Source organism: Ochlerotatus camptorhynchus, unplaced genomic scaffold (assembly GCF_037179485.1).
Source record: "Ochlerotatus camptorhynchus isolate MF236.1 unplaced genomic scaffold, CSIRO-AGI_Acam_v1.1 ptg000349l, whole genome shotgun sequence".
NCBI lineage: Eukaryota > Metazoa > Arthropoda > Insecta > Diptera > Culicidae > Ochlerotatus > Ochlerotatus camptorhynchus.
Window position 1 is genome coordinate 179171 of NW_027040837.1, and position 72089 is coordinate 251259.

General features: G+C 40.0%; 2 protein-coding genes across 2 annotated transcripts; one reads left to right on the plus strand and one right to left on the minus strand.

Annotated features, from left to right (window-relative positions):
- Nucleotides 1-9589: 9589 nt before the first annotated feature.
- On the plus strand, nucleotides 9590-28609 carry dtr (defective transmitter release). Its single transcript, XM_065231288.1, has 10 exons — nucleotides 9590-9672; nucleotides 9734-9825; nucleotides 9911-10050; nucleotides 10907-10994; nucleotides 25290-25432; nucleotides 25509-25607; nucleotides 25669-25733; nucleotides 25795-25880; nucleotides 25937-25980; nucleotides 26048-28609. The coding sequence occupies exons 1-10, from the start codon at nucleotides 9632-9634 to the stop codon at nucleotides 28607-28609; spliced, it is 3360 nt and encodes a 1119-aa protein (XP_065087360.1). The 5' UTR covers nucleotides 9590-9631.
- LOC135709092 (cytosolic 10-formyltetrahydrofolate dehydrogenase) lies at nucleotides 28604-48994 on the minus strand. The gene is made up of 3 exons (XM_065231289.1): nucleotides 48843-48994; nucleotides 28840-31537; nucleotides 28604-28783 (listed from the first exon to the last, which is right to left on the minus strand). The coding sequence occupies exons 1-3, from the start codon at nucleotides 48885-48887 to the stop codon at nucleotides 28728-28730; spliced, it is 2799 nt and encodes a 932-aa protein (XP_065087361.1). The 5' UTR covers nucleotides 48888-48994; the 3' UTR covers nucleotides 28604-28727.
- Between the last annotated feature and the right edge of the window lie 23095 nt (nucleotides 48995-72089).

Consider the following 72089-nt stretch of genomic DNA (forward strand, 5'->3'; position numbering starts at 1 on the left):
TCAACCAAAAGTTAAAATAATCTACCAAATGGTTCAGAGCCTTAGGCTGTGAACCATTTGCCGAGTTAAATTTAACTCGTGGCTAAAAATGACATTTCGAAAGTTATTTCTTATGTTATCCCCGTGCTGTCGATCGACCAGTTTTCGAGCCACGGTCGTCAAAATTTAACTTCTTGTCTGTCAGAAATAACCATGCTCGGATAGCAGGGTTAATCGATAACTTACCATCTGTCAAATTTTAACCAAAAGTTAAAAATAAAATCGCCGAATGGTTCAGAGCCTTAGGCTGTGAACCATTTGCCGAGTTAAATTTAACTCGTGGTTAAAAGTGACATTTCGAAAGTTATTTTCTATGTTCGAAAATCCCTGTGCTGTCGATCGACCGGTTTTCGAGCCACGGTTGTCAAAATTTAACTTCTTGTCTGTCAGAAATAACCATGCTCGGATAGCAGGGTTAATCGATAACTTTTCATCTGTCAAATTTTAACCAAAAGTTAAAATAATCCACCAAATGGTTCAGAGCCTTAGGCTGTGAACCATTTGCCGAGTTAAATTTAACTCGTGGTTAAAAGTGACATTTCGAAAGTTATTTTCTATGTTCGAAAATCCCTGTGCTGTCGATCGACCGGTTTTCGAGCCACGGTTGTCAAAATTTAACTTCTTGTCTGTCAGAAATAACCATGCTCGGATAACAGGGTTAATCGATAACTTTCCATCTGTCAAATTTTAACCAAAAGTTAAAATAATCCACCAAATGGTTCAGAGCCTTAGTTGTGGAGAGTTGACTGCACTTCTTCTATGTTGGTCTCGACCTTTTTCGATGTGTCACAATTGACTACTAATATGGCTTAGCGATAAGAATCAATACTCCCTTAAGTGAATCTTATTGAAAAATTCGTGGAAGTGAGGAGGATTTCTCGGTTTCCAACAAAGCAAGAATCACGTCAACACATTCCTATCCATTCCCTAATTGACCTACATTTGGACGCGGCCGGCGCTGTTACACACTGCAGATGCTAGTCCCACGCATCGTTTGTTGCTTCTCTGTGTAATTCAGGTGATCTGGTAATAACGGAGTAGCAACCGTGAGCAATTTATGATTCTCATGCTAAATTATGTCTGTACTGTCTGAAGTGATTCAGTACTTTCTGAAGTTTTTCTGTAGTAATTCGGTACTTTAAAACTGATTTCGAGATTTTCAAAAATGTTTCAGTATTTTAAAAAGAGATTTTGAACCTGTTTAGTTAAGGATTTCCCTTTAAGGAAGCCCAAAAAAATATATTCTTGGAGCTATGCTCCACTTTTATTCAGTGATCGGTTAAGACTAATTTACAAATTCGACTTATGCTACGACGTTAGTTCTTGGTTAGTATCGAGTGTGGGAACAATGCGGGTGTTTATTTGTTTCTGCAAACGCTGCTAATGCGTTCTGGTGATTCTCCTACTTGGTGGTCTGGGTGGTCTGATGACATTATGCTATCGGTGATCGTCGTGATTCCAGTGAAAGTGATCCAAGCTGACTATCGTCTGGCTTGGCATACAATTAGCTGATTCGGCTAATCGATGAAAGTGTTTATTGTTTGGGATCTGGTGTGATGGTGGGAATCTGCTAAATAATGAATCGGGTCGCGTTGTTACTAACTCCTCCCCCTTTAAGTATCTTTGTCCTTAAAGTTACATACGGAGGGTTCTTAGTGGTACGGGTGTATCAAAAAATGCTTGAAGTTCCTTTTTCCGTTCTTCTGATAGTTCTTCTGGATTGCTGCTAAGCGACTTGCTTTCTGTTGATATTGATGATGGCTCCAGCTCCTTTATCGTGATGGTTTCCGGTTCTTTGTTGAATTTGACTGTTAAGGTAGACTTCGATTTTCGTCTGAAAAAGTACCAAAAGATTGCTATTGAGCTAATGATCATAATTACTGTTGAGAGTCCAAAGGATCCGAATAAGTTGAGTTTCCAGCTCAAGGAGTTGTTTTCTAGCTTCAGTAGTTGTATTTTCTCACGGTGTTCCATAGTTAAATTTTGGATGTATTCGACAGCTGGGATGTCTATAACGTGAATCTCGGCCGCTCGTAGTCCTGTGGTCGGGAAGTATGGTTTTCCGGGTAAGGCCATTTCGTAGTTTGAATAGAGTTCTCCGTTGATGTGAAGATTACGCTGCGTAAACTGTATGAGAAATGATCCGTTCAGCGGTTGGCTAGAGTTAGTGCAGTTAGAAGTAACTTCCACGACGGCGTCGTTGATTAAAATGGTCTCGTCGTTGATACTTTTTACGAGTCCTCCAGAGTAGACTTTTTTGAATGTGCAATTGGAGTGCTGTCTACCCAACAAACAATTTTAGCTGCAGATCAGCTTATACAGACAAAAATTAGCTGTATAAGGCAATTTTCGGCTGTATAAGCTAGTCTGCAGCTAAAATTGTTAGTTGGGCAGTAGTTAATTTGTAAATACACTCATTTACGTGTTCGAGTTGCGAGTTCTCACATAAGAAATAGTCATTCTGCTCTTCGCATGGATGATCCATTTTGTAAACATGCGTCGCATTTCTTAGGATGTAGTTCTTGTCTAGTGAGATACGTTTCATTGACTTAATGGTTGAGTCAATATAGTCGTATTCGAAAGCTTTGGTCGATATCTGGGGTACCTTCAGCATGTGAATAATATGGGTGTTATTTAGCATGACTTGGGCTCTGGATTGTGAAAGAAGTTCCTCGAAAGATGTGATGTATATTTCATGAGATCCTAGAAATGTCGCAATTTTGTTGAAGTCGCGCATGGATAGCAGCTTACTGCTGGGTATACCGTGCTTGGCCATGAGTATGGCTTCCTTGAGATTCTCAACTTGATTTTGTAGCGAATCAAGATTAGATAAAATTATAAGTTGATTTATTTCGATCGAATGGTTTTTGAATCGTTCATTTTCAATTTTTAAAACTTGGTTTGTGATGTCTGTTATTTCCTGTATGCGTTTATCAATCGCCTCATTTATAAAGACTTGCTTGTTGTTTTGTAGAATAAGTGAATTCATAGAAGAGTTGATTAGTCGAAGGTCCTCCGCATCCGGACTGCCAGCGATCCACTTTCAAACTGTCCCACCTTTTTAATCTTTTAATAATTGGTTTAATCTTCATGAATGTTTCGTATAGTTTATAATTTTTTATTTGAATTAGTTCGTAAAGAGGGTTAGTAAATGGATTATTTTGTATGTCGTCATTGACGTTTGCTATCGTATTGCCTATTTGAATAAGGTCGATGGGGTGAATGATGCGAATGTATCCAATTTTTACTTTGGCTTCTCCTAGTGGTATGATTGCCAACGGATTATTGGTTAAGTCGTGTATTTGGATTCTTGCATGAGCGGCTGACACGCAGAGGGCGAGTCGGAAAAGATATGGAATTTAGTTATTCATTGGTGTATTTTCTTAAATTGCATTTGTGTATTTTCCTATTATTTGAATCGATTATGTATGTGTTATTGTCTTCTTTTACTTTGATAATATTGTACCTACTTTTTCTTTTATTATGGGAGTGAGTTTTTTCGTATGCGTATGTGCCTGGTTCATAAGGCTGATAGGTTTTTGGTACAATTTTATCGTCTTTAATTTTATATAAATTCAGTATTTTGTCGTTATTTTTATCTCTTGATCTAGCTATTTCATCAAAGGTTGCATTCTCGTTATGCTCTCCTATATAGATATTCTTTGGAGTATTTTTAATAAAATAGTTAATTGAATTATTGTATTTATAAGCAGCTTCTTGAATGAGGTTGAGAACAGTAATATCTGGGTTTATTGCTTTTACACATCTAACCAGCTCTCTAATGTTAGAGTGACATCTTTCAACTTGGCCGTTAGTTTCTGATCGATTAACAGGTGTCTTAAAAATCTCAATGCCTAGGTTGCGTATTAATTGTTCTATTACATTGGACACAAATGAGCTTTCATTGTCGATGATAATTTTAGCAGGTAAGTCCCAATCATATAATAGTTGTAACAACACGTTTTTAACATCTGAAATTGCTTTAGATTTTATTGGTCTTATCTTGAGATACTTGGAAAATTTATCAAGAGATGATATAAAAAGGTAATGAGCGTTATATAGGAATATGTCAAGGTGTATTATTTCGCCAGGATATTTTGGAATGGGAGTTTTTACGGGAATATATTTCTGGGGATGTCGTTCATATTTTTCCATTTTACAAATTTCACATGTTCTTATGTATTTCTGAATGAGCATATGCATTCCTGGGAAAAAATATTTCTTTATTAGTTGTAATGAGTTTTCTTTTGCATTTCGGTGTGCAAAGTTGCGTATTTCCTTAATTTCTTCGAGTTGACGTTCTTCTTCTTCAATATCTTCAACTCTTGACTGGGAAAATCTAGCTTTAATAATTCTGGGATTGTAGTTTGTTCTATAAATTTCTTGTATTATACCCATGGTGGGCTCATCAGTCATTATTCCATTTGTGATGCCAGGATTCAGAAATCGCTGTAATTTATTTTTTAGAAATTCGACAGTGAATTCTGGTTTGATAAAAATGTGTCTATTATATCTGTCAAAAGGGACATTATGTTCATATGATGAGCTAGGTCCAATCTGAAAGATTAATTGATTACGAAAGACATTAATAGGGGCTTCGGCAGACGGTATAAATGAGCTGTTATCATCATCTGCTGAATGTTGAGTGGGTGTTAATTAATTGATTTGAATGCGTGTAAGCGCATCAGCTACTACGTTGGATTTCCCAGGTTTATAGAACATCTCATAATCGTGTTCTTCAAGGAAGGATTTCCAGCGTTTTAGCTTTGCGTTGTTGTTCTTTGGTGACAACGTGAATGTGAGTGGGAAATGATCCGTGAAAATGTTTAGTTTTGCGCCGTAAATAAAATTTCTTAAGGTGTGGAGGGCCCATACAACAGCGAACATTTCCTTCTCGTTTGTTGCGTAATTTTCTTCGGTCCTAGAAAGAGTGCGAGAGATAAATGTTATTGGACGTTCACCGTGATGGAACTGTTGCGACAAAACAGCTCCTAGAGCTTTATCCGAGGCATCTGTTGTGAGGATGAACGGCTTATCAAAATCTGGAAAGGCTAGAATATCGTTTGAGGATAAAATTTCTTTAAGTATATTAAATGAAGCAATTGCATGTTCGTCTAATTGTATCGTTGTATTTTTTTTTATTGGTTTTTCGATATTTGGCGGTGGCCATCCTCCCCTCTTAAAAGTTTTGTAAGGGGTTTGGAAATTTTAGCGTACTCCTTCACAAAACGACGATAATAACCAGAGAGTCCTAGAAAGGCTCTTAGGTCTTTCAAATTTTTTGGTTGGGTTAAATGTTTTCTAAGCTCCATGTTTTGAAAAGTTATACAATATGCGTAGGTGGTTGCTAATGAATCCACATTGGCATTTTTCAAGAATTTACCTACTTCCTCTTACAAAAGCATCAATAACTTTTATAGTGTATAGCTGTAGGACTGATTTTGCCGCTTCAGGATGACTAAACTGATCATCCGTTGCAACGCAATTAGAGATTAGTGATAGAATTTTATTAATTTCGGCGTAGAAGTCTTCGAGAGTTCGGCCTCTTTGACAACTACCAGATAATTGATAGTTTAATGTTCCCAGGTCTCGTTTTTCTCCGTAGTATGTTGTAAGTGCCTTTTTTGTTATCAAATTCCAGTTTATGTTTACGTTCGACGTTACTAAAGCGCCGTTCGCTTCTCCTCTAATCTTCCTTCGGATCGTTTTACAGATCACGTGGAATTTATTTCTTCTTGCGGTATTACTATTTGGGCTAGGTGAATACCAATTCAAAAGTCCTTCGGCATCCTTGAGCCAAGCGTTAAGCTCAGTAGAATCGCCGGAAAATGATGGCAAATCCCTCACAAGGTCGGGGATTTTTTCGATTGACTCGGGATCCACAGGGTTTCCTGCCTCATCCACGAGGTAGAGTGGTGGGTCGGAGTTATCGATAGGCCGTGCTTCCGCTCCCACAGCTTCTAGAGCGGCAATCCTAGCTGTCAATGCTTGGATATGCTGTTCCATATTGCAATTTAATTGAAGTCCTTGTAATCTAAAGATTAGGTCTTCAATTTTGAAAAAGTGATTTAACGTTATGAATTTGCGTGGAGAGAGGAGAAAAAAAATATATATATTGTACGGTCACTTAAATAATAAAAAAATATATAATCCTAACACTAAAAATTTGGAGATGTTTCGTATTTTTATTTGATTATAGATACACTTTTTCTTCACTTTTTTCTTTCAATACTTATATGTCTACACTTCACTATTTTTTCACTTTATTTCTTTCTATGCTGTAATTAAGATTTCATTAGTTAATATTTACAATATAAATCAGTACATCTTCTGGGGACACCAGAAGATTGCGGGATCCGTGGGGGCGCTTGTCCCAGGTAGTTATCGAATCCTAAACCCCAACTCTGCCGGGTGCAGTAGAGATGCGTTGGGTCGGGGCCCGATGGGTGTCTTCTCTCCTTCTCAGCACGGCGGCGATGTCCTTTTTGCCAGGAGCGAGTGATAAGCTGTCCTGGTTACTACGATGCCTTTCGTGCGGCTGCTGATGCGATCCGGATGAGTTTCCAAACTAAGTGCAGGAGTGTGATAATCACTAACGATTCACCTTTTCCTGGTGTGATATTTGTTTCGACTTAGTGTCCACTTAGCTCTAACGCTGTGAATTTACTAAGTTTATCTCTAAAACACTAAACATTTGGTTTGTACTTGCACTACAACGGGTCCCTATTCGGGCGCCAGTAAGGAAGTCCAAAAAAATAGATTCTTGGAGCTATGCTCCACTTTTATTCAGTGATCGGTTAAGACTAATTAACAAATTCGACTTATGCTACCAAGTTAGTTCTTGGTTAGTATCAAGTGTGGGAACAATGCGGGTGTTTATTTGTTTCTGCAAACGCTGCTAATGCGTTCTGGTGATTCTCCTGCTGGGTGGTCTGGATGGTCTGGTGACATTATGCTATCGGTGATCGTCGTGATTCAGAGAAAGTGATCCAATCTGACTATCGTCTGGCTTGGCATACAATTAGCTGATTCGGCTAATCGATGAAAGTGTTTATTGGTTGGGATCTGGTGTGATGGTGGGAATCTGCTAAATAATGAAGCGGGTCGCGTTGCTACTAACTGTTTGAAATTATTCTGTGCTCCCCAAAGTGATTCAAATTTTTCTGAAGTGATCCAATATTTTCTAAAGGGATTCCATACTTTGTTGAACTAATTCAGCCTGTTACAAAGTGATTCAGTTCTAGAAAACGGGATTGCAAACTTGAGAGAATTGATACAGTACTTTCCGAAGTATTCTGAAGTAATTCAGTCCATTCCGAAATTATTCAGTTCTTACGGAAGCGATTATAAACATTCAGGAAAGATTAAGTATTTTCCAAAGAGATTTAGAAATTTTTTTAAGTCATTCAATACTTTCCGAAAAATATTCCGAGATTTTCTTAAGTGATTCAGTACTTTCAGAAGTGGTTTCAAACTTTTCAAAAGTGATTCATTTCTTTACGAAGTATTCAGTACGGAACTGATTACAAACTATCTGGAATGATTCAGTACTTTTCGGAGTGATTCCAAACATTCCTGAAGTGATTCAGTACTTTCTGATGTGATTCCGAATTTTTTAAGTGGTTCAGTACTTTCTGAAATTATTCAATACACTTCAGTAAGTGATCCCGAGCATTCCTGAACATATACAGTATTTTCCGAAGTGATTCTGAACATTTCTGAAGTGATTTAGTGCATTTCTAAGTGATTCAATTATTTCCGCAATCATTCAGTACTTTCCAAAGTGATTTCTAACATTTCTGAAGTGTTTTCTATGTTTTCTGGAGTTATTCAGTACTTTCTTAAGTGATTCCAAACTGTTCTGAATTGATTCAGAAGTGATTCCGACTAGAAGTGATTCCGAACATTTCTAAAGTGATACAATTAATTTAGTACTTTCTGAAGTAATTTCGAACTTTTCTGAAGCTATTCAATTATTTTCTCAAGTAATTCAGTACATTCCGTAGTGAATCCAATGTGTATTAAAGCGATTCAGTATTTTTCGAAGTGATTTCGAGCTTTTTTGATATAATTCCAAACTACCTCACAGTGAAAGAATTTTGAAAGCATCATCATGTCAAAATGTCTATTTTACGCCAATAAAGATTTGCATTGTTAGTGGTTAACCTTAATCGGATCAACTTTTTAACAGTTCAGTGGTACTATATAACTTTTTTTTCAATTTTTCGCCGATCAGGAGCACAGGACACTTCAAATTTACCATTTTTGAATCATTGATTCCGTAACATGTTTATTAGGGGCACAAGCCGTTTAAAATGTTTAATTTTTCTATCAATGTATCCCTTAATATGTATATCCACTTCACATTAATTTTTTTTAATATGTTTTACCAGAGGCGTAAGCCATTTCATATTTCACATATTTTTTTTTATTTTTCCCTGAACTTGTACATCAGGGGCGCAAGCCGCTTCAAATTTAAAGATTTTTATCAATTTTAATCTGAAAAGGTTTACCAGGGACTCAATTCATTTCAAGTTTATTTTTTTCCGCCAGGGATACTTGTCATTACAAATTTATAATTTTTTACATGTTTTGGCTGATCATGTTTACCAGAGGCACAAGTCATTCCAAATCTTACATATTTTTCAATTTTTTTCTGAAGTTGTCTACCAGGCTAGCTATGTATTTGAAATTTGTATTTTTCAATTTTTCCCTGATTACGTTTGTCAGTTGCGCATACCATTAGCATTTTCATTTAATTTTTAACACAACTCGCTAACCATTAAAATTTTCCCAGATTTAAGTTTTTTTTATATTTTTCCCTGAACAGGGGCGCTAGCCACTTCAAATTGAACATTGTTTTCAATTTTTCCCTGAATGTGTATGTAAGAGGCACAAGCCATTTCAAATTTTACGATTTTGATAATTTTTCCCTGAACATGTCTACCAGGGGCGCTTGCCATTAAATTTACCGATTTTTCAATATCCACCTAAACATGTATATCAGAGACGCTAGTTATTGGATTGGATTGATGTATTTTTCCTATTTTGTAAACTTTTTTCGGTTTGGAGCTAAGTAGTCGTCGACTACCCGCGACTACCCACAACCCCAGCACTGTTATGAGTAGCAAATATTCATAAATGGGTAATTTGTTTACTCATTTAATTAGTAGTCCCAGTTCCCCTCGAACATGCTTACTTTAGAGTCAATATTGAGTATTTTATAGTCATTATTGGGTATTTGCGGTTACCGTGTACATTACACAGCGACTCATTCGCAGCACGCCTCATAGAATGATGAAGCTTTTTTCGATGTTTCTCTAGAGCTTTCAACCATCATCGATTCCAACTTGCATCCCATCGCACTTGGCGCGAAACAGCCAAAGCATGCAAATCGAACCACCTCCCTTCCATGCAATGAAACACGTGCCACTGTATGTTTGGTACCCAGATAAATACTTACAATTCGCATTCTATGACGGTCGAGGCAACCACTTCCGTGGCAACCAGCAGGTTGTTATTTTCTCATTGAATTTTTCCAAGCCAAAGTGGTCGTTTGTTTTCGATAATTGTCCGCCAAAAATATCCAAAAATGGTTCGCGAGTGCGTGGAGGAATCCTTTGGACCGAAAAAGTGAGTTTCCCTTCTTTTCGTTGCTTGGATTTACTGGAATTAATCGATCTCCACTTTCCAGAATGACCAAAAAGTCCATCGTGGATTCGTGCAAGAAAAACAAGCTGTACATCACCCCGCACCTGAACGATATCCTCTATTTGAACTACTCGGGTAAGGCCAGGGGGGCTTCAAGCAAAATCAATTAATGGCGTTTCGGTAATTATAATTGTCTGTTTTTTCGCGTTACACATTCTAGGATACAACGCAATTGAGTCCTTGGAAGAGTATGTAGGGTTGAAGTGCCTTTGGTTGGAGTGCAATGCCATATCCGAGATCAAGGGGTTGGATAACCAAACGGAGCTTAGATGTCTGTATTTGCAGAATAATTTAGTTACGGTACGTATAACTGTATAATTGATTTCATGTTATACTTATGATAAATATGATTGTATTGCCGATGTACTCCTTTAATCTAGTACATCGATTGTGATACTGGACTAAAGGAGTACGATGGTACTACAATCATGTCTGTCGATGGTATTAAGAAGAAGCTCACCGCCTACAAAAGTTGTTTCTGCTGTGTTTTGATTTTTCTTAAAATATTGGAAAAAGATAGGGAATGGATGTAATGTCGGCCTAAATACCCCAAATTTGGGCCCATACATAAATTCAGCAATCGACTAAATTTTCAATAGCGATCAAAATATTTATTAGTACCATCCCAATGACGCGCTCATGTAGATAAAATTGATAAATAGCAGATTTTTAGCGATGAACCCAATCTTATAGCCATTTCCCCATATCAAACGTCCACGAAAATCAGTTTTTCCCGGTTTCTCGGTTTTTCCTTAGATTACTAAAAACTAGAGAGGGTCTAGTATGAAAGAGGAGCGGACTGGCTGGTTTTGAGCCAAACAAACTGTCAAAGCCAGAGCCAATCGAGCAGCGCCTATCTTGATTGCATTGGCAGTGTTACTAGAAATTAGCTTGGCAGTTTGTTTTGAATCCGCTCCTCTCTTATACTAGACCCTCTCTACTCAAAACTATACATGTAAAAAATATTCGTGCTATCTCATCATGCAAAAAGATTACTACTGATTACGATAAGATACTATTTCTTTTAGGTTTTTGTGTCTTTTACCAATATTTTTAGAAACATCAAGATGTACTTTTTTTTCGGGGTGGTGATATTCCCCTAAACAAGAGTACTAGATAGGGATAAACCATTTAAAATAACCATTTTTCGTTACAGAAAATTGAAAATTTGGAATTCTGCAAGCAACTGGATACTCTGAATTTGTCGCATAATCAGATCAGTAAAATTGAGAATTGTGGTTACGGTAAGTATGCTTATATCCGAGGGGGACAACTCTATCTACGATGCAGGAAAGATTTTAATATTCTACAATTTGGTGAACGTTCAATACATAAAGATTTCTTATTTTATCGAAGACATTCCCAATTTCTCATCTAATCTCATCTTTTTATCTTGAATAATTTATAAAATTATGTTTGAAAACTTAGTCTTGGTAGAGATCTACCAAGTGGTAGTTTTTAAAAGTGAAGTGCTATAGGAGTTTTTTACTGTATCCAGTGCGATGATTCCTTGCCACGTGGAAACCTAGTTCGGCAAGCGTGCTGACCTTGAGGCCATTGTAGTCAGGGAGTCTCAGAATTGCTACTAACTGAGGTGTGTAGTACTTACATCTTAGAAGAATTAAAATCGGACCATATTTGACAACGTTACAACACTCCATTCTTGTTTTCTAAAATTTTGAGAAGTTCTCTAGAGTTCGCTAAAATGTTTGGGACTTCTAAGTACTTCTTGCTGATGTTTATCATACTGCTGTCAAGCATTTATTGAAACTAATCTTCAAAGATCATTGAGCTTGCGCAAAAGTCTAAACGTTGCTGAAAATATTGCGACTACCTTTAACACTCCGAACACGATGCCTCCGGTAAAATGTGTAACGACAAATTGGCAATGTTTGAAAAATCATTACTGATCAATTGATGGATCGATTTTAAATCTATTGAAACCGAATAAATCTTTAAGGTCTGTAATTTCAAATAGTGTAAATAAATTTGAAATTCTTCAATATGAGCTATGACTTTTGAAACATTGCAAGTTTTCCGTTACACATTTTACCGGAGGCATCGTGTTCGGAGTGTTAAGATCTCCGAGCCCCCTGAAGGTTTCTTCGCCTAGTTTCAATGTGGTTCTTGGCTCTTCTTGGGCTACTCTGAATATTTCTTGACTTTCTTGAAGTTTTCGTGATATATCGCTGAGGTTCCTAGATCCTCCTGAAAGTTCCTGCAGTTTCTCTGAAGCTGATAGAACCGGCTTGAAGCTTCGCTGAAGTGCCCGACATTTTGCAGAACCGCTGTCTGTTCATGAAACTTCTCCAAAACCCTCCATATTCCTCCATTTTCTTTAAAGTTCTTACAATTGATGGGGACACCCAGAAGTTCTCTAATCTTTCCTTAAGTTTTTGGAACTTCCCTGATGTTTTCGCTACTTTTCTGTTGGTATTTCTTGAATTTCCCTTAAAATAATACAACTGCCCTAAAGACCTCTGGACTTTCCTACGTATTCTGCAGTTCCATGAATTTTATGGAACTTATGAGAAATTTCCGACATTTTCATAAGTTCTTCAAACTTCTCGAGACTATTTTTTTGAACTTCTCGACGGATCTCGTTATTTTTTTGAATTTAATGGAACTGCCTAATAATCTAAAAAATTCCATGAGTTCTCAGAACTGCCTGAATCTAGGTATCTTCCCTTGAAATCTTCAATCTCATCTGAAGTTTTGGTATGTTTAGTAAAGTTCTTGCAATTTTTCTGAAGTTAAAACTCCAAGCACGCTGCCGCCGGTAAAATGTGTAAAGGAAAATTGTCAGTGTTTGAAAAATCATTGTTCAGCAATTTATCAATAGATGTAAAATCTATTGTTAGCGGACGACTAGGTAAGATTTAGATTATTGGAACAATTAACCCTTGAAAAAAAAATGATGTAGAGTTCTTTGCTATGGTACAGTTTGTGCTGGATAAGCGTTCAAAACTACCCAGGTACACCATTTGTATAAGAGAAGCGCATGTAGATAGTTAATTTTTGCACCCAGCTAGATTTGATTTAAACAAAATATCGGCGCCATGGACAGGCAATGGGGATTACTAAGCTTCCCTTCTCTGATAAACCACTGCATAAGAGAACCAAAGATCTAGTCTAGCAGTGATAGTATCACACTTGTTACTCCTTTGTTTGAGAGCCGCGTTGTAGTACGCTTATGTATATGCACTGACGTTGGGTGCGATACTGGCGGGTTTTTCCGAAAATCGTGCTTATTTTATTTATTTTTATGCAGATAGATTTATTTCGGTTTACAAGGGAATTGTACTATTGAAGTATTTCAGTAAGTGCCCAACAGTGCTCCTTCTATTTGCGTGACAAGCTTTCATTGTTGTTTCCATGGATGTATTACTCAGGGAACAATGTGAGCACCATTTTTGTACATGGTATTGTAACTTTTTGATTTGGGATAAGTGTTTGAACTATGGCTCGGAATTTCCACTGTGGCGTGCTTCTATTGTGACATACCCATACGTATTTTTGTAGTGCTACAGAATGGAAACATGTGAGCGTAGTTGGAGCATATACCCTATATCATTTAAAAATCAGCTAGGGAACTAACTTCAAAATAAGGCATGTTAGTTACTTGAAGGTGTCACCTGGGTCGAACTAAGATATAATAAATAGGTATAGGTCAAAATCAAAAGTACTTGAAACACGTTTAATTTTAGATTACAAGCACAAGTGTAGGTACTAAATAAAGCATGGGTTATGATTGATTAGGTGAATTAGAGATTTCAATTATTTATTAAATTAGTCTAATAAGATATCATAATCATCAAATGAACTTAAATAAGAAACTTCAGAAAGTCTAATAACATTAAGAAGATTAACAAAATACTTAGGATGCGGGGGGTCCGCTTAGGGAGGCAACAAGCCTTTAAAGTTGTAGAATAAATCTTCCTATTTAACTCAATAAGAAAACGCAAGCAGACTAATAGCATTACTAGGCTTTAAAAGGAGAGGAATAGTTTAGGAAATAAGTAAAATTAGTAAAATTAGAAAATAAGTAATATTAGTAAAATTAATAAATTTTAATCTTTTGTAGGTATTTTTTCCCCTGAGTTTATTGTACTCGACTACTATGTTATTCTCTCAATACGCGAAATCTCTTATATATGCGGTTAAAGTATTTAAGTTAACTTACTTCGGTACGGTACGGTCGCGAAATTTTGAAATGATTGATACGTGCGGTAAAATAACTAAATTGAAACAAAGCTCAATAGTAAAATAAGTAGAATAACTAGGGGGAAACCATAACTAATCAACTTGCTAACAAAGGCTATCACATTTATTTTGGTGCCACTCTTTAAATGATAATAAACCTTTTTTCTCGCTTCGGTTGTCTAGTACGCCTTTCGGAATTCGCGCGGCTTTCGGAACTTACATAATTTAGATATTACGTTCGAAACGGATTTACTTATTCAAATTTCGGTCAACGTTCTTAATTTCACTGTTTAGGCTCCGCCGCCACGAGCCTCTGGGTCTGCCTCTGCTGCGATGTCCTGCTGGATTCCAGTCCAGTGCTTGCTTGCAGATTTCGTTTCCGCTCCCTCGTAGTGTGTGGGACCCACTTCCACTTCCGTTCACGAATTTCTGTCTCTATCGGCTTCTGATGGCACAAACGATGAAGCTCGGAATTTGAGATCCAATTGTGGGGCCACCAGGCACGAATTATGTACCGCAGGCATCGCACAGTGGTTGAAAAGTCCATTTTGGCGCTCTTAATTAATAGCACCATGGATAGTGGATTTAGAGTAATGACGTCTTGAGCAAGGTTGATGAGTATGACATGCTTCATCTTTTGAAGGCATGGGTTTTGTGATTAATCCGCCTAAAAGTGAAATGGTAAATTTATTTTTTCATAATGTCGAGATAAAGGTTGATGTCGAGCAAAAATGGTTACAAACAACTTTTTTGAAAACATAAGCGTCTTAAGTTCCACTCAAATCGAGATAGAGAGCGTCGTTTGAGGACGGACCCCAAAAACACGTTTTTTCATAAAAACATATATTTTCTTTAATCAAAGGTCTTCACTAAGTTCAACAAAGTTGATTGGTATACTAAAATACACATCTTTCTAGAACATACTATACCTGCATCATTTTAATAAAATGAGTTATTGATAAATGTTCTTCTATTTTCAACATATTTTGGACTTGCGTATCTTTCTTAGGTGAAAGAAGGTGCAGATGAAATCAAATGCATCTAAAACTACATTAAAAGAGCTTTTAAATGGTGGCAAGCTTGTCCGTCCACGACCGTCTGCTGGAGAGTTGTGATCAAAACAAGTATCCATATCTTTACTCTGTTTTATGATATAACCAGTATAAAAAAGATAATCAACCTCAATGTATCCACATATTTTTCTCAACGTTTTTATTGTTTGATTGGTTTTGCATTTTTGTTGTCAATATTTTGTATTGTATTCAATTATCATCATTATTATCATAATCATAAACATAAATATAATCATTATCGTTTCCTTTAGCTTCTTCTGCTAGCAGCTGTTTAGCATCACTCGACAATGGCTTCTCGTGCTTTTTAGGCCATCCACGAATGCTAGTAATCAATGCACTAATTGTTGGATAATAACTAACCACAGCGGACAGGTTATGCAGCGGAGAACTACCGACGGAAGAACCAAGGAATCGACCGGAAAGACTTTTTCGGTAACCGCGTAATAAATGGTCAAAGGCGAACGATACGTTTACTAACTTTATTCACGGACTTTGACAATGGAATGAAAATATATTGGTTTACTCTCTTGCTCTCGCCTCTCTTGTTGCCGCCCATAGATATGGGGACAGATGTAGTACTTTCTACACTCCTCCTCGACATCTTCAGCGGCTGCTGCTTCCGGTCAAACCAATCATCGCTGAGAATTGCTGCTGCTTCACGTATCCCAAGGGCTTGGTTAAGATATCAGCGACCATAGATTCGGATGGGCAATAACGAATGGCCACCAAACCTTTCTCCGACAAATCTTTGGCGAAGAACATCCGCGTATCGATATGCTTTGAGCGCCTTGATGTACGGTCTATCGATACAAATTCGATGCAGCTGATGTTGTCCTCGAACACGACGGTAGGATCATCCTGCTTCATCCCGAAATCTTCGAGCAGTTTTCGAAGCCACAGTAGTTCTTTGCAGGCCTCAGATAAGGCGATGTATTCGGCTTCCATGCTGGACAATGACACGCTAGTTTGCTTGCGGCTTGCCCAGCAAATAGTTGCACTGCCGAGTTGGAACACATAACCGGTATTGGATTTACGGTCTGCTGTGTCACTACTCCAGTCAGCGTCACTGTATCCAACTAGCTTGAAGGGTTCATCGATGTTGCATGACAGCTTGAGCTTATAGTCGATCGTTTTCACGAGGTATCGGACCACCCTCTTTAATTGCAACCAATCCACTTCAGTCGGTTCGCTTATTCTTCGACTAAGAATCGACACGCTGGCCGACACATCTGGGCGAGTGTTGACGGCCACGTAAAGCAACGCTCCAATCAAGCAATGGTAGTGTTTATTGTCGGGTAATGCTTTGCTTTCTTCACGGCTTCGGTAATACCCCACATCTAACGGAATTTTTGATCCTTTCGCACGATCCAACCCAAAACGACAGGCAATTTTCGAAATATAACTTTGCTGGTCCAGCGCAAAGAACCCTTCATAATCTCGGCTCACACGAATTCCCAGAAAGTAGCTGATCTCTCCAAGCGACGACAATTTCACTTTCTTCTTCAGGTCACGCTCGACATGATCGATCTCCTCCTCAATTTCACTCGCAACGATTATATCATCGACGTAGATCAACAGGTAAATCAGCTTTCCGGAAACACATTTAGTGAACAGGCAAGGATAAGCCCGTGATTGCTTAAATCCGATTTCTCCAAGAATGGCACAAATTGTTTCGTTCCACACCTTTGCACCTTGCTTCAATCCGTACAAGCTCCTTTGAAGTCGGCAAACCAGTTTTTCTTCACCACTGCGCACGAATCCTTTGGGTTGCTGCATGTACAGCTCCTCCTTCAGTTGGCCATGCAAATATGCACTTTTGACGTCAAGATGGCGAACTTTCATCTGTTTCTTGCCAGCAACTGTCAGCAGGGTTTTCAGTGTGGTTTGAGTGGCGACTGGAGCAAATACGGCATCGTAGTCAACACCAAATTGCTGAGAGAAACCCTGTGCGACTAGTCGGGCTTTGAATTTGCTGATGTTCCCAGTGCTATCTTCCTTCTTCTTGAACACCCATTTGCTGCCTATAGCCCTACGCCCGGCCGGTAATTCAACTAGAGTCCACGTTTCATTTTGCGCCAGGGAATCATACTCTACTTGCATGGCTGCTTGCCACAAATCGCTTTCCGAACCTTTAACCGCTTCTTCATAGGACGACGGATCTCCTTCGATGACCATCGCCACATCGACGATGTAATCCTTGAGCCGCTGCGGACGTATACCTCTGGTTGACCGCTTTTCACGACGCTGCATCCTATCACTAGCTTCATCCATTAATTCTTCATCCTCCCAGCCATAGAACTCGTCTTCAGATTCATCGCGATGTTCCGCCTCAGCAGACTCTTGTTGCTCCTCGTGTTCGCTAGGTTGTTGCTGAGGTAGCTCCTCGTGCCCAGTTGACTCCTCCTGAGATGAACTTCCGTTGATTGCTACATCCGTACATCTAAAGTCCCCATAGCTCACCGTTGATTCGCCTTCTTCCGGTTCTAATCCTCGGGAACCATTTCGCTGCTCGATGAATTGAGCATCACGGCTTATTGTGATTCTATCTGTCTCAGGATCTAAGAACCGATATGCTTTTCGGTCTTCGCAATAGCCAACGAAAATTAGCTGTCGTGCCTTGGAGTCAAATTTGGTCCTTTTGACGTCTGGGATATGGACGTACGCAGGACTACCGAATATGCGGAAATGGCTTAGTACAGGTAGTTTCCTAAACCATCTCTCGTACGGTGTGCTGTTGACGGCACGCGAAGGAAGCTGATTCTGTATGTAAGCGGCGGTCATTATCGCTTCACCCCAATACTTTTTCGGAAGATTAGCGTCGAGTAGCATGCACGTTGCCATCTCCTGCAGCGTGCGGTTCTTGCGCTCCGCAACGCCATTCTGCTGCGGGAAATATGCTGCGGTATACTGTGCCTGTATGCCCTCTTTCTCGTAGAACGTTCGAAGCTCGTTGTTCACATATTCGCCTCCGCCATCTGATCTGATGACGCAAGGAATCCGCCCGAACCGAGTTTTGACGTGGGCTACATACCGCTTAATGCAACTAGCCACATCCGACTTCTGTTGTAACAGGCAAACCACGGTGTAACGGCTGAAGTCATCGATCAACGTCATCAGCGGGGACATACCGTACCAACCGCTCCGTATGCAGGATTTGAAAATAGTCTATATAAATCGTTGGGAGTGACAGAGCTAAGAAAGTTAATGTACACTCCTTGGTTGTCCGATCTCCTGGGATGGAACACAGGTATTTACCCCTTGTGTTCGAGCGTACAGTCCTCCCTCCGTACAAGCGTGGACCTCAGTCGACTTCAGTCGAAGGACAACAGAGAGCGGTGTGCGGACGTAACCCATACGGAGGGAATGCTGTATTCGCCTAGGTTATAGCGCCCTTGCTCGCTATTCGTTATTCGCTGTCTACAATGAAAAGAAACAATGCATGAAATTTATAGTGAGTAATTTTATAGAATATATATATATATATATTTGACCTAAATTGATATATATATATATTAGCCGTCACGATTGAATGCGCATGTTTAAACAACGTTGATCCAGGTACCTATCATATAAATTTGCCTATAATCTAGTTATGATTATTGTCAATAATATGTACTTACATTTCGATAAAGATGATGCTGCCTACTTTACCTGTTATGTGATACTTATCATCACAGAGTCCAACCTTGAATCGCAGACCAGGTCCACTAACAAAACAAGGGGTTTATGGTCTTCTTCTTCTTCTTCAGGTTCGCTCACCACCCGGAATGAAGGCACGGTGCGGTTAGTAATATCAAACAGTGTTACATGCAAACGAAAAAACGAAAAAACGAAAAAGAGATACAACCAGGATTAGTTTTTTAAAGTAATAGTTTCATCTGAATACCCGACTAACCATATCTCAGTGACATTGTACCACTCTGAACCCACACCTAAAGATATTTTGTGATTATATGGTTACTTTGGTATTCACATGAAATGTTGTGCAAGTACCAGAGGTTCAACAACGCCCAACTATGGACAGCTCAATGTTAATACCATTTACTCTTTGAATCAGCTTACACCAACATGATAATCTACTAAGAAACATCTAAGAATGTATAGAGATAAAGTTCAAAAATACAGTTTTAACTGATGGTACTTTATAAACGTCAAACTGTCCAATATTGGGCCCTGCCAACACATGGCGCCTGCACGGCAATGTGGGCCGTCAGAATGGTTCATCGGTTGCGAAGTGAAGTGCTTCTTAAACTTAAACGTAAACTTAATATTATCACCCATATGCCTGCCCACGCCCGAAACCCATCCACCACACAAAATCAAATAAAAATGTTTCTGTATGGCAAACACGTCCAGACATAAACGAGAATATGGGTGTATATCTTCACTGTAACAACTACGGGTAATCATCGAAAATACTTGCATTTTACTCAGGCACTTTTGAGCAAACTGCAATCACTCTCTCATACTCGTAATGTGCCACGACCAAATTGGCACAACGACGCCCTATACGCTCTCTGACCAAAGCGCAGGGCCTAACATTAAAAAATATATGCTCTGATGAAAAACGTGTTTTTGGGAGTCCGTCCTCAAACAACGCTCTCTATCTCGATTTGAGTGGAATTAACGACGTTTATGTCTTCAGCAAAGTTATTTGTAACCACTTTTGCTACAACTTTGCTGAAGACATCAACCATTTATCTCGACACTGTGAAAAAAAGTAAATTATCCATTTCACTTTTAGGGGGATTAATCACAAAACCCATGCCTTCAAAAGATGAAGCATGTCATACTCATCAACTTTGCTCAAGACGTCATTACTCTAAATCCACTCTCCATGGTGCTATTAGTTAAGAGCGTGGACTTTTCAACCACTGTGCATCGGTTGATAAACACCTGCAGCTTCTGAGTGTTCTCCGCTGATACACACCATGTTTCACTAGCGTATTACAGTACAGACTTCACGTTCGAGTTAAAAATTCGGATTTTGTTGACAGATCTGATTCGCTCTCCATACATTTCGCAAATTGGCAAAAGCAGCCCTCGCCTTCTTAATCCGTGCACCTATGTCGCTCTTGGTGCCGCCGTCCGACGCTATCTGGCTGCCAAGATATTGGAAGCTTTCGACTTTCTCCACTGCCTGCTCAGCTACCGTGAAATTGGAACGGTTTTCCGTGTTGACATCCAACGATTTGGTCTTGTTGAAGTTGATGGTTGGACCTGCTTCAGAGGAGCGTTACACAAGGTCGTCGAGCTTACTCTGCATGTCAGAGCGCCGTTGTGCTAATAACGCAACATCATCAGCCAAATCGAAGTCGTTGAGATGCTCCATGGTAATAGCATAGAGGTAACTCTAAGACTAGTAGGTCTCGAAGAAACGTGCTCAACTTTTTGGCTCAGCTCTGGTACTATCTTCGGTCCCAAGCTAATCGATGCACCCCTCGAAACATAGGAGAATCCACGAATCCCTCATTTTATTTGTCAAACTTCCATAGCGAATCAAAACAAACATTGTTTAGTACTAGAATTTTGACTAGAATTGGGTACGTTAATCGATTTGCTTGGGACCAATAGGCTAGTCAAGTAGTAAGCCAATTCAAAATCGTTTGTGTTCACCGGTTGGTAATAGGCTGCCACAGCAACCCACTTTTCCGTACACGGTCAACGGCTCCAACCATGATCTCGTCGATTACGATGAGGACTTTAAAATGACTTTAAATGATCTTTATTTCTTGAATTTGTGTGGTTTACATGTTTAACTTATCAAGTGACACAGATGCGTCTTTTCAACTTAAGGTTCTTTTGATATTTCAATTATTATTAGTTAATGTTCCTAGTCCTATCAGGCCTGTTTAAAGTATGACCACCTTGGTGGGATTGGTTTGTTTTAAATTTGAAAAAGGAGACTACTTATAACTACTATTTACAACTACAACTAACCTACAACTACTATATACACCTAATGTACTATATACAAATTGCTTATCAAAGCATGTTCTGATAAATTACATTTTAGTGCAAATTTAGTCTTAATTTCGTTAATTCTGTAATCTATTTTGGCAATGCCTGCCTCTTCGTGTAAATTTGTTATTCTAATGTCGAAAGGACGATCAAGTACCATCCTCAGCACTCTATTATGAGCTACCTGGATTTTGTTCCTGTGAGTCTGTGCACATGATTCCCACACCGGAGCTGCGTAGAGGATCGCAGGTGCTATGATTTGTTTGTAGACAGCCAGTTTGTTCACCCTTGAGAGGCGGGATCTGCGGCAAATCAGCGGATACAGACACCTAACCAAGGTAGAACACTTGACTACAGTTTTCTCTACATGCGAACGGAAGAGGAGCTTTTCATCGATCAACATCCCGAGATAGGTTACTTCGGCGGACCACTCAACCCTTGTGCCATCCATGATTACAGTACAAGATGGAGCCGGTTTCAGTTTGGGCGATTGCCGATGTAGGAACATGATTGTTTGTGTTATGGAAGCATTGATTTTGATTTTCCACGTGGTGGCATAATCAGCAAAGGCGTTAAGGCATCGTTGAAGTTTGTTCGTTATTTCGCGAGGCATCCTTCCTTTGACGGCTATTGCGGTATCATCTGCGAACAGGAAAAACACGCAACCGTCGCCGAGGGGGGGAATGTCGGAAGTGTAAATGCTGTAAAGCAAGGGTCCCAGCAGACTGCCTTGCGGGACTCCTGCTGGGATGGAAAACGTGTCTGAAAGACAACCATTCAACGATACCTTAAACGACCTTTGCTGGAGGTAGTTACGGGTGATTTTAACCAGATGTAAAGGGAAGTTGAAGTTACAAAGCTTGTACACAATTCCGTCATGCCAAACATTATCAAACGCCTTTTCAACGTCTAACAAGGCCATGGCTGTTACTTCGGATGTTATTCATCACCCGCACCAGCTGGTGATTGGTGGAATGCCCCTTTCTGAATCCAAACTGTTCCGGAAGGAGAATGTTGCTTTCCTCGACAAACTTGAGCAAACGATTGAAAATGAGTTTCTCGAACAATTTGCTCAGCGCTGAAAAAAGGCTGATTGGTCTGTAGCTTAAAGACAATGTTGGATCCTTACCGGGTTTGCGGATTGGTATGATTTTTGCTACTTTCCAGATGCTTGGAAAGTAGTGCAGTTCCAAACATCTGTTGAAGATAGCGGTTAGGAGAGACTGCACTTTCATGCTGAGTCTCTTCAAGATCAAGTTGAATATACCGTCAAACCCGGGGGCCTTCATGTTCTTGGTGCATTTCATTGCTGAGAAAATTTATTGTACTGTAATCATATCCGCCGGAGGCACGGCACAAGGGGAGGCATCTAGGTTTTGAACGCATTGCGCAACCTGATCATCGAGCGGACTTTGGATAGTCGAGCCAAGCAAATGCGATGAAGCGACATGCTCGCCGATCGCATTTGCTTTCTCCTGTGGGGTGATTAAAAGCCGATCGTCATCATTTTCGACTTTGAGAGGTGGAACGGGTTTGGGATGATTTTTCAGGACCTTGGCTACCTTCCAGAATGGTCTGGAGCGGTCGTCAAGATTCTGGACAATACGCCCGAAACTTTCATTTCGGAGTGAGTCCATTCTGGAAGCAATCTACCTGTTCAGATCGGCCATTTCACGTTTTTTGCCCAGATCTCCAGTCCTCTGAAACTGGCGTCTACGAACATTTCTCAACCGAATCAGTAATTGGGTGTGGGAATCAATAGCAACAAACTTACCCCTCACAGGAACTTGTCGAACACACGCCTCGTCAGCCACGGATATGGCCTGTTGGAGTCCTTCCAACGCCCGGTCGATGTCATCTACAGTGTCGAGCAGTGGATTTTCATTGATGTTGCTGTCTACCATTCGTCCGTACTGTACCCAGTTGACATGGCGGTAGTCTTTACGCAGGCAGCTTCTAGCAGGAACCACGTTGACACCGACTTCAGTCACCACCGGTTGGTGGTCGGAGCTGAGATCGTTGTGCGCCTCCGGCTTGGATAGTCCGATGTTTGTCAGGAAAAAGTCCAGAGTGGAGGGATTTCCCGCCGGAGAGATGAAAGTTGGTTCGTCCGGAAATTGCACAGTGTACAGACCATGTTGTGCGTGGTCGAACAATAGACATCCGTTCCGGTTCCTCTGGTAGTTCCTCCAAGCTTCATGGCGGGCGTTCAGGTCGCCCCCAACGATGAATCGGGAGCTAGTACGGGTGATGGCGGTCAGGTCCTTCTTGAATTGGATTCCTAATCCGTTGCTTGCGGTACACTGGCGTGGGCAGTAAACAGCGATGAACCGGACGTTTCCAGTTGGTGATTCCACCTCCACACTAACGGCCTCGATGATAGAAGTGCGGATCTGGGGCAGAGTACAAAACTTGATTCCCTTTCTGACGATGACCGCTACACCCCCCCCCCCCCCCCCTTGGAGCTGGTGCGATCAAGCCGGATAATGTTGTGGTCAGGCAACCAGAAGCTGTCACCGGACTTTAGGTGGGTCTCGGTTATAAGAACTACGTCGATGCTATGCTTGCGGAGGAAGTCGGCAAGCTCAATATGTTTTGCTCTTACAGAGCAAGCGTTCCAGGTAGCGATGGTTAGCGGCTTAGACACCATACTGGATGATGAACTTACCGAGCACTTGGATCTGTTCGGGCTTGTTGCGGCACTTACGTAGAGCACCGGTCATATTGATGAAAATCTCCATCAATTCATCCGCTGTGAACAGATCGGGATTATTTGGTTAAGCTGTTGGTTGTCTCCAGAGTCCAGGGGGGATGGAGAGCTTTGTCCAGCAGAAGATCCAGACGTTTCTTGAGGGGGGGTGGTTCGCACCCTTGGATTCGCTTGTCCATGAAGAGGCGGAAAGTCCTCCGCCCTGAAAGCCGGGGCCTTATCCTTCCTTCGTGCTGGTTGATTTTTGGTGCACGCCTGATTTCGGATGCGCTTGAAATCGTCGCGTTTAGGGCACTGCTTGTTGGATCCTTGGTGAGCACCACCGCACCACCGCAGGGCAGTCGGATGTGGCGTTGGCGATGGCGTCACCGAAATCACCGATGTCGCTGGCGTTCGTCGCAGTGACATCGGACTGGCCTCGATTCTTCTTCCTCTTCTTGCTGCGTTTTTCCAACACAGCTGGCTGGATATTCCCATCCATGGGGAGAACAGCAAACCTGTTCGAGGTAGGCACACCGTAGCTTCCTTCACCGGGGTTCTGGACCTTCGCCGGGCTTCGCGACCGATCTTTCCCATTTCGGGGCACACACACACGCACGACAAACCACGAAAGAGAAAGAGAGCGAACACTATCGCCACGAACTTTTCAAACAACTCGAGAGAGCGAGCTAACACCGAACTGAACTGCTTGACGATCAAGCAGAGAATCAAATGATTACGATGAGGAACAGTGGCGTTGATAATATAGATCCTTGCCTCACACCCGCGATTACCCGAATCGGGTCAGACAAAGCTCCGTTGTGCAACACTCTGCATGAGAAAGCCTCGTACTGCGCTTCGATGAGGTTGACGATCAAATAAAATATTGATGGAAGGCTTTATTTATAACTTAGTATTGATTCCTATATTTTGACGTATGAGGTAATAAGTCAGATAATAGAGAGTGTGACTCTGAGAGTGACGTTGGTTTCATCCTCTGTTGTGCGCAAAAATGTCATGTCACCGACCGAAAACAGTTTAGTGATATTTTTGCCCTCCTACAATTCAGTTTGTTTAGGTTTATGTTATTGAAGTATTTTACAGTTAAAATGTTACCCCTTCTAACCTCGAGTCAAACGCGAGTAATCGATCCACCCTTACTAGACGTAATTCTTAATTATTCTTGTTAAATATCAAACTATGATGTATCGGCTCCGTAAAGCTAACACATTTGACTCATTTATTTGTCAGTTAAATAAAAATGAACGATTAATCCAATTGAATGTCAATTCCACTCATCTAAAAATAGATAGACTAGGTATATCTGCTGTTTTCCTGGAAAAACTTCATAATTTTTTTCACTTCAGACCCACAATTCGTGTTACGTTTCTTGACGAGTAGTTACTTAATATGTACCAAATGTTTATTTTGCTTGTGAATAGTGTTCTGGATTGTAGCCAACGAGGTTAAAATAATGTGTGCCAAGATATTTCTGTTAATCAATCTTCGCTTTTTATTTTAAAAAAAAATGCAACTTTATCACGCACTTGAATTAGCGTTATCGTACTTTTGAGGAATCCAGTTAAAGTTGCAAATAATTACTATTTTTTCAGAGATTCTCCCGGTGCTGAACACTCTCAACATGTCGCATAACTACTTGAAAACTGCTGATAGCGTGGATGAACTACGCCACTGTCACTTCGTTTCGGTTTTGGACCTCTCACACAATCGTATCGAGGATATCGCCATCGTAAAGGTTTGTCCGTCCTTTTTCGTAGTATCTAAATATTTAAAATTAACGTTGATTGATGATTGAATGATTGCATCTTCAGATTTTGGGAGACATGAAGGAACTGCGCGTACTTACCATGACGGGAAACCCGGTGGTCAACGAGATCCCATCATACCGGAAGACGCTGATTCTGGAATGTGTGAGTCGTTCATACGTTACGATTAATTTCGGAAACTTATTAAACCCTACTTTTGAAACAGAAAAATCTCACTTATTTGGATACTCGCCCAGTGTTTGATCGTGACCGGGCATGCGCCGAAGCTTGGTTTGTGATAAGTTTTGTAATTTTTGTAAATCATGATAGAGAATTCGCTTCCGTTTTTTAGGAAACGAGGGGGCTACGAAGAAGAACGCAAGGAGCTTCTACGTTGGAAAAAGGAAGAGCAGAGAAAGATTCGCCGAAATATCAATGGTAATTTAATCAATTATTTTACTGCGCAAATATGCTAACTATGAACAAACTCGTAGCCACCTTGAGGATGCGCCATCGGGGTGATGGGGAGTCAGAATTAGTAAGTTTCAATATTTACTTGATTACCAGGTGAATAAATGCTATGGAACACTTTATGCTTATTTCAGTTGAAAACAAGTAGTGACGAAGAGGAGAAGGTGGAGACCAATGCATCCAAAGATGCTAAAGATTTCCAGTCGATGCTGGAAATCAATCAGAAGACGAACGAGCAAGCATGGGCTGAAGTAGAAACAATGTTATGCACTACTTCCAGTGCTACGGGATCAACGGAGATTTTTCAAAGATTTTCTGTCAACAGAGAGAGCGGAGCTGATGGCGACGACTTTGATGAGAAGGATAATGAAGTTGAGAACAATGAACATGCGGAAGAGCTTCTAGCTGTAGAAACTGGATTTCAGCCGAAGAAAAAGTTAATTGAAGAAATCCTTTCGGATGATGAAGGATTGAACCATAATTATGATACAAACGAGAATGACGCACCCTTAGCTGAAGTTAAAGAAATACCATCTGATGAAGATCAGGAAGCAAATAGCAATGACTCGACTGCAGCTGATGACCGTGAATCATTAATGCATACCGAAAAGCACCCATTGGAGATATTGAAACCGTTGAAGACTTTAATTGCCGAAGATCCTACCGATAGATCACCCGTGTCGCAGCGCAGTTGTGACACTGAACCAAAAACCTTGATCGAAGAGATCGATCCATCTGATGTGGAGGAGGAACAGAAAGAAGATGTACCATCTAGCAAGAACATGGAAAAGGTGATCTTCACCGAGCAGGAAGACGATACGCTTAATGTGATGATCGAAAGCAGTGAAGGAATTTCCATAACGATGGAGTCCAAAGAAGGTGAACTGATCAGCAAAATAGAGTCTCGCCCGCCCTCTACTGAATGCAAGAAATACAAAGAGGTGACCTTGGAAGAAATGGACAATTCCGAATCGGAACCCACGGATATTACGAATGACGATCGCGAATGCAGGAGCAGCAGCATTTCGGTGACTTCTGGCACGGACTCTTCGGACAGTGAAGACATGTTCGATAAGATCATTCCGAACAAACATCCCAAACTTGCTACAAACTATTCGACCACTTCTACAGACTCGGAGGATGAACCAGTAACTTCAAAGCATCCGACCTGCTTGGAGAAGGATAAATCTATTGCGGAATGCATTGATGAGTACAAGAACTTCTTCCTGGCGGCAAAAGTTTTGGACACTAAGTCGGAGGAGGATAGCCGATGCAAGATTGCGCGACCCCAAACAGCCAAGTCCAAGCGTACCGAGCCAATTATCTACGAAGGTGTCCTTAAGAGCATGGAAAGAAGCTGCAATGCGATTAAAGTAAAAGAAGCAAAAATGGAAGCACAAGAATCGAAAGAGGGAATGATTGACCGCTTGATCGAGCGACAGAACTCGGTTGATATGAACTTGGAGGAGCAGAAGATTTCAATTGGGGGACAGGAACACGACTTCAATGAGTACAGATTGCAAACGTTCAGAAATGATCAGGAAAAGCTGCAGAGCTTGATTGATCGAGTGACTGCCCAAAAGGATTTGTACAATACTCATATTGATCAAATCCACGATCAACTGTCGAACATCATGGAAGACTACGATCAGATCGGATTGAAGCTCAGGAAAGTTGATGATCTCATACAGAACATCAACGAAGAGCCAAAGGTGCAGAACTTGCGTAAACCATCTTCTGAATTTGAAGAAGATATCCCAGAGGAATTGGAGGCAGAGCTGTCGTCTGAGCAGGATGACGAGCCTGTTGCAGAGGAATGCGTTGCACAGCAAATTATAAAGAAGATGGTTGCTCAACCAGAGAAAAATCACGCCGAAGGATCTAAGCCAAATTCAGATGAATCCTCGGAAGCCTCTTCCGAAGAGGATTTGACGGAATTCATAAGGCCAGATCATGATCTTTTGGAAATTTTAGCCTCTCCCAAGCCCGTACCAATTTTGGAGCCAGAATTGAAACCCAATGTGATCAACGAGTTTACGCAGGATCCAGTCTATCGAAAATTCATCGCAATTCAGGAGGAAATCGATCGACTGACTGAAGACGAGCTTTATGACATTGTCACGGAAGCAACGGATGAGTTCTCGCAAGAAGCACAAGTCGAGCAGTGTTTGAATAGCCAGGTTGATCAGTACTGGAAGCAATTTGATGACATTGAAGACTTTCGCAACAACATCAACCTAAATTCTCATCCGATCATCCAAAAGTTTCGCCAGTTTATTCGTTGTCACGGTGAGGATGAAGATTCCAGTGATGATACTGTTGCGAATCTAGATAAGGCTTGCCGAATGCTGGAAAGAAGGTTGTCCAATCAGCTGTTTGATGAATATTTGATACTTAGCCGGAAAGTGAGTATCGCTACGACTGGAGGGGAGTCCAGCGCAAACGAAATCGAGTTGATTGAGGTTGATGAAGGTGCCGAGGAACGTGCAGTGGAAGTTGTTGAAAAGACAACGGCTTGGGTAGAACCCGGAGATATGGAAAATGCTGCTGAGCAAGAAGAAGAACAACCTGTACCACTAGATAGTCCACGGAAGGATTTGGAGGATATTGAATCCAAGCCAGTAGATGGCGATGATTCTGAGGACCCTTTCTTTCCGAAATGCGTTAACAGTTGTGATGAAAATGAAGCCTTTTAGTTTGTAAGCTCTTGTCACTTAGTAGCGTCTTAATTTAATAAATACACACGTGTTTGAAAATACATGCTGTTCAATCTGGATCATCCATGTTGTGAAGGCCTGCCTTTTGAGATTACGATCAATACTCGATTGTCACGCATTTCGTTTTGAGGTATTCGTTCAGAGCTTCTTGACCTGAAATCATACAAAGTGTTACATAAAATTCGTATTTTCTAATAATTGAATTTTACCTAAATCCTTCCCGAATCCACTCTGTTTGAATCCTCCGAAAGGAGCTGCTACATCCGTCTTGTTGTACGTGTTGACAAATACAGTTCCAGCTTCGACCTTATCAGCGAAGAGCATAGCTTTGCGGATGTCTTTGGTGAACACTCCACTTGCCAGTCCATACTCCGTGGTGTTCGCCCTCTGAACGAGCGCATCGAAATCACTGCTGTGGAACTTTGAAATGACCATGATTGGTCCGAACGATTCCTCTTTTGCTATGAACATGTGGTCCTGAACGTCAGTGAAGACGGTCGGTTCAAAGAACCAACCCTTCATGTTTGGCACCCGGCTACCTCCGCAGACTAGTTTCGCTCCTTCCTTCACTCCAATTTCACAGTATTCGATCAATTTGTCCATATGTGCCTTGTGATTCTGCGGACCGTGAGCGGTTCCCCTATTGAGCGGATCGCCAATCGTCATTGTTTTGATATTTTTCTTAACCTTGCGAACAAATTCGTCATGGATTTTGTCCTCCACGAACAACCGTCCAGCGGCTATGCAGTTTTCTCCTTTGTTGAAGAATACGGAAGACATTCCCAATCGAACCGCCTTGTCCATGTCACAATCAGCGAAAATGATCAGCGGACTCTTTCCACCAAGTTCCATCGAGCATTTCTTGATGTTAGATTCGGCACAGGCAGCCATGATCTTCTTCCCGATAGGTGTCGATCCGGTGAACCCGAGTTTCCGTACCAAGGGGTGTTCAGATATTGCTTGACCTGTAATCGAACCGGCTCCGGTAACTACATTGATCACTCCCGGAGGGAATCCAGCTTTAACGGTTAGCTCAGCAAACTTCAGGGCGGTCAAGGGACAAACTTGAGCCGGTTTGATGACTACAGTGTTGCCGGCCGCTATACAGGCAGCCATTTTCCACGACAGCATCATCAGAGGGTAATTCCACGGCGTAATCAAACCGCAAACACCTATCGGTTCTCGCTTGGTGAAAGTTAACACGTTGTTTGGTTTTGCTGGATTTACTGGAATTGTTGAACCTTCTATCTTATCTGTCCAACCCGCGTAGTACCGCCAAGCATCGATTGACATACCAACGTGAGTTTTCAGAGCCAGCGTGTAAACTGCTCCCGAGTCTACTGATTCGATGGTAGCCAGTTCCTCCTTGTACTGTTCCATGAGGTCAGCAAGTTTGTACATCAACTGACCCCGTTCTCTAGCAGAAACTTGACTCCAAATACCTTTGAAAGCATCATGTGCACTTCTAATTGCATAATCTACATCCGATTTAGATGCTGCTGCTACCTTGCAGATTACTTGCTCCGTAGTCGGGTTAACATTGTCTAGGGTCTTTTTATTTTCTGCGTCGATAAATCGTCCGTTGACAAACATTTGCGTCGGCACTGGGATGATCTTCTTGTTTTCTCTGAGAATAACAGAATCATACTCTGGACCGGAGTTTTCCTGGCCTGTTCCATTTCTGGTACGCCTGATGATTTCATTCAAAAACTCCATAAAACTGGGAGCCATAAAGAGGTTCTCATTCTCCAAAGGAATCTCCAATGCATCCTTGACTTCTTCTACCAAGCGAACTACATCCATTGAACCAGCTCCACAAGCAAAAAAGTCCGTGTCCATCTCGATCTCTACCTTCAAAATAGACTTCCAAATGTTCTTCAGAATGCCTTCCATCTCAACCTCTCGTTCATTCAACTCCAACGGTACCACTTTCTTACTCGCTTGGGCAAACCACTGACTCGCCTGAATCATCTTGCTTCCTTTTTTCACACGCTTCACCTTGACCAGCTGTCCATCGGTTCCGGTGATGAAGATTCCTTCCCGATCAACGAAAGCCAAACCAGCAGCTCCCTTGAACATGATCGCATTTGCATTATCCAACGAGGCTGGACCACAAAGAGATGCCCCATGCAAGCGCACGGGACACTCACTTCCGTCTTCCTCGATGATGACCGCCAACGCCCCTGGAACTGAATCCAATCCTCTGATGAAATTGAAAATTTTCTCTGCCGACTGGCTCAGATTGATGTACTGATTCTCCTCTCTGAATAACGCCGGATCATACGTTGCGCCAATGTCCGTCTGCGGAATCTTCGGTGCAGTCCCGTCGGCAATCATATCCACTGCTTCCACCATAGCGGTGACTCCCTCCGGATACAGGAACCTTTTGTACAACGTATCCAGTGTGTCGTCTCCATTAACCGGACACTGCTTCTGCAGCAGAATCGGTCCCGTATCCAGTCCATCATCGGCCCAGAAGATCGAAAAGCCTGCCGTGTCGTCTCCCTGGATCAAGGTCCACGAGATGGCACTCGCACCGCGATGCCTCGGCAAAATTGATGGATGATAGCAAATGCTTCCGAATTTGGCTCCATCAATCACCTCCATCGGAATAAACTGACTACAGAATGGCAACACGTTCAGATTGGCTCCTACCGATTTGTATTTTTCCAAAACCTCCGGGATGGGGACACCCTTGCGACGCCATGCCGAGATTTTAAATACCGGAATGTTCAGCTGGCGAGCGGTCGTGGCAAGGACGTCCTCGCGGCTGCCCTTGTCGGCGATGGTAAAGACTCCTACCACGATGTGGTGATGTTCCAGCAGAACTTCCAGAACTTCGGCAGCGAAATTGCTCTGCCCGATAATGGCAATTTTCAGGTCCTCCGCATGACCGTTCCCGTTGAACTGAAACGATAAGAATATGACAGCGAGATGAGTGTCTTTATCGGTGCCTTCGGCGTTGATTGCGGTGGAAGGTCTAGCTCCCCTAGCTGTTATGAAGACATTTGAGGGGAATGCAGTCAAATCATAACATGTGATAAGGATTTTTTGCTGGTATTATGCAAATAATAGTAATCAGTGCTGAAATAAATTTAATAAACATTCTAAAAAAAAGAATGCGTGTAAGTTGTTTTGGCAAGGAATAATCTGTACTTCTTCTCGATCGTCAATAGAGCAGTTCCACGCCAACTGACGAATCGATCTTATTTTTCCCTCTCCGAATTCCATGAAACTACGCATAATTGCTCACTAGGGAACATATCCCATCATGGTCCAGATCGGATTACCGCACTTGAACGCCCTCAGCAGAGCCGGTTGTCTCAAGGAATTCGAGTCGAAACTGGCCTTAAATCTTGAATACTACACCGATGTGCTGGACTTGCACTGCCCACTGGAATATGTTGATAGTTCAATGGGCGGGTTGAAGAAGCTTAACGCAGCCATCGTTTCGATGGTGGAGGACTACATGTTGGTTTCCTTCAGCCTGATCGATTGCAACAAGGCGCTAAGGCTGAAGAATGCAATCGATAAAGCGAATGGTGCTGGGAAGGAAACGAACAAGCATGGATACCCGGGGAACCGCAGATGAAACGGGACGTGAACCTGTACAAAAGGATAATAAAATTGAGGATAGTTTCGAAATCAGTCCGCATCGCGCTCTCTTGCCGTGCGATCTATTTGATTTTTGCTGAAGGCAGTAGTGCTGCAACTACCTAAAGCTACAACACATTTAAACAGCACTTTTCAGTGCTCAACCTGTAAAATGTCTACCTTGTTCAACTCTTATTCTTCTTCGATCCTTGTTTGGACCCTACCCGTGGCAATCCTTCTTGGATATCGATTTGGAAAATTCCTCTTCGATCCTTCGGATTCTTATAGTAATCTGCTTGGAAGTCGATTTGAATAAATTTACTGCCACCATGGCGCCTAAGAGCAAAAGAAAAAGGAAATCTCTTGATCCCCCTTCTGATGAAATTAATTTGAGCAATCAATTTGAGTTTCTAACGGATGATGAGAATGATCCATCATCCAAGAAAAAAATCTAGTAAACTTTCCCGGCTTAATGCCAAGAAGGAAAAGATTCCCCCTATTGTGATAACCACTTCAGATATCCATGCTCTTTGCACGGAACTTTTGAACTTCGTTTACTTTAAGTTTTCACTTCAAATTGGCCTTCGGGGTGAATGCCGTGTATTGGCTGAAACCGTTGACGGATTCAATCGTCTTCTCAAGTATCTTACTGAGAAGAAGCACAAATTTTTTACTTACGACACCAAAACTGAACGTGTGTTCAAGGTTGTCATGAAAGGACTGCCCAGTGGTGAATCCCTGGATCAGATCAAAGATGAACTGGCAAAATTACTTGGAGTTGTGCCACTCCAAGTAATCAAAATGAAAATGAAATCCCGTCCTGGCGATTCGCGCAACGGGATTTCTAATGATTTTTATTTAGTTCACTTCAAGTCTAGTGAACTAAACAACCTTAAGGCCTTAGAAAAAGCTAGCCTTATGCTCCATGTCCGAGTGAAGTGGGAACATTTCAGGAAGACTGGAGGAAATTTCCAAAACCTCACTCAGTGCCGGAAGTGCCAGGGATGGGGTCACGGAACTAAAAATTGCTACATGCCAGCTAAATGCATGAATTGTGGTGATTCCTCTCACGCAAAGGACGACTGTCCTGTGAAGGAAGATCCTAAGAAATTTAAATGTTCAAATTGTGGTGAAAACCACAAATCCAATTTTTGGGAATGTAAGACTCGCAAAGCGATCCTACAATCTCGTTCTAACCGACAAGTAAGAAACGCTCCACGTTTCCGACCAGGTACAAATTCCTCTGCAACGGTCAGCGAGGAACAAATTCTACATTCGTACCCGTAGGTACAAATATCACCCCTGCTTCAAATTTTTCATCTGTACCTACTCCCCTCGCTGCTAACAATGTTCAGCGAGTTAATGGAGCTACCTATGCTGCTATGGTAGAAATCAAAATACTAACCAACGTAATTCTAACGGAAATTTTGACAATTTTGGCTTAGGAAGCATTACTGCCCCTAAAATGGAATTTTTACAGAAATCATTGATTGACATGATTTCTGATATGCTTAAATCTAACTCCATGTTTTATGCTATTCAAACTGGAGTAAAGTTTGCAAACAATATTGTCATGACTTTAAAACTCAGTAATGGATTTTAAAGCATTTAATATTTTAAATTGGAATGCTCGATCTCTTAAAGATAATGAAGACGAGCTATTTAACTTTTTGAGAGTTCATAACGTGCATATTTCCGTTATAACTGAAACGTTCCTTAAATCTGACCATAAGGTTAAGAAGGACGCAAATTATTTCATTTATAGAAATGATCGTCTTGATGGGCCCTGTGGTGGCGTTGCCATCATTGTTCATAGACGAATCAAACATAACATTCTTTCTTCATTTGAAACCATAGTTTTTGAAACTTTGGGAGTTTCTGTTGATACAAAATTTGGACAATATACGTTTATAGCTGCCTATTTGCCATTCCAATGCGTAGGCCAGCAAAAGAATTTTCTCAAGGGTGCCTTCAGAAACTTACCCGTCATAGGTCTAAATTCTTCATTATTGGTGATTTTAATGCGAAACACCGCTCATGGAATAATGCTCAAAGCAATTCCAATGGTAATATTCTGTTTGATGATTGTTCTGCAGGTTATTACACTATTCAATATCCAAACAGCCCAACATGCTTTTCTTCTGCAAGAAATCCCTCAACTATTGATTTGGTCTTAACTGATTCATGTCATCTTTGTAGCCAATTGGTTACCCATGCTGACTTCGGTTCTGATCACCTTCCAGTAACTTTTGAAATATCCCAAGAAATAATTTCTAATCCCAACAGCTTTACTTTCAATTACCATAGGGCTGATTGGGAGCAATATCGAACATTTATGGAATATAACTTCGATCCAAACATTCCTTTGCAAACCAAAGATGAAATTAATTATGCTCTTGAATCTCTGACTACTTCTATAATTGAAGCAAGAGCTGCCTCAATACCAAAATGTGAGGTTAAATTCGATTCAATTATAATAGACGACGATCTTCAGCTCTTGATTCGTCTTAAAAATGTCCATAGGAGACAATATCAAAGAACACGCGATCCTGCCATGAAAGTTATCTGGCGAGATTTGCAAAAACAAATTAAACAGCGATTCTCTGCCCTGAGGAACAAAACTTATGTAAAATAATGTTTCTAAATTAGACCCGAGTTCCAAACCTTTTTGGAAACTCACAAAAAAATTGAAAAAAAAACCTCAAAAGCCTATTCCAGCGCCTAAAAAAGGTGGTACAATTTTGATCACAAATTTGGAAAAAGCTAAGCAATTCGAGAGTTTCCATAATTTCAGTTTGTGTCTTACTAGTCTTATTGAGAATCAGGTTGCTCGGGATTATCTGAATATTTTCTCTCGAGACATTTTTTTTTTCTGATGATACCTGGGGGACTGATTTAGGCGAATTAAGATCTATAACTAAAAAGTCTCATAGCCTAGTCAGTAAAGGCACGGTATTACCAAGCCGGAGGCGGCGGGTTCGATTCCCGATCCGGTCGAGGGAATCTTTCGGGTTGGAAATTTTCTCGACTTCCCTGGGCAGAGAGTATCATTGTGCTTGCCACACAATATACAAATGCATGCATTGGTATTGGCATCGAAAGCTCTCAATTAATAACTGTGGAAGTGCATTTAGAACACTAAGTTTGAGAGCACGCAATAAGCTAATATGCGCTAAGCAATAAGCTTGAAAATGCGAGTAAGAAGAAGAAGAACTAAAAAGTTTAATAATATGAAAGATCCAGGTGATTATGGAATTTTGTATATCCTCATCAAAAAGCTCCCAGAGAGTCTTTCTTGGTAAAATTATTTAACGGATGTTTCTATTTGTCATACTTTCCTGATAAATGGAAAAATTCATAAGTTGTTCCAATTTTGAAGCCGAATAAATATTCAGCTGAAGCTTCTAGCTACCGTCCAATAAGTTTGCTTTCTTCAATAAGTAAACTTTCTGAAAAGATAATTTTAAATAGAATGAAGCGAACTCAATGTTTGCAGATGAACAGTTTGGATTTCGCCATGGGCATTCAACTACTCATCAACTCTTAAGAGTTACAAATTTAATTCGTTAAAACAAATCTGAAGGCTGCCCAACTGGAGTTGCTCTTCTATTCTAGACATAGAAAAAGCATTCGACAGTGTTTGGCATGAAGGTTTGATTGCTAAATTGAAAAAGTTTAATTTTCCACTCTATATTATGAAATTAGTTCAAAATCATTTAACTGACAGAACTCTACAGGTTAATTATCAAAATTTCAAATCTGTACGACTACCTGTTAGAGCATGGGTTCCTCAGGATAGCATTTTTGGACCTATATTGTATAACATTTTCACTTCGGACCTCCCTGATTTGCCTCAGGGTTGCCACAAATCTTTGTTCGCTGATGACACAGGCATTTCCCCTAAAGGAAGAAATCTTCGTGTTATTTGCAGCAGACTGCAAAAAAGTTTAGATATTTACTAAAATGGAAGATTTCTCCCAACGCTACCAAAACTCAACTTATAATATTTCCACATAAGTCTAGAGCTTCCTTTTTAAAACCTAGTAGTAGTCACATAGTCACTATGAACGGAGTTCCAATTTCTTGGTCAAGTCAAGTGAAATATCTTGGATTAGAACTTGACCAAAAATTTTCTTTTGAAGATCACATTGAGGGCATTCAAGCCAAATGTAATAAATTTATAAAATGTTTAAACAGGAAATCCAAACTTTGCCTGAAGAATAAACTTCTAATATTTAAACAAGTTTTTAGAACGGCCATGCTTTACGCTGTGCCAATATGGTCTAGTTGTTGCACTACCAGGAAAAAAAAAGCACTTCAAAGGATTCAGAGCAAAGTTCTGAAGATGATTTTGAAGTCGCCTCCCTGGTACAGTACTACCGAGGTACATAGAATTTCCAATGTTGAGACTTTAGTACAAATGTCCAACAAAATATTTAATAATTTCAGGCAAAAATCGTTGCAATTCTCAATTGCAACGACTAACTCCCTTTATACTTAGATAAGATTTAGTTTTAAGATAAAAATTGTTATACTGACATGCAGGTATAAACAACCTGTTTAAATACTGAATTTCTTAAAGCAACACTTAGATATATAATTAATTAATTAATTAATTAATTAACAATTAAGACTGGTAAGTTACTTAGTAACTGGAACAACTTGGTTAAAATGAAATGTAATTTATTTTGAATTTGGAACAAATAAAGAGTTAAAAAAAAAATGAACGTCAAATGGAGCCAGAATCAAGCTGCCACAAACTGTTATTGGAAGCCAAGCACATTTCACACAGCAATCGAGTATTCCATATTTGTTCATGACAGTCAACACCCCAACGACAGTGAGTATGAAAATGTGTTCGACTACAAAAATGCTAATTATGATAATATTAAAAATAAATTCAATGGACTAAATTGAAAAACCATTTTGAAGGATCAGGTAAATGTTGAATGTGCAGTGGAGGTTTTTTTTTTATAAAATTCTGTTTGACGTAATTCACGAGGAAATTCCATTAAAAAGGAGACGACGCAATTATTCCTCCAAATATCTGGTTTGGTTCAATAATCATATCATTAACTCACAAAATATACAGAAAACATAAAAATTCCCTGGGCTTTGGCAAAACCTTGAGGTAGTTTAATTAGGCTACCAGGTCCCAGGGCTGATCTGGATCTTTACCACATTGGAAAGATGCACGCTAGTATTGCCAGATCAGTGTTGATGCTTACCAAAAGTGCATTTGAACCCGCTTATAAAAGTATATTAATAGATTAATCATCACCGTACATTGTTTATTGCTCTGATTAAGCACAGCATTTGATATTTTAGTAGGAATGCCGGATTTAATCGCAGTGGAAATCAATCCTTTATTGAATTGGATTTATTTCTATGGATATGCACGTTTGGAAAGTATCATCACAAAGATTCTGCATTCGGTCTACTGCTTGTGGACGGGAAGCGTTGTGTTTGTTTTTTTTTTTTTTTTTTTATTTATTTATAGAGTCAATTCTTAGAAATACGAAGCGAAAGACAAATCAAGTATTAAGCACAAGACCTTCAAGAAAACTAACAACACGAAGTCTGGAAATGGCAATGTTTCATTCAAACCGTCAAGTATTTCAAGAATATCGGGTGAGACCAATCTAATTATTTAATCTTATTTTTGTGTAGTAGGATATTCAATTGAACCGCTCCGGGTTATTATGAAGTCCTCCCCTTGGCTAGTTTTTAACCTGGACGTTGGTGGGCGGGCCTAATATAATGCTTCATAGTGGAGCGTTGGAGATGGTTGGTTTAGATCCGGCATCGTTGGCTCATGCCGTGGCGGAGTGGCGTCATGAGCATGCGATGAGGATTACTGAGCTTCCCCTCTCTGATGAACCATTGCACGAGAGAACGAAAGTTCTAGTCTGAAGCGATATTATAACACCTGTACTCCTTTTTTTAAGAGCTGCGTCGTGCTACGCTTACGTATAGGCACTGACGTTGGGTGTGATACTGGCTGGTTTTTTTCCGCATATCACTCTTATTTTATTTATTTTTATACAGATAGGTTTGTACGGGAGTTGTACTATTGAGGTATTTTAGAGGGTGTCCAACGGTGCTCCTTCTACTTGCGTGACGGGCTTTCATTGTTGTTTTCATTGAAGTATTACTCAGGGAACAATGTTAAACACCATTTTTATACATGGTATTGTAACTAATCTTATATGTGCTTCATTTTGATTTGGGATAAGTGTTTGAACTGTGGTTCGGGATTTCCACTGTGGCGTACTTCTATTGTGACATACCCATACGTATTTTTGTGGTGCGACATAGTGGAAACGTGTGAGCGTAGTTGGAGCATATACCCTATGTAAGTTAAAAATCAGCTAGGAAACTAACTTCAGAGTAAAGAATTTTAGTCACTTGGGACGAACTGATGTATAATAAGTATAGGTCAAAGTCAAAAACAACTTGAAACACGTTAAATTTTGGATAGTATGCACAAGTGCAGGTACTTAATAAAGCATGGGTTATGGTTGATTGGGTGGATTAGAGATTTAAATTATTTATTAAATTAGGCTAATGAGATATCATAATCATCAAACGAAAATTTAGACAGCCTAATGACATTAAGTAGATTGAAAAAGGAGTTAGGATGCGGCGGTCCGCTTAGGGAGGCAACTAGCCTTTTCATATATTGTCTGTTTATTTTGATGGTTGCTTTAAAATATCAATTTGGTATATATGTGAAAGGATGAATCAGTGGGAGATGGATTTTCGGTTTCTTTACATTTAGCATCACTATGTGTCATTTCCTCAAAACACCCAATTACCGACCTCTTCAATCCCTTCCTTTTCCCATGGCGTTCAAGTGGTCCGCATAGACTATTCAGCCATTACCCTTCCTTTATCCTTGGCTTTGGATTGACTTGCGCTCCCATTGCCCCACCAAACGCTGCAAAATGAAAATGAAAATGAAAATATACAGAAAACATAAAAATTGTGATAATCTCGAAAAGTATTTAAGTATTTGTGATCAACTTAATGATGCAATTTCTTTGGCACTGTCTGAGTATATGTCCAAGAAACTTCTTCAATTACGTCAAAACTAAAATGAAATCGTGCAGCTTTCCATCAAAAATGACGTTGGATGAAAAGGAAGGTAATAATTCTGATGATATATGTAATCTTTTTGCCACTTTTTTCCAAGAAACATACACGAATGTTTCAGATAATGATCGTGATTATGAATATTTTCAACTACTGTTGGCGTTAATAACATTTTGCTTCATGATATTTGAAATGACCTACGAGATTTGGACGCCACTAAAGGTTCAGGACCAGATGGAATCCCACCTATTTTAATGAAAAACTTAGCAACTGAACTCACAACCCCTTTGTTCTGGCTGTTTAATATGTCGCTTGAATCCGGTATATTCCCGAAGGAATGGAAAAAATCGTACTTAATACCCATATATAAATCAGGTAAAAAATCCGATGCTCGAAATTATCGTGGGATTGCTATCATTTCGTGCATTCCAAAACTCTTTGAATCAATTATAAATAAAAAACATTTTTGGCCGAATAAAACAAAGAATAACTAGTGCACAACACGGCTTTTTTAAAGGCCGTTCAACCACCACAAACCTTTTGGAATTTGTGGACTTTGTATTAAATGCAATGGACAGAGGTAACCAAGTAGAAGCTCTATATACAGACTTCAGCAAAGCGTTTGACAGAATTGATATCCCAATGCTGATTTTTAAATTAGAAAAAATGGGAATTGAGATGGAGCTCCTCACCTGGATTAAATCGTATTTAGTTGATCGCCAGCAAATTGTAAGATTCAACGAGAAAACATCTAAGTCAATTCATGTCACGTCTGGAGTTCCCCGGGGCTCACACCTAGGTCCCCTTCTTTTTATTGTGTACATTAATGACGTCTCTCTTATTTAAAAAAAATATCAGGGTATTTATATACGCTGATGACATGAAGCTCTTTTTAGAAATAGGAAGCGATAACGATATGAATGTGTTTCAGAATGAAATACATGTTTTTTACAGATGGTGTAGTAAAAGTCTATTGAAACTAAATATTAAAAAAATGTAATCTTATAACGTACAGTATAAAACTAAACAAACAAAATTTTTGTATTACATTAGGTAATGAAAATTTTCAAAAATGTGAAAATTTAAGAGATGTAGGTGTTATTCTAGATTCTAAATTGACATTTGTGGACCATTATAACACAATAATACATAGAGCAGGCAATATGCTTAATTTTATAAAACGTTTCGGTCTCCACTTGAAAGATCCTTATACAATTAAATCACTTTACGTTGCTTATGTGAGGTTAATTTTAGAATATTGTAGCGTTGTTTGGTCACCCTATAAGAAAAAAAACATGAAGAACGAATAGCAATTTTTATTATACGCACTACGTAAGTTAGGTCGGACAGCTTTTCCTCTCCCGTCATATGAAGCACGTTGCTTGTTGATCAGCATTCAAACATTGAAAGAACGTCGGGATTACGCAAAGATTTCTTTATTAAACAATATCATTTCGCAACGCATTGACTCAGCTGATCTATTGTCAAGGTTAAATTTGTATGCACCTTCCCGACAATTACGCAATCGACAGTTGTTCGCAGTAGATCACCATCGGACCAATTACGCTAAATTTGGACCGGTAAATCAGATGATGACTGTTTATAATCATCATTGTGAAAGGATTTCCCTAAATATGCCCTTAACAGAATTAAAAATATATTTCAGAACCCTGCGAAGTCATAGAACATAAGTCCTAATGTTAATATGTAGTCTACGATTTGATTGATTGACGAATAAATAAATAAATAAATAAAAGTCTGATGATGCCTTTCTTACAGGTGAACAAGTAATATGCATGTTGGAATTGAAATTTTGCATAAAATAGCTAGCTATCTTATTCAATTGGGCACTATTTTTTTAAATTCATTAATTAAATATACTCAAATCAATATTGAAAAATACCATTCACCGAGGTTTTTGTCAAAATATTTAGGGGCCTACTACAACCAAAAACAGAGAAGTACATTTTCTCACTGCACACTGAACAATATCAAACAACCACTACACGCTCAATGCAAAACAAGCTATTTTGCTACACTTATTTTGATTTGATTTCAATGGCACAAATTTTCATGACAAGAAGAACAGCTATGAAATGAATTCCGTGAGTGCCATCTGCTTCTCCCCCCCGAAAATTACTATGGAAAAACCAAACTTTTTGTTCATAGTCTTCTACCCATTTTCAATATTGCACTGTTAAAAGGTTCTATAGTTATTCTTACGGGAAATTTCCTCCACTACAACTTTGCGCAATATCCCTATTGAGACAAACGTCAAATTAAATAGTTATTAATTGCTTAAGAGATTGATAATCTTATTATCTTATGCATGATCAAGCAGCTTTTTTTTTTGTGGGCCACACTGTATTCTGCAGTGCAGTCATAGTAGCCATGATTATGTTACTCTATTATACGCGCCAGAAATACCAACCTTGCCTGATGAACAGTTGATTGTGTATTCTTATTAGTGACATTAGTGACTTGAATCATTAATTATTTTGATAGATAGGTTGTCTTCAGCCAAGTTGTAGCTGAAAAAAATTCCTAAAAGTACTGATATCAGTTAACTAGAGTGATATTGTGAATTGTTAGGTAGATATTGGTTTTCCCATAGTAATTTCCATATGAATTGCAAATGTTTTGTGCCAAGTTAGTTTCTTACTAAATGAGTTCAAATTTTGGGAGTCTTATCAGAACCCAATTAAGGCTCAAGATACCGTCACTCAATTCGGATTGTTCTTGTTTGTTTAAATACTCTTCAAGCATCATCATTAGTATTCACATACATTCACACACAAGCCATCCGAAAACTCAAAGAAATTATTTCATAATTTTACATCGTATATTTCATATTTTATACATCGTCATCATCACTGCATTTACTTACATGTGTTCTTCGAAACATTCCACTATTTTACGTAATCGAATACATAAAATTAATATAAACTGGAGGTCAAATCTCTTGGTGAACAAAATAAAACACCAATAAAATGACTTCGACTCCACTTCTTTGCTAGCGAACGTAAAATAATTATTGAACAAGCGTTGCCAGATTACCTCTAGCTCAGTGAATATAAGTTTAATCAAACATGCAAATACGAAGTTGAAACCAATAACTTAGATGAGTGGATGTTTTTTTAATGGTGAATATCAAAATATCAAAAATGGAATAAATAAAACTAAAAGGAACTTTTTTGGAACTTAAAAGTTATCGTGGTGGACAATTCCGTAGGCACCGTGAAATCCACGAAGAATCTGAAGCTGACTGGGACGATGAAAGTAAGGTTACTACTGAAAATAATGCGGATGTGGAGAATTTCTATAGTTGCGCCGATGGAACCATTCGTGATGATGAAGCAGAGGAACATGGTAACTCACAGGATGAAGGTGAATGGCGGCAGCAGAACCGCAGAGGCAAGCGGTCGTAATGTGGACACCAAGGCCGCAGCGAAAGTGCCGCCTTCCAGCGTGGCAGCGAGATTATGAGATGGATTACATCGGATTCGAGAGAATCTGCCGATCACGCTGTCCGAGGTGAAGAAGCGCCATGGCTGGCCGAAATGGGAAGCAGCCGTTCACGAGGAGATGCAAGCTTTGGAGAAGAACAACACTTGTTCGTGTCCCGATTACATGCAAGTGGGTGTTCCAGCTGAAGCGGAGTGAAGACGGCGGATTCACGCAAAGGTATGGCTTTGATTACTCGGAAACATATTCACCGGTTGTGAAACTCGACACACTTCGACACTGTCCTGGGTGTAGCTAACCATGAGAAAATGGCAGTCCACCAAATGGACGTTAAAACCGCCTTCTTGAAGGTTTTGAAAAGGGTAAGGATCTGGTGTGTCGATTGAATCCGGAACAGGCCTCCAACGCATGAAACGAGTGGTTTCATCGCTTTGTCGAGAAGCTGGGATTCAAGAGAGCTGCAAGTGACCATTGCCTGTATGTGAAGCAAACCACGAACGGGTTGATCTTCCTGGTGCTGTATGTGGACGACATTTTGATAATAGGTACACAACTGAAGGAGATTGAAGCGGTGAAGAGATATCTGGCCGGCGAATTCGAGATGACCGGCATCGGGGAGGTTAAGAGCTTCCTTGGCATGAAAATTGAGCGAGACGTTGAAAATAGATACCTGCGGATTAGCCAGCGCGCTTTTCTGGAAGATCTGTTGCAGCGGTTCAACATGCAAGACTGCAAGCCGATTTCAACGCCAATTGAGTGTCGCTTGCCGTTTCTGAAAGGTGAGGAGTGCCATCGGTGCCTTATGTACGTGACATTGATATCGCGGCCCAATCAATATCAAAACTGTCCAACGGAGGAGCATCCGAAGCGAGTACATGGCTGCACGGTTAGTAGCTCAACTAACATTTTCAGCATTATAAGACGACCTTTACAGCGTTGTGCTGTAAAGTAGCTGAAACAAAGCTGTACACGGTTAGAAAAAAGTACCCAAAATTAAGTTCTTTTCACTCATCTCGGCACTATAGTGCAGGAACCCAAAAGTAGGTAAAGCGGGTCAAAGTAATTTTAATTTACTTGTGTGCAGTTCGTATGGAATTTTCCACTGGCTTTTTAACCAAAAGTAAGTTAGTTGTACCCAACAGTAGGTAAATATGATTATACTCAACGTTGGGTTCCCACACTTTACTACCCCTGTTGGGTGGTTTTGCTCCTTCGTTTTTGACAACATTAGTAGGAGAAAAGGAGACAAACTAGTCAAAAGTAGGTAAAAGTGAACTGGCCGTTGGGCACTTTTTTCTTACCGTGTAGATACAGCTACAAGCAGAAGCTTGCAAAATTGTTTTGGAGAGCGTTTACTCAACTTTTTCACAACCATTATTCAATTTGTCAGACGCACTGGATAACATCACCCAATAAACGCTAATGTAACTTCTATGCAAATATTAATCAACTTTCAACTTTTAGCTTCAAAACAAAGCTAATAAAGCGAATATATTACTTACTTGATGACTTTTAAACAAGCAACAACTCTAACTGAATAACATAAACATCAAAAGTGCTTTTTCAACAACTAAAGGGTGTCCACGATGAAATTGCCACACACAAAATTGATTCGCAAAATTCGAGTTTTCATCCGATTGCCATCAATTTTCAGGGATTGAGAAATAACTATTAAACTTCATTTTACCATTTTACTCGTATTTTATTTACAGTCCATACGCAAATGCCCGCACCTTGGCCTTAACCCCGGCCATAAGATTCTGCACAACCTGTGAATCAACCGTTTTTTGCATGTAAACCCATACTTTCTTCAGTTCCTCGACTGTCTTCACTACCTTAGGTCGTTTAAGAAGGTGCTGCTTTTTTAAGCGCCCAGAGGCACTCTTTTATGTACACCTGTCCGTTCATCGTGTCCTGGGTCACGAAAGGTGCACTCCGCTTCCCGCACGTGCAGATGGCTTGCCAAACCAGGAATTTCTTCGCAAATTTGGACATCTTCTGAGTGCGGACATGCTCCGGAACGCTGAACTTATCCTTGGCCGTGAAAAACAGGTTGCCGGGGATCTGTTTGAAGTCGGCCTTCACATATGTTTCGTCGTCCATGATGCAGCATTCAACTTTCGTCAGCATGTTGAGGTACAACTTCCTGGCACGGGTTTTGGCGGACTTGTTCTGCTTCTCGTCGCGATTAGGGGCCTTTTGTACCTTGAACGTTCGAAGCCCAGCCATAGTTTTGGCCTTCTGGACAAAACTTCGGCTTATGTGCAGCTTCTTAGCCACATCCCTAACGGAGGCGTTCGGATTTCGGTTGAAGGCCCCAACTACGCGGTTGTGATTTTTGGTGTTGTACGGAATACTTTTTCCACAGACAAACAGACGTAACTCTTCATTGTGTATCTTCGTTCATGCATTTAACGGTTGATTTGAATATTATCAGTTCCGCGAACTACTCGCCGCAGCGCTGGCATCGGATCACTTTGACGTTTCTATACATTCTATAGAACTTTTATTCAATATTGTTTACGAGTTAGCGAGCAAGCTTATTTTCCGCGAGAAGCCAGAGAGATGTCGTTACTGAGGTTATATGTTTTGAGATACTATGTTTTCAAGAACAAGTTTTTCAAAGAGTTACGTCTGTTTGTCTGTGCTTTTTCCTTCACTTCTGGGCTTCCGATCGGTGGTCAACCGTTCCTCGAACCGCTTAATCACTCGCGACACCGTGGAATTCGCGATTCCCAACGTTTTAGCGATGGAACGATGCGAGAGATCCTTGTTCTCGTGATGAATGCGCAAGATTTTATCACGCACGAGCTGTTCTTTCGACTCCATTTCCGCGAGTTTTGATCACAGGACTTTAAAACTTGCAGGATGTAAATAATGCACTAAGAACTAAATCCACCCAAATTTTCATTAAATTCTACCCAACGGTTAAAAAGTTAGAGCAATTTCATAGTGTGGCAATTTCATCGTGGACACCCTTTAAACAACCTTTACTCAACTCATTCAAAAAGCCAGCGCCGATGGTGTAGTGGTAAGCGTGACTGCTTTCTAGCATCCCGATGGGTCTGGGTTCAATCTCAGCCGAGGTCGGTGGGATTTTTCTAAGGCATAAAAATCTCTGGTCACGTCTTCCTTCGGAAGGGAAGTAAAGCCGTTGGTCCCGCCTCATGTGTGTTTGAGAATGGGTGCGATATCCTACGCAGGTCTGGAAGCTGCCTTCCTGCACATTCGGTTGCCGTCAATGGATGGCAATCGATGTCCGTCGGTGATTGGCACTAGATTGCGGAACAGAGACCGACGTTAAATAAAGGAAAGACATTTCAACTAATTCACTGTGTTAGCGCTACTTTGGAAGCTATTTTACAGTCAACTAGGTTTATTTTTAGACTTGTGCAGTTTTACAGCTTTTACTCTGCTTCTTTACAGAGCTGAATTGACTAGTCGAGAAAAGTGATTCATGTGCACTATTATAAAGCCTCTACTCAGCAATCTTGTTGTAGAAAGGCTTGTTAATTTGTTTACGTCAGTTCAAAGTGTTGGCGTAGCTAAGTTAATGCGATCGTCTCGAGTTCAATTCCAGGTTCCGGTACAGTGAAAATAATTTGGTGGTGTGCTTATAAATAATTTCGATTAATTTAATTCACAGTAAAATAAACATGATAAGTTCCTCCAACAAAAAAAAAAGCGTAAGCAATATTTAACATAGCGTTAAGAGAAAGTTGTGTAGTGATGATTGAATAATCGGGTAAAGGTTGAGTAAGCGCCTTTCAAGTTCACACACAACTAAACAGCAGGATAACAGCTGTGTAGAAGCGTGAATAGATATGCAATAAAAGCTTGTCCTAACCGTCATAACAGCCATAAGTAGCTGACTAAGTTCGCCAGATTTGCTTGTAAAGAGGTTGAGTAAAGGTTTTCTCATATCGTATAACATTTGAATACAGCTTGAGGCTGTATAAATGAAATGAGCAAAGCGTTTACTTTGCGAAAATTGTTAGTTGGGTGGTTGACCAAGAAACAGCCGACTGTAACATTGCCATCGATGGAGGCCGAGCTAGTGGCGCTCAGCGTAACTGTATGCCACGGTATCTGGATGCAGCGATTATTACAGGATTTGGACAAAACGCTGGAAGAACCTGTAACCTATTACGAAGACAATCAGTCAACCATCAAAGTAGCAGAGGACGAAAGAGACACGGGTCGTTTGAAGCATGCAGATGTGCACCGCTTCATGCGTGAGGTGATTTAGCGAGGACTAGTTGTTTTGCGAACCGACCGTTGAGCAACTTGCAGATGTCATGACCAAGGGATTATCACCAGGAGTGTTCCAGCGACATCGAGCAAGGCTTGGACTGGTGGTCTACGGGAGTTGAGCGAGGGTATTGAGGTGGACAATCCCAATGTGCGTGTAAAAAGTATTTTTTTTTTGTACCTTAGGACCATTGTATATTGTATCAGGTTTTCATATAACTTTTCAATTTGTTTATTTAACTGTTCTATTTATAAAACGGACAACAAAAATTATGTGTCAATTTTTGATTTTTCATTATACTCGTATTGTTTTTTGGGACATTTACAGATTATGATCCAAAAATATGTAATGCTTAAACTAATGATAACCAGACGCATAACATTAGAATGAACAATCAAAGCAAAACTTAAAAAAAAATGATTTGCAAAATAGGGGAATTTACGTATTCTCGGCAACCTAAGCAGCAACCTTCTTTCTATAGCCTTTTTCTCTAAGGAACGCACACATATGCAGTATTGGTTTGTTTACAATCTTTTGCTGCCAGCTGCTCTAACAACTTCAGTCGAAAGAATTGGCAAAAACTGTTTTGAAACGCTTTTACAAAGCTTCAATCTTCTCTAGTGAGAGCGAGTATTGTCGGCAACCAGTTTTTCTTCGGCAACCGTTCCATTTGAACTGCATGTAAATCTGCTGTTCTATTATCGGCAACTCGAAATCAGCTACAATTTGTAGAGCGTGTGTTTCATTTCAAGAAAACCCTGCTAGATTGCTTTTTCTCAGTGGTAAAAATATAGTCAAATTGAAGCTGAAAGCATAAAGAATCGTTTGCATGCATTGAGCGAAGTGTTTTCGTAAGAAAATCCAGTGAAAATAATGTTTCAATTTGGGTTGCCGAAAATAGTCTGGCATGCCGAAGCCTTCATTTCGTGATTTGCAAAATACCACAAAAGCAATATTTTGTTCTCGCGTTTACAAACAAGCTTTTTTCATTTTTTTTTTCATGGGATCCTCTTCCTACACTTGCGTAGCATCCCTTTGGTAAAAATCTCATCCTTCACACCTGTCAGTTCACTTAATAAGAACACAATGTGATAAAAAGTGTATTAACAAAGTCAATAGTCAGAACTAAATTTATTTAAAGTGCTCTCAAAGTATATATTTAATTAAAAATTGATGAAAACTATGACTGAATAGCTTAAATTTGCAGCATTAGGAAAAATCAGAATTTTTGAAATATTATTGTTAATTTTCTGAAGCTGTAAACATTGAGCGAAAAATGACACTAAAAATTTAACAAAATCGTCCATACACTTTATTCTACAAAAATTATTTATAATTTAAGTTCGTGCGTACCATCTTTTAGAAAAAAAAATTGACTTGACACAATTGCAAAATTCATCTTGGTGGTCAAGTTATTTTGACATGAGTATAAAAATTGAATTTTAAAGCACATGTCAAAATTACCTAGCGCCTCAAATATAATGCATATTTGTTTCCCATGTTGCTTACAAGTAGAGCTTAAAACTTGGCCAAGAAAGTATTAAGCTGAGTAGTCCCAAAACAAAGCTGTGACTTAAAGTGTGTGTCCGTTTTATAAACTGAGCACGCTTCAGTGCGACAAATTTTACAAAGGCTGTAAATTAAGCTTCAAATTTAATAGTACACATTTCGTAAAAAAAAAACTAAAATCTGCTCTCAAATAATCTATGATGTCCCTATGCTGGTTCACTTGTGAATCAAAAAATGCCGATCACTTCTGGATGGATGAACAATTCAACAATCATAACACACATATCCAATACTAACATATCCATTTGTTTTCCCTCCGTTGCATTCAGTTGCAGCACTCATTTTAGTCCACTTTCACTTGAATCAATTCACAAATTTTCACAAATTTCTCAACCGTCAGACACCTTCAAAATACACCCAAAAAAACTTCACTTCATTCCCGTTTTACTATCCACCAGAGACTGATTCGTTTCAGCCGAGGGTTAGCTTGTTGAAAATCGAATGATCCACTGACCCAACCGCAGTCGATCATTTATACAGCTTCTCTCTACATGTTGTTATACATATTATACTAAACAGGCATCATAGGTGCCTGAACGTACATACGACGTCCTGCCTTATCAATTTCGCTTCTCTCTCTCCTGCTTGTCGGGCAGCCATACATCAGAGTCCGATCGTATCGGTCACACGAGCCGAAAGTCAGACAAAATATCACCTTGCGTCTGGTTGACGGAATAACAGAGAAAGAATATTTTGGGTAAGAATTGGTTTCTTTGAAGTTCTTAGTACATAAATCTCGAGTCACTTTTCAAATAGACCAATCTAACATTGATCGATTCTCTTCATCGACTCTCTCTTTCGTAAATAACTCGGCAACAAAAACGTTTCCTGTCGTCTTTCTCATATTAGATGCTAGATTGATACTTCTTCCATCGATCTGTGTGTTTGATCCAAAGAAAAAGTCGATGAAGAGAATCGATCAAAGTAGATAGGACCTATTGAAAAGTGCCGCGAAAAATTTGTAATGTTCCTTTTTTGTGACGTCAAGATTTACGAGTCAAAGAGTATTTCATTCAAACTTTAGTATAGAAATAAAATCAACATTTTCTTAATCAGCGCACAGACTTCAATAACTGCTAAATCGTCCATTTAAATTGATAACAATTCTAATCTCGTCTGCTTGTTAAAGTCCTGTAATTCGACAACAATGGAATGCATGTCACAGATTTCTGACTGTTTCGCAGCCCCTATCGTATGGTCCCCTATCCAGATGGAAATTTCCTTCGCTGATCTCTCCCACCTCGCACCATTCTTATGTTCGAACCGATTGCAATGAATAACATCAATTAGCTATGGATGATGAAACTAATCTTGGAAACTTCTTGATAAGTACCTACTGATCTAGTTTGGACCGGCTCGCCGTCATCATTGCTGATATTGCGTGTGTATACAAAACACCCCACTATGGCTCCACCGGACCGAACCGATCAGCGATCTCCTCATTGTACGGCGGAGAAAGCCGATCGTGTCGACATAATCAGTTTAAGGGCTCGTGACTTCGACATGCGCTCGCTTCAATTCACTATCAGCGAACAGCCGACCCAGTGATCGCAGCAGTTGGAAGGGATGGTACCGATCCGAGATTGAACTGGTTACCGGCTTCTAAAGCTGACCGGTTAACTGGTCACTGTTTGAATAACAAGTTTGCATCAGCGTCCAAGTATCCGGCTTGAGGCGGAATCTTTGCTATGGTGAGGTGTGATTATTTTCCATTAAGTTATTTGTTATTTAAGATGACCCAGTGATATGGGCGATGGGGATCTTTGTTCTGAAGGGTGTAGTAAATGAATGACTTTTATTTTCCAGGAACTGTTTTTTACCAAGTCATGGCGTCTAATGAACGATTCCAACAGAAGTGATTAAAAGTTCTAGCTGATGACTGGATTCTAATCAGAAACATACGTTCGCTGGGCTCATGGTGATGCACTTTTATGATGGCATGCTCTAACCGGTGTTAACTTTCAACTTCAGTATGAAGGTTCTGTCAAAGTCTAGGTAGCGATTTTCATTAGCTACACCCAATCGGGAAATGTAAGATTCTATTAAAGTACATCGGGGCATGTTGTCGGTTGCATTTTCGAGTAGTAGTAAAATTGACGTTTATTTTCTGTTTTTTTTTTATGTTTCAACATTTGGTTTAACATTTCAATTGCCAATTGCCATCTTTGTTCTAGTTAATTGGTTATTCTAATGTGATGATTGCGTTTAGCGCTAATTTACAGAATACCCTTTATGGGATTGTTTTGGTTTGAATTAAAAAAAAAATTGATAACCTACCTACTTGAGCACAGGAACCTGCCTAACTACTTAAGAGGTTACGCCTACCTGCAAACTTTCAAAAAATCGATTTTTTTTTATTGTCCTAATCGAAAGTATATAAAGTCAAGAATATTTCCTCAAAAGATCAAGTTGATCCGATGAAAATTGTGAAAGTTATGCGACGTACAAAGTATTCACTTATAGTGGACTAAACCCAACTTGAAACTTTAAACGCGATTATCTCAGAATCATATTTTCAAAACCGGTGCCAAAAATTTCTCGAAATGTATACATTCGATTCGTCCGATTCGTTTTGATTTCTGTTCAGTAGTGTACTAGTAGTAGTACTAAAGGGTGTCCACGATGAAATTGCCACACACAAAATTGATTCGCAAAATTCGAGTTTTCATCCGATTGCCATCAAATTTTCAGGGATTGAGAAATAACTGTTAAACTTCATTTTACCATTTTACTCGTATTTTATTTACAGTCCATACGCAAATGCCCGCACCTTGGCCTTAACCCCGGCCATAAGATTCTGCACAACCTGTGAATCAACCGTTTTTTGCATGTAAACCCATACTTTCTTCAGTTCCTCGACTGTCTTCACTACCTTAGGTCGTTTAAGAAGGTGCTGCTTCATAATCGCCCAGTACTTCTCGATGGGGCGGAGCTCCGGAGTGTTGGGAGGGTTGAACATTTTCGGCACGAAATTGACCTTATTGTCCGCATACCACTTCAGCACGTCCTTGGAGTAGTGGCATGAGGCCAAATCCGGCCAGAAGATTGTTGGGACGTTGTGGGCCTTCAGGAGAGGAAGCAGCCGCTTCTGGAGTCACTCTTTTATGTACACCTGTCCGTTCATCGTGTCCTGGGTCACGAAAGGTGCACTCCGCTTCCCGCACGTGCAGATGTCTTGCCAAACCAGGAATTTCTTCGCAAATTTGGACATCTTCTGAGTGCGGACATGCTCCGGAACGCTGAACTTATCCTTGGCCGTGAAAAACAGGTTGCCGGGGATCTGTTTGAAGTCGGCCTTCACATATGTTTCGTCGTCCATGATGCAGCATTCAACTTTCGTCAGCATGTTGAGGTACAACTTCCTGGCACGGGTTTTGGCGGACTTGTTTTGCTTCTCGTCGCGATTAGGGGCCTCTGTACCTTGAACGTTCGAAGCCCAGCCTTAGTTTTGGCCTTCTGGACAAAACTTCGGCTTAGGTGCAGCTTCTTAGCCACATCCCTAACGGAGGCGTTCGGATTTCGGTTGAAGGCCCCAACTACGCGGTTGTGATTTTTGGTGTTGTACGGAATACTTTTTCCTTCACTTCTGGGCTTCCGATCGGTGGTCAACCGTTCCTCGAACCGCTTAATCACTCGCGACACCGTGGAATTCGCGATTCCCAACGTTTTAGCGATGGAACGATGCGAGAGATCCTTGTTCTCGTGATGAATGCGCAAGATTTTATCACGCACGAGCTGTTATTTCGACTCCATTTCCGCGAGTTTTGATCACAGGACTTTAAAACTTGCAGGATGTAAATAATGCACTATGTACTAAATCCACCCAAATTTTCATTAAATTCTACCCAACGGTTAAAAAGTTAGAGCAATTTCATAGTGTGGCAATTTCATCGTGGACACCCTTTATTTTGTGCAGTCCACGATCGTTCGGATTTCGTCTATCATTTAATTTCGATTTTTTACAGCCGATCAAAGACAAATTTTAAGGATCAAAAATTGGCACTTCAACTTTGCAAGGCCGCCATATTGTCAAAAAAATTAAAAAAAAAAACCGAACGATCAAGGACTAGTTTAACACATGCTTAACGATTTGGCATGGTTTTTTTTTTATTTCAGATGATTACATCACAAACCGCAGTTGGCACGGCAAAAAGTGTTTTTTAGAACATCGTCCACGGGGAGCAGCCGTGCCACTATGGGGCGGCTCCATACAAAGTGGTGGCCAAAAATATTTAATTGGTTTTTCCGCACTTTTTGATGGTATTATAGTAAGTTAAGCATAAAATTAGTCATATTTATGTATTTTCATCGCATCCGGAAGGTGTAACTAGTATTAAACCCAGTAATGAGCTACTTATTCCTGAACAATAAACTTGAAAGTTTGTTTTTAATTTTAGGGACAGTTCAAATGCAAATCAAAACTAGAATAAGGTTGCTGTGCATAAGATTAAATAGGAAATGTGGAAGTGGAAACCCTCCCCCCCCCCTCCTAGCCAAGACCTGACCCCTCCCCCATTTTTTTTTATATATGTGATATAAGAGTATTGTTTTACCAATCAGGTATTTTGATGAAGAATTATTTGTCTATCGAACCTCCCCTCTACTGAAAATATTTTTTCCGTCCAAATCTCGCATTTAGCATCATAAGGGCGTATCTGCATTGATCGATTTTCTCTTTCGTTAATAACTTGGCCAAACCGAAACCGATCGACGCAATTTTTGGACTGTGGCAAGATGTTATGATCAGTGCTGCGATTTGTCATTTTCATTGAGAAAACTTCAGTGGATATAGACAAAATTCATTTCAGCAGCAACACTGATAGAACTGAAAATCAAAATTTCCTTTGTCAAAATCTCACTCTTTTCTTTGTCAGTGACAAAGATTCCCTTGGTGAAAAAACTGTGAATTTGCGCATTCTGTGTCACATTATTGTTCTCCAGGCTGATAATGATGATGATTCGTATTCACTTTGATGGTTCTATGTAACTGTTTTGCTAAATTAATTTGATTTCGATAGTAATTCAGCAAATGAAAAAACTGCACATCGTCGTCACTGATAGTAATATCACTGACAATTGATATTGATTGCTACTGATGGTGACTCTCTGCTGAAATGAGTGACCAGGGTTGTTTTGTTATTATTAGTTTTTAGTGTCGAAATTTTGCAGCACTGGTTATGATCCTTTTCCGTCAGTAAAAAAAATCACGTCGATCGGCTTCGATTTGGTCAAGTTATTAACAAAAGAGAAAATCGATGAAGACAAATCGATCAATGCAGTTATGCCGTTATGATACTCAAGGCGAGAAATAAATTATTAAAGCTAGTCGAAAGGATCATTTTTTTTACTATGTTTCCATTATTTTTACTGAACACATATCAACATCGTTAACTAAGTTGAACTACATTTTTTATACTGCAGGGATGAATATACTACAAAATAAAACATAATTTTCTTTGACTAATTGTCATAATAAAATTTATTTAATAACTTTCTCTTAAAACTAAATTAAATTCACAAGCAATTCTACTCATTTTCTACATTTTCACATCATCATCCAGTTGTTCAACATCATCCATTAATGCATCTAGTGCATTACCTTCAGTGTTTATATTTTCAGAGCTGTCAAGATCTTCGAATACTTAAAGTGATTTCACAACATCTGGATATTCAAGTGATACCTGCTTTCGGATTCTATTACCTAGATTTATTGAACTTATCAAAGGATCAGATGAGTTCATAGCTCGAATAAAGACGTCATGTAGATTATCAACTCGTGACCTTTTCCTAGCATGATGGGTACGACATTTTTTTAGTAGTTTATGTTGGCACTCTGCTGCTTCCTCAGCTAACATGCCAAGAGGAGCAGGTGAATGGATTATTATGCTTCCAGCGTGAGCGAGTACTTTATCCACTGTTGCTGGAATTTTATACCAATCATACAAATTAAGATACCGCCGATATGTTTCCTTACAATAGTCATCCATTTGTTTAGGATTGATCGGGTCTTGGCAATTGATTACTATTAAAATATTACGAAATCTAATAATAAGCTCTTCGTCGATATCCAAAACTTTGGAAAGTAATTCAGGGGTTGAAAATGCTTTTCGACACACATTTCCTGTTGTACTGGTCCCAGCTCCGTCTGCCCTGGGTTGATCAACTCCTACTCCGAACGCTTCGTACATTTTTTGAGTAACGAGTTTTTTCCGTTCAAGATATTTGGCCTTTAAATCCTTCGTGATCTTCCACGTTTTAATTTCCATCCTATAGGAAATATGTAATAAACACTCAAAAAATCGCATCCAAGCGTGCAGTGGAGATATGCCGTAATGCAGAGCATCTTCGTTCGAATCGTATCCTGCTTCAAACTTCTGTAAAGTATAAAAAAAACATTGTTATTTTTATGGTCCTTAAAATTTGAAAAAAAAATATTACCTCTATATCACTCATTGCATTCGGAGTAGCTCCACAAATTGGACAGTTGGACATGGAAGAAGTATCAGTTACATAATTAAGAACTTTGCCGTCGATCATACTTATAACGAAAATAAAATCAACCAAAACATATTCACCATTCGATGATTGGATTTTTACTGGAACAAGCTGACTTATTTGATTTTCAATATATCAATTTCAATATTCAATAGCACCATCTCTTTTGACTCTTTGATAAATTCCAGCATAATTGGCCTACAGAACCGAATGCTTTGGGGTGTTAAATTATGCCACAAAATTTTTTTCTTGTTGTTCTTATAATAAAGTTGTATAGGAGTAGTTGTCACTGAAAAGACGTCACTGTCATCTTTTTGATTTGGCGTTGATAGCGCTTGGTTGTATTGTGAATAGCCTGTTGAGCCATCCATACCCCAGCTTCTTAAAAGCACTAGCTCTGTGTCATCGTTGATATTCATTTGTTGGACGATTTTCGCATCGATGATTTGAATGATTCTTTCTGTTGTATGATTCATGTGTGCCTGTAATTTGACCTGAAAAGAAAGAAACATTTAAAGTTGGTGTACTGGAAAAATATGTGGATATTTATGTCTACCTGAATTTTTGATGATGACTCTTCGATTTACTCGGCTGAAGGTGAGCATACTTTTTTCATACTCTTAATTACATTGTAGCTCGGAAATCTTGATGGGTTCTTTTTCACTCATATGCATATTTAGAAAAATCGCAGTCTAAAAAATATTCGAACGCCTCTTCAGGTGACATCATTCCATGCGAATCTTTGAGAGTCATAAACATTTTAAATGCACTTTCTCGATTTTTGAGAACATGGCCAATCAAATTCACCATATTTGAATCCCCATGTCTATACGCAATTTGTCTTGTGAGTAAAAGAGCCCGTTCTATAGTGCCAACATCACCGCCAAATATTTCATCGGTTTTCCTTCGCTTACTTCTATCACTAAGCTCATCAAACTGTTTTTGTGGACGTCCGCGTCCATCATGGCCAGTTGACGTTGAAGGTGTTTCTGCGATGTACTCTGCAAGTTCCAAATGACTATCGAGCCAATCCTTATTGTATTTCTCAAAGCGCTCTTGTAGGCGGTGAGCCTTTTGCCACGCATTGTAAAAATGTTGTGCTACGTACTTCAACTTTTTAAGAAGTTGTTCTTCTTTGGCAAGATCAATATTATATTTTTTCTTGATATATTCAAATGCTTTTGTTGCATTGACTACTTGAGATTTTTTTGGATCAAAAAGTAACACGATGCTCCTATGATCCATATTATCACAAACAATTGTTTTCAGATTTTCGATTAAACTACTGCACAATATTGTTGATAGTACACACACGTTTTTAGCGTTAAAGCCGAAAACAAACTCATGATTTGAAAATATTGTCCTCGTCTTTTAAATGCAAGTAGGTAACATCAATAATAGTTTTACCTAAGTTTAGTGGGTAGAAATTGTAAAATGGCACTCGAACAGGTAATTTCCTTTTGGTAGTGGTCTTTCTTTTTCCGTTGGTTATTATGTATTGAAAATATCAAAAGGTTATCGTGAAAACATTGAAAACTTTTTAGTCCAGTTGGGTAGATACGGTTTCTATATGTAATGATAATTTTCGGTCTGTTTTTACCCATTTTCAACAACAATAATAATTAAGTGTGTAACATTTTTAAGACCAAATTTGACATTTAACAGTTCCACTTTTCAACCAGTGTTTAATTTGTACGATTTTTTTGGTTAATGCTCGTATAATCGATATATGTAATTAACAAAAAAAAACATTCAAAAATCATTTTTACGACTTTGTGCCAAAATGACGCTCATACGCAGCTATACGCAGCTGGATCCTTGTTCCGCAGATAGTATAGACCCTAAACTAAAACGTAGTGGTGGTCTCTTGAGACTGCTCGGCCCTGCTCGTTAGATATTGGACTATTAGGCAAACTTAGGCAAAAAAATATTTTTTTTTCAATAATTGCCACTTTTTAACAAATTCTAATTAACCGTGTAACCTTATCAACATACCCATTTTAAAGTTTAGACAATTAGCTTTCCAACGGTGTATTAAATTCAATGTTTAGACCGTTATTCGCTGAGAAAATTGCATTTGTTTAAAATGCATTTTTTCTACAATTTTCAAAATTTTCCTAAGTCTGATGTCTGTGGCGCAATGAGTTTTCATCACAGAGGGCTGAAATTTTGGGCATCTAGGTTTGAACTATCTGGCTATCAAATGGTTTACAAGATACGTCATTCAAAGCAAGTCAATTTTTCGATTTTTGGCCACCACTTTCCCCATAGTGCGTGCGGGGCACCAGGACCTCGTTTTTACAGCATCGACTGATAAATGTACCATTTAATGTGTGTTCAATAAACGGCAGAAAACCGATTTTCAAAATGTTGCGTCGTTTTCGAGAAAAAAAATTCAATCTTTCCCTTTTTTCGGTCTTGCAGGTAGGCGTAACCCCTTAAACTAGTTTGATTTACGGTTTAGCAGTCAATTTTAATTGTTTATAAGAAAGTTTGAACATACTGAGAGCCAAATACATCCCTAGAACATAAGTCCACCGTTGTATAATTGGCAATGCACCCGTGTACTGAATGGGAATTGTGGGTTCGAATCCCACCGGTGCCCTTGGATTTTTCCGAAAATTTTCTCACACACACGTCTCTTATCGATGATATGTGCTTACCTCTCAGTATGTTCAAACTTTCTTATAAATACTTAAACTAGGTTGCCAAATCACGAATGATCTGGTGGTTTGATCGCAGACAGGCGACTCTGAACCTTTCCAGCGTGGAAGTCTTTCGCTCCTCGAGTGTTTGAAGACCGGCCAGGTGGTGAATCTCAGAATTACGAGTTCGCGGTGGACTGTTAAGGATCATTCTGAGGATCTTGTTTTGGATGCTCTGAAGCTTTAGGTGGTGGCACTTAGCACAACTCTCCCAGATTGGCATACCATACTCAATAGCCGGCAGAATGTGAACAGCAAGCTTGTTTTTGAGGGACAGGGTGGACTTCTTGTTTATCAGAGGGTAGAGCGACCTGATCAAGATGTTACACATGGTGGATGGGGATCGGAATAGCAATTTGCTATTCCAAGGTAGACTACCTCATTCGACCATTCAATAGGAGTGCTATCAACATGTACCTTGACGTTAGCAGGCGGAACAAGCCGAGGTGAATTCCAGTGTGGAAACAGAATGGTTTGTGTTTTAGCTGCATTGATACAAATCTTACAGCTCTTGAAATAGTCGTACAGAACGTCCAGGCCTGATTGTAGTTTACTCGCTAGAGCACGGATCACTCGACCCTTATAGATGATGAAGGTGTCATCTGCGAACATAGACAGGATACCACCACCCGGCAGGGGAGGAACGTCTGACGTGAAGATGTTGAATAGGATAGGCCCAAGCAGGCTACCATGAGGAACCCCTGCATCAACGTTGAACGTTTTAGAGGGGACATTGTTCAAGTAGACCTAGAATGATCTGCGCGACAAGTAGTTTTTGATGATCTTCACGAGGTAAGTTGTATAGATGCAGCTTGTACACTAGACCATCATGCCAGACATTGTCGAACGCCTTCTCGACATCCAACAATGCCATGGCAGATATATTGGAAACGGACTTATTCCGCTTGATGATGTTAGTAACCCGTGCGAGTTGGTGGATGGTAGACTGGCCTTTCCTAAACCCGAATTGCTCTTTGAGAAAGATGTTATTGTCATTTGAAAACACCAGCAGACGGCTGAGTATCAACTTTTCGAATAGCGTCGAGATGGAGGACAAGAGGCTGATGGGGCGATAGCTTTTGGCACTGGTAGGATCTTTGCCAGTCTTGTGTATTGGAATCACTTTGGCTAACTTCCAGCATGCAGGGAAGTAGCCAAGCTCTAAACATTTGTTGAAGATAATGGTAAGATGGTCGAAGAAGTCAATACTCAAGTTTTTCAACGCGAGGTTGACTACACCATCCATACCCGCAGCCTTTATATTTTTAGTGCTTCTAATAGCTGCTCAACGACGGGGGTGTCAACGACGCTAGACATTGCCTCCAATACGGCAGGCTCATGGTGGCTCACCATGGCTTGGCCAAGATTATGTTAAATCACAAAATGTTGGCTAAGAGCATTGGTCTTTTCAACTGGGATTATGAGTAGGGATGAGTCCGAGTTCTGGTCAACAGGGAAAAGTGGAGAGCTCGGTCTTGACTTATTTTTTTCGAAATTTTGGTCATCTTCCAAAATGGTTTTGCACAATCTGGGAGAGAGCGAATCTTGTTGGCAAAATCGTTATTTCTGAGTTCTACCATCCTGGCGTGGATAATTTTGGTTAGCCTATTGACATTGGTCTTCAAATGGGGCAGCCCAGAAGGCTGGAACTGGCTACGAATGGTGCTACGGAGCCTGATAAGATCTTTGGTTGGGCTGTCAAGGTTTCGAGTATGACTCACCTGTCTGGATGCTGGTACGTTGCTCCCTGGCACGGTATATCGCCTCTTCGATGGTTTGCAGACACCGATCGACTTCTTCAAACGACTACGGTAGGACGTCGTAGTCGATTACTGTGTCCACACAGCGCTGGTACTGCCACCGGGAAACTTGAAACCTATTGGCCGAGGAACCTACTTCGGTCACACCGGATAGTGGTCCGAGCTCAGTTCCTGATAGGCGACAGGTTGAGAGATGTTATCGCCTATGTTGCTGATTAAGATGTCGATGGTGGCATGAGCTCCGGATCGACTCAACCGGGTGGGAGTGTTCGGACACAGGATGTTGTAGTGGGCTTCCTGCAGATCGTTGTATAATATTGTGCCGTTCTTGTTTCGCCGACTATTGTCCCAGGCTTGATACTTGGCGTTCAGGCCGCCAGCGATGACGAAATTTTGCCGCCGTCGTGTTAGATTGATGATGTCTTTTCGGAGGTCTGCGGCGGAGCCGCACGCTATGTCTGAAGGCACTTTTTTTGCAACATTCATGTACCTCAGATTTTCCTTGACAGGATGTTAGTATTGATCCTAACAATCAAATCTGTGATGGTTTTAAAATATTTCATCTTGGGTTTTTTGAGAAAAAGTGTTTTGAAGTTTACAAAGCCGATTATGAAGGCATATATGGACTATTGACGATACAAAACTATTACGAATTGAACAAATGCAGTTATACAAGGTTCAAATGATGATTGCATTAATCCAAATGGCATTAAATTGTTCTTGTTGACTCTCAAGTAAGATCCGTATTGATTATGTCGACTTTGACCACAGCAATTAATATTTTTTGCTAGAACAACTTCTAAATCTCTCTTCCCTCATAAGAGTAAAAGAGAAAGAAACGAGCAGGGCAGTCTGAGGCAGCCACGTAATCGTAGTAGGCATTGATTTTCGTCCTGTTTCGAGTGTTTTTGTTTTTATTGGAGGTATCGTGTACAAAATCTGGAAAAAAAATTAAAAAAAACTGCATGAAGAAAATTGAGAGTTCGCTTGTTGTGCTTCGAAAAAGCGACTTTGTAAAAAAAAATCAAGCCACTTTAGTAGCGATGATCGTTGAAAGATTTTTACTGGAGTTCAATAAAGGAGATAGTAGGTATCCGAAAGTTTTGTGTCCCGTACTTAGCAGGTGGTGAAGTTAAATTAGATTGGATTTAAAAAAATATAGATGTTTGACTTAATGGCGAGATCGAAAATAAATTCTAGCACCCATGACGAATTGGTTTGAAAATCGTCTTTCCGATAATACAGGAATGAAACTCACATGAGGTTAGCTATGTTTGCCCAGTGAGTTTCGGTAGTCCTAACCTTGAATTACAACAGAATTGCTAAAGCTTCATTGCAATTCCCATATTTTGAATAAGGAAACATTCAGTAAGGTTCAGCGACTTTCTAGGAAATTTTGCGAACTATAGGGAACTGTAGTGAATTTTAGGAAAGTTCGACAAACTTTAAATAAGTTCCTCCAAAGAAGCAGAAAAATTCAACAACTTTCAGAGAAGTTCATTGAACTTCAGGAAAGACTTCAGGAAAATTCTTCAAACTTTAAAGATGTGCTTCGCTCTCCAGATCAGCAACTTCAGGGACATTTTGTGAGCTTCATAGGAGTTGAATGTCCTCCTGGTAAGTTCTACGAACTTCAAGAGAGTTCTATGAACTATAGAAACATTATATGAATTTCAATAATGTTCTGCAAACAGTTCTTTAAACGTGAGGAAATTTTTGCAAACTTTAGGATGTTCTGTGAATCACAGGGAAAATTTAATAACATTAGGAAAATACTATGAATTTTAAAAAATATCTGAGAATTTCAGGAAAAAAATCAAGAACATCAAAGAAAATCATGAAAGTTTGAAGAATTTCATCGAAGTTCAACGAAATCAAGAAAAAACTTATGAACAGGGATTTGAATTTGAATGTAACTTCTATAAGCTGTATCATCGGGTCGGTCGTTGGTGGAACAACTCCCACTCCATGTCTTATAAAACAGGTAGAATAGTGAGAATTTGTTGCGATATCTCTTTCTCTTTTACGCTTCCTTTATGAAATGTGATCGAGGGCATGAGCAGGGTGGAAGGGCGTAAAAATGAGATTTTATCACCTAAAAAAATCGTGAGTACGGCTCACGCATGTTACATTGCCGTTTACCGGTATAAAAAAGGGAGCAGTTTATGAAAATTGAGGTTCACAAATATCCAGAAGAAAGATGTTAACAAGAAGTTCAAACCAAACTGGACAGTCAAAGTTGTGCGGGTGTGTAGATATTTGTAAGAAAAAAACACCACAGAAAAAAATCAATTCATAAAAAATTTCAAATTATGTCGGACGCAGGTTCCTCCTGAGAAACGTCATGCATATAGTGAACACTGAAAACTTCAGAATCTCCAAATTGGCAGATGAAAGTAAGCATCACTTTGTTACCAAAAGCATTAGATAGTTGGCAGACAAAAAACTAGCCTAGGTTAATTTTTCAAACGTCGCAGGAAGACCAATGGGTTTAAATTTGAAACAGTCAGGAAAAAAATCTAAGATTTAAAGTCATGTAAAATATAAAGTTATAAAGTTAACTGTTACATACTAACCCTTTTAACACTCTTAAAGCTGAGTAAATCTTCATGAGAAATCATGAAGATTTACTCAGCTTTAAGAGTGTTAAAAGGGTTAGTATGTAACAGTTATCTTTATAACTTTATATTTTACATGACTTTAAACTATACTTCTGTTATATTTCAGACGCTAAAATTGGCTAAATGTATGAGACCGGCCGTCAAACTATCCAGCTCGGCCTCAAATCAGCTATGAGGAAAGACAACGCGGCCAAGAATGATCCCAATAACGCAATATGGTGGCTGCCACAAATGCGACTCAGCATACGGAATTTGAATTCGCTGGTCGCCATTGTAGGTGCTTGATAAACGCCATTGCCTGATTGACAATCGTGCATTTTCTCAAGGATGAAATTATAATCATCAGCTAATGAAAAACAATACATGCTGACTTTTCGATATGTTGTGTAAAAAAGCCTAAATTTTTTGAGAAAAATTTAAAAACACCCTCTATCTAAAAACCATGAAAACCATAATAAACGAATACAATCAATGTTTTCAAATATAAAATCCCTATTTTTTAATATCTTTATATTTCATCATTACAAGTACTTTTAGTAACCTTTCATTTGATATTTTGATCTTTGAAATTGGCCCAGTTGTTCAAAGGTAATAATTTTTAAAAAAATTCATTTTTGAAAAAAAATAAAATATAAACGATTTTTTGGACTACCCTAACGTTGAAATAGTCACCCTAATGACAAAATAAAAAAAATATTTTGCGATAAGGATCAAAACTACCATTTCCTACCCAATTCTGAGAACCACTATTTCGTTTTGCAATGGAATGGCTCAATAATAGTAAATGTAGAGACTAAACCATTGTTTAATTATTTTATTAATTTAAACATTCTGACATTGTTACGATATCTGACGGTACCGAAGAGCGAATCTTACTGTATAATTGAAACTCAGTGTTTTGACAACTTTAATCCTCTTTTGAATCATTTTCTGCTGAATTTGTTTCGATCCGTAACAGTTTTGTATAATCAATAGTCCGTATACGCCTTTGTTAACAGCTAAGTAAACTTCAAAACACTTTTTCTCAAAAAACCCAAGATGAAATATTTTAAAACCTTCGCAGATTTGATTGTTAGGATCAATACTAACTTCCTGTGAAGATAAAACTGAGGTACATGAATGTTTCAAAAAAAGTGCCTTCAGACATAGCGTGAGCCGTCCCTAATATTGATTTGCTTGGGGCAGTAGACCGTGATGATGGTGATTGGACCAAGCGATGTGCTCACCTCAACTCCGATGGCTTCGATAATTTTCAGCTGGAAGCTTAGTAGTAGCCGGCAGCTGATATTCCGTCTCGCAGCGTGTAGCTGTTCAGATCGAATTTTGCATGTGCGCATGATGATGATGACCTCGGCTACGAGCGTCACCAGTTCCTCCGTGGTGAACGGAGAATCGTCGACAGATTCACCTGAGACAGCACCAGCGTATAATAAACCAGGGGCGGTGGATGAACCTGGAATTGGCTGGACCTCAGCAGCAGCGAGACAATGCTGAACTGTCCGACTGTTGGGAACCATTTGGATACTCGCAGGATTGGCTTGTTGGTTGTTGAGCGGAAGTGGGGCTAGGTTCGGAACATGTCGACGGGGCTGGGGAGCTGGGCACTGGACTTCCGTGAGTACAGGAGGCGAACGATGATTACGGAGGCGAACGATGATTACGGAGGCGAACGAGCTGGTTTTTGATTGTGGTCTTCCGACGGATATTAATGAACTCCACTCGCTTGGGACATCCGCGATTGGAGGCTTGGTGGTTTCCACCGCAGTTGACACACGTTAACTCAATGTCATCATCTTGCTCACAGGACGCAGTTGAGTGAGTTCCAGCACACTTGCCGCAGTTTGTCTTCATGTGGCAGTTTTTGGTGCCATGGCCATATGAGAAGCAGTTCATACACATTTAACCGCAGTAACCTCGAACGACGGTAATCCACGCAAAACCACCTTCAGTGGCTTGCTCGATGGCAGATCATGCGTGAAGAAGTCCACGTTGTTGTCCTTCAGGAAACATCCTATTTTTTTGTACTCCTCCATTCTGGAGCACATGATTTTGGTACCGATGCAGCAGCTTGTGTTTTACCAGTTCGGCACCCAGCTTGGCAACATCCTTCACCGGCGTGAAAAGCGGGGGAATCTGCTCTCTTCTTGCAATGGGAACGGTGTCACCATCGCCACCATACTGCAACTAGGTAGTGGACCAAATCTATGTTCTCACTGCGGTACGTTCGGACGTTGATAATGTCGGAGAAGAATTTCCCGTAGATTAGAACGTGATCGATTTGGTTTTCTGTGTTTTGGTCAGGTGATCTCCAGGTGGCTTTGTGGATATCCTTGCGGGGGAAAAAGGTACTTCGAACTACCATACCCCGAGAGGCTGCAAAGTTCACGCATTGTTGGCCGTTGTCGTTCGATGCGGCATGCAGGCTGTTTGGCCCGATTGCCGGTCTATATATTGTCTCCCGTCCTACCTGAGCGTCCATGTCACCGATGACGATTTTGACGTCCCGTTGCGAACAGCCGTCGTAGGTACACCTGCTCCAGCTGCGCATAGATAGCTTCTTTCTCGTCGTCGGGTCTCCCTTCGTGTGGGCAGAGCACGTTGATGATGCTGTAGTTGAAGAAACGGCCCTTAATCCTCAACTTGCAACTCCTCGCGTTGATAGGCTGCCAACCAATCACGCGTTGGCAAATCTTACCCAGCACTACAAAGCCGGTTCTCAGCTCGTTGGTGGTGCCACAGCTCTGGTAGAAAGTAGCCGCTCGATGCCCGCTTTTCCATACATTTTGTCCCGTCCAGCAAAGTTTCTGCAGTGCTACGACTTCGAAGTTGCGTGAGACGCCGGAGTTGACCAGGACTACGTGCAGCAGCTGCTAGTTGCACTACCCACGGAAGACCAGCTTGGCGCAGCTTCTCTTGAAAATGGCTGGAGAGACATCCGTTTCGCCATAGGTAGTACTTCTGCAGCGGCACTAGGTACTGCAATCCCGGACCTAAGAAATGACTGGTTTGACGGCGAATGCAAACTGTTAGTAGAGAAGAAGAATGCAGCACGGGTGTGAATGCTGCAACACCGCAGAGATTGAATGTGGAGTGATACAGACAAGCGCGGAACAGACAAAACTCGGTTTTCAGAAGGAAGAAGCGTCAGCAGGAAGACCAAGATCGCGAGGCGATGGAAAATCTGTACCGCGTAAACGACACACCGAAGTTCTACGAGAAGCTAAATAGGTTGCGCAAAGGCTACGTACCGCATGCCGATATGTGCAAGGAATTGGACGGTAACCTTCTCACGAACGAGTGTGAGGTGATTAAGAGGTGGAAGCAGTACTATGACGAGCACCTCAACGGTGAAGCAGCAGAAAACGAAGGTGGCACGGCTACAGACCTTGGAGCACGCGCAGAAGACGACAGGCTACCGGCCCCTGATCTTCAAGAAGTTGAGGAGGAGATCGGTCGGCTGAAGAACAACAAAGCAACTGGTGTAGATCAACTACCAAGTGAGCAATTAAAATACGGTGGTGAAGCACTGGCTAGAGCGCTGCACTGGGTAATTGCCCAGATTTGGGATGCCCAATCTAAAAAAGAGGGCGACAAGTTGGATTGCTGCAACTACCGCGCGATCACACTGCTGAGCGCCGCCTACAAGGTACTCTCCCAAATTCTATGCCGCCGCCTGTCACCATTTGCAAGAGAGTTCGTGGGGCAATACAGAGCGGGATTCATGGGTGCCCGCGCTACCTCGGACCAAATTTTCACGATTCGGCAGGTTTTGCAGAAATGCCGCGAATACAACGTGCCCACACATCATTTGTTCATCGATTTCAAATCCGCATACGACACAATCGATCGAGATCAGCTATGGCAGATTATGCACGAGTACAGATTTCCGGATAAACTGACGCGATTGGTCAAGGTGACGATGGATCGAGTGATGTGCGTTGTTCGAGTATCGGGGACACTCTCGAGTCCCTTTGAATATCGATGGGGATTACGGCAAGGTGATGGAATTTCGTGTCTGCTATTTAACATAGCGTTAGAAGATGTGATCAGAATAGCAGGGATAGACACGAGTGGCACGATCTTCAGGAAGTCCTTTCAGCTTCTTGACTTCGCCGATGAAATCGACATCATGGCACGGAACTTTGAGACGATGGCGGAAACGTACATCAGACGGAAGGCTGAATCTTGCCATCAACACATTATAGACAAAATACATGAAAGGAGGTTCGAGGGAAGACAATGTTAGCCTCCCACCCCGAGGTGGTCGATGAGTTCGTGTATTTGGGCTCCCTGGTGACCGCAGAAAATGATACCAGCAGAGAAATCCAAAGACGCATTATGGCAGGGAATCGAGGCTACTTTAAACTCCAGAGGACGCTCCTGTTCAATAAAATTTGCCACCGCTCGAAGTTGACTGCCAACAAGACACCGATTAGTCCGGTGGTCCTCTACGGCCACGAGACCTGGACTATGCTCGTGAAGTACCAACGCGCCCTTGGTGTTTTCGAACGGAAGGTATTGCGTACCATCTACGGTGGAGTGCAGATGGATGAGGCGATGACGGAACGTGGAGGAGGCGAATGAACCACGAATTGCACCTGCTGGGAGAACCATCCATCGTCCATTATGCAAAAATTGGGCAACTACGGGCAGAAAGCAACTCAACAGGAACAAGAAGAAGAGGCGCGCAGCGTGCAAAGTGGATCGACCAAGTAGAAGGCGACCTGCGGACCCTTCGCAGACTACGAGGCTGGTGAAGTGTGGCCATGGATCGAGTAGAGTGGAGACGACTTATTTAGACAGCAGAGGACAGCAAGGCCTTAACTTGATTTTATAAGCCATGCTACATTTTGTGGAATACAAAGATATGTTATATATATCATACTTCAAATTTTCCTGGAGATATTTTTCAGGTTAATTGAAATCTTGATCGATGTCCACTCAGAATTTTTGAGCATTTTGTGTTGTTTTGGTCTATCCAAATCATCCCGAATATTTTATCTTGAAGTTCTGCAGCAGGGTTCTGCATTTTCGATACAAAGATAAGGAAATGAACTCTCCGCAGAATCGCTTCATTTCGAGCAATATCATTTTCGTGTAAGTCATCGTGTTTCTTGTTATCGAGTCACAATGAACATTCCTCTTTTCAAACGTGACTGGACAATCACTTGTTTCGTTCGTCGAATGCTTCAGTTCATTTCATCTGAAGCAAAGACTTGTTTCAATTGACGCAATGAATGACTCGAAAACTGCTTCCTTCGTTTTTTCCACTTTCACTGCAATTCGGGGCTCATTCGACTTGTCACGACCTGACGACGCAGGCATCAACATATAGTATCCGAACAATATCGGTTGCCGATAGGGATGGCATCCGGATTATATGTAGTAATAATAAATTATTTAATATTAAACGAAAGTTAAATTAACTAGGCCATTCTGGAGTCCAAGATGGCGGCCATCGGGGTCAGGGAAAGTCTCAAATACCCCACAATATGGGTATATTCGGAACGAGGACGACACGAAGGTGCGGAAAATCGATATTCGACGTTATTTTGGAATCCAAAATGGCTGTCATCGGGTTTCAGAAAAGGGTATTAATTAGGGTATTTTCGGATCGGGGATGCCGCGTAGATGGCAAAAATCGATATCCGACAATATGTTGGAATCCAATATGGCGGCCATCAGGATTCAGAAAGTGTCAAATATTCTACAATATGGGTATTTTTGGAACAGAGACGACGCGTAGATGCCGAAAATCGATATTCGACGCCATTTTGGAATCCAAGATGGTGGCCATCAAGTTTCCTAAAACGTGTCAAATACCCTAAGATATGGATATTTTTGGCACGGAGACAACGCGTGGCTGCCGAAAATCGATATTCGATGCTATATTGGACTCTAATATGACGGCCATAGGGTGTCAGAAAAGGTGTCAAATCCCCTAAAATATGGTTATTTTCAGAACAGGGACAACGCGTAGATGCTGAAAATCGATATCAGATTCCACTTTGGAATCCAATATGGTGGCCATCAGGGTTCAGAAAGTGTCAAATACCCTACAATTTGGGTATTTTCGGAAATCGGAAAATCGATTTATGATGCCATTTGTAGGCTATTTGGCACTTCTTATGAAATTGGAAGCTACCATCTTGAATTTCAAGATGGCGTCACACATCTATTTGTGGCTTCTAGATGTTAGCCCGATTCCGAAAAACCCATTGATCGGTATTGGACAGTATTTCACAGTTTTTCTGAACCAAAGCCGCCATCTTGGATTTAAAGTGACATCAATTTTCGGCGTTGGATATCGATTCCCGGCTTCTAGACGTTACCCTGTTTCTTAAAAAAAAACCGTTTATATGGGTATTTGATAGAATTTACAACTTTTTCTTAAACCGGGAGCCGCCAACATGGATTTCAAAATAGCGTTGGATATTGATTTACAATCTCCAGACGTCACCCCGATTCCAAAAATACCCATATTATTGGGACAGCATCAGAATTTCCAATTTTTTTTTCTTAAATAGGAAGCCGCCAATTGGATTTAAAAATGGCGTCGGATATCGATTTCCGGCCTCTAGACACCATCACGATTCCAAAAATACCTATATTGATGGGTATTTGGCAATATTTCCCATCTTAGATTTCGAATTGGCGTCGCATATCAATTTTCGATTTGTAGACTTCATACCGATTACAAATATACCAATATTGATGTGTATTTGAATGTATTTCCACTTTTTCGTAAATCGGAAGCTGCCATCTACGATTTCAAAATGGCTGGATATCGATTTTCATCCTCTAGAAATCATCCCGGTTCCAAAAATACCTTTATTGATAAGCATTTGACAGCCTTTCCCACTTTTTCTTAAACTGGAAGCCGCCATCTTGTATTGTAAATTGCATCGCATATCAATTTTCAATTTCTAGACGTCACCCCGATTTAAAAAATACCCATATTGATGGGTAAACAAACCACCCAACAATAACAAATTTTGCAACCACGAGCACAGATCTATGTGCACACGCTTAAATGAACCGATTGAACAATCAAAAAAAGTCATAAAAACTGCGCGAATTTGGATCGAACAGCTTCATTTCAATGCAAAAGTAAGTTCATTTGACAATGAAAGAAGAAATGAACACGAGTCAAGCCAAAACAAACGGCATGAAAACCGATCGAAAGTGGTTCTGTTGATGTTGACGGGGATCTGCTCGAAGAGAAGACAGAATGACTTTCAATTGAAAGTGATGGTTGACAGCTTCATCGTCATTTGACGGTTTTCGATTGAAAGTGACTTTGTGGGGCCCTGTTCTGCAGATTCAACAAGGCATACGATGATTTGACTTAATGATAGAATAAGTAAACCTTCGTGAAGCCCCATGATACATTTGGTTTGGTTTATTGAGTTTTCTAAAATTTCTAGAGTTCAGCAGTTCATTTATTTTTTTATTATAGTCACATTCACAATCTTGGATCATTCGTGCCATATCCGGGTGAGATTTGAAGTCAAGACCTTATCGTGAGAAAAATGGATTCAGATCTTTATGTGTTACAGACATAATGTTTTACAAGTGTCATAATTTTTAGTTCGTTGATTGTGTCCGGTGTAGCTTCGTAACAAGATATGTCTCGCTAAGGCTTTATACTAGAACTACTTCACTCGGAAAATCGTAGCAAAAGAATTCAAACACTTTTCTTCCAATGACACCAACATAAATTCCTTAAATTTACTCTGTTAGCTATCGTGGTTGGAAAATCGGCAAAATCGTCGTTTGCTCCGTGCGCAAACAGATTGCGAATGAAAGAAAAGTATAGAGTTGTTGTAATTTTGAGGATTTTTGATACTTTACCACAGTGAAAGACATAATATGAAAGTTGTAAACATATGATTATAATGGTGCATGCGATATAACCATAGAGGTAATTCTAAGACTAGAAGGTCCCGAAATAACGTGCTCAACTTTTTGGCTCAGCTCTGTTACTCTCTTCGGTCCCAAGCGAGGTCCCAAACTAATCGATGCACCCCTCGAAACATAGGAAAATCCACTAACCCTTCATTTTATCCGTCAAACTTTAATAGTGAATCAAAACAAACATTGTGTAGTAGTAGAATTTCTACTAGAATGGGGTACGTTAATCGTTTGCTTGGGACCAATAGGCTAGTCAAGTAGTGAGCCAATTTAAAATCGTTAGTTTCGTATTGATTGTTGATATACCTTGATTGATTCCAAGTAACATTGCAAGTTTAAAGTTTTATATGTTTCTTCAAGACCAAATTATGCCCTGCAAGACTATGATAAAACCAAAAGTATTACTTGGGATGAGTATATATGATCTTTCCCGGTGCGATTTGGGTTTTCCCGCATTGTCCCGGCAAATTCGAATTCCCGGTTTTGCCGGACTTTCCAGTTTTCCCAGTTGAATGGACACCATGACCATTTGACCAATACAATACATTTACCATATAATAGACAGTGTTGTCGATTATAGAATGTTTTGTATTTTATGATTATTTCATTGTCGTTTTTTTTTAATTTGTTTTCGGTCGATCTTGTTTTTCGTGCTGAGCATCCCGGCGGCGTCGACTGGGATTGGACCCAGGTCTGCTGGGGTGAGAGGTAATCATGCTTACCACTACACCACCGACACCGCTAACTAACCGATTTGGTATGATGTCTTATTTTAGAATGCTTGTGGAATAAAACCTTGTTTTGAAATTATTCAGTTACCGCAATGTTTTGTAAAATATCAAATGAATACCAATATAACACAACATGATCTTGTAGCTTTTAGACAATAAAACCTAAAATAATTATTGGATGGGTATTATAAGACCATTTAAATAACAAATTATGGTAAAAGCGTTGATTATCTGTCAGTTATATTAATTATTTAAATATTTGTAGAACATTTTTCAGGAATAATTTTTAGAACTTTACTTAACTTACTTCACTTTTCAAAATGCGGCCTAATGACCTTCGGCCTATTTGAACAACTCCAATACAACTAAGTCATGAAAATAGGCACTAATGATGACTTTGCAGAAGAGTGTTCAACCATAGAGGTAACTCTAAGACTAGCATGTCCGGAAGAAACGTGCTCAACTTTTTGGCTCAGCTCTTGTACCATAGAGGTAACTCTAAGACCACTGGGTCCCGAAGAAAATCATTATTATTTTTGACTCACTCAGTACCAGAACAACGGTCCCAAGCAGTCCCAAGCTATTTCACTCACCCCTGCATGTTCTGCATGAATCCACACACCCCTGATGTTATCTGTCAAACTTTCATAGCGAATCAAAACAAACATAGTGAAGTAATAGAATTTCAACTAGAATAGGGTACGTTAATCGTTTGCTTGGGACCAATAGGCTACTAAAGTGGTGAGCCAATTTAAAATCGTTAGTTTCGTATTGATTGTTGCTTGTACTATCTGCGGTCCCAAGCTAATCGATGCACCCCTCGAAACATAGGAAAATCCACCAGTCCCTCATTTTATCTGCCAAACTTTCATAGCGATTAGAATGGGATAGGTCAATCAATTTGCTTGGGACCAATAGGCTAGTCAAGTAGTGAGCCAATTTAAAATCGTTAGTTTCCACCGGTTGGTTCAACTGCCAGGGTTCAAATTTTCTTTAAACTTTCATTCGTTAATTTTGACTCAATCAAACAAATATGAATAATTGAATTGTGCTTTTAATTTTTTTTTGCTCAACATTTTTTTCGTTACATTTGGAAAACTTTTTCTTTGCTCGATAACTGCTATCAACAAGTCTTGATATCTTTCTTCTGTTTTTGTAATGATCCTATTATAATCTAGCATCAACATTAGTAACGTAAAACAACATACAAGAAAAGATAAATGCTAAATTATTTTTTATTTGCGTCATCATTACTTGT

What these genes read in the sequence shown, in the direction of transcription:
- dtr (XM_065231288.1), top strand. Translation starts at nt 9,632, where the DNA reads ATGGTTCGCGAGTGCGTGGAGGAATCCTTTGGACCGAAAAA. An exon ending in AGGATATCGCCATCGTAAAG is followed by an intron (nt 25,433 to 25,508) that starts GTTTGTCCGTCC and finishes TTGCATCTTCAG; the next exon opens with ATTTTGGGAGACATGAAGGA. An exon ending in GATTCGCCGAAATATCAATG is followed by an intron (nt 25,881 to 25,936) that starts GTAATTTAATCA and finishes ACAAACTCGTAG; the next exon opens with CCACCTTGAGGATGCGCCAT.
- LOC135709092 (XM_065231289.1), bottom strand. Translation starts at nt 48,887, where the DNA reads ATGAGTGCTGCAACTGAATGCAACGGAGGGAAAACAAATGGATAT. An exon ending in GAGGGAAAACAAATGGATAT is followed by an intron (nt 31,538 to 48,842) that starts GTTAGTATTGGA and finishes TTATCGTTTCAG; the next exon opens with TTCAACGGGAACGGTCATGC. An exon ending in TGGATTCGGGAAGGATTTAG is followed by an intron (nt 28,784 to 28,839) that starts GTAAAATTCAAT and finishes GTATGATTTCAG; the next exon opens with GTCAAGAAGCTCTGAACGAA.